Raw genomic sequence first — 69,499 nt, 5'->3', positions numbered from 1 at the left:
TTGTGCTCTCACCTCTGTAGCTAGTAGTGGTTTATTTCTGCTTTTGCAATATCTAGCCAGCGTGGATGCACCCATTTGGCTTTGTTCCATTTAAAAAAATGTTGTCCTTTTTATTTTCTCCGACTGTCGGGAGAGGGCACGTGGCTACCACGCTATAGAAGCGTTCGCGTCCTTTTTATTTTCTTTGAACCCTTACAGGCATGATTACATGGTGGATAAAACTCTCGTGTGGCCCCGTGTCGCACCCAGGCGACACCGGGGGCGACCTGACCGCCACCACTACCCTCCCCCACGCCTCACCCCCATCGACGTCGCTGCCGCCGGCCCTTGCCGCCGCCGCGGCGGGCCCTGCTGCCGAAGGTAGTAGGGGATCCTCCCTCTTCTCTGGTGGCCCTGACGAAAGGTCGAGGCGGTTGGGGCGTCGTCGGCCGGCTCGTCGGCGCAGGGACGCCGGGGCGACGACCCTGGATGGCGGTGGAGGTCCCCTGCCCTGCTGCTGCGACGGGGGTGGGCTGGCGGGCAGGGGCTGCTCGTGGCGGTGGATCGTGGGCTTCCCGCCCAGATCTGGCCTGCCGGCCGATGACATGGACGGGCGGCGGCTCGTGGCCCGTGGCCGGGGAGGACGGCTCCCCTCTGGATCTGGTCGCCTCGGCTTCTCGGGCGCGGTTTCGTCATGGCCAGGTGGGGGTTTGGTGCCGGCGAGGTGTGGTGCTCGTGCGGGCGAGGAGGCCAGGGCGGCGGCCCTGGAACGATGCTGCCACATCAAGGCGGCCGGGAGGTCTCACGGTGTGCATGGCCAGCGTGTGGTGGCTGTGCCACACCTCCGGTTGGGTGGTTGCGTGCAGCCGGAGGAGAGGAGGTCGGGACGGTGGGCTTTGCGAGGCGCACCACAGCGTGAGGTGCTGTGGTGGGAAGGGCGTCGACGCTGGAGCGGTGGCTCTGGGAAAGAGGCGGACGAGGGTGCTGCTATGAGGACGTCGGGGCGGCGGCCCCGAGACGGAGGGCGTGGCGAGGCTCACCATGGCAGGAGGTGCCCTGGTGGTCTAGGAGCTGCAATGTGGCGACGGCGAGCTGCACGGCAGGCTTGTCATCTGCGTTTGATGGACAGATTTCATCGACTTGGGCTTGGTGAACTCCGCGCGAAAGCACTGTATCGACCTCGGCCGATGCCGGTGATGTCGGCGTCTTCGGACGTCGCTCCCCTCGTTGGAGGCATCGTCGAGGAGCTCCTTCACCACCCACGTCGCTTCGAGTCTCGGACTCTCCGGGTGAAAATCTAAACTCCTGTTGTGGTCGGAGTGGGCATCGGCGGCGTCATCGTCGCTTACCCCTTGGGGGCGTCGCCTTGGAGGCCGATACTCCATCAGTCTACGTTGGCTTGCTTTGCTTGGCTGATTCTCTATCGGCCAGGTGTGTGCGCGGTCTCGGGACCGGTGTGGAAGCCGCAACGGTGGCTCCAGGAATTCGTCTACATTCATGGTGATGCCTCTGGTCAAAGGCGTCGACTCGACTGGTGGCAGTGATGTCGGCCTCGCTGGGGCGCGGTCTTGGGACCGGTGTGTTTGGGTTGCAGTAGTTCGGATGTCGGAGCGGTGGCTCCAAAAGCGGTTGTCTAGATCTAGGGTGTCGCCTTTCCCACTTAAGCGGAAGAGTCGTCGGCTCATGTGGTGCGCGGTCTCGGGACCGGCGTGTTGCGTTGTGTTGTTCGGTTTTCGGATGGTTTCCCGTTGCTTAAAAACTCCCGTGTGATGTCAGGTTTTGTTCTTTATCAATGGAACTGGGGATGATGATCCATGTTGATCTAAGAAAAATTAAGAGGATGCATTTGCTCTATCTCTTACTAAACAATCAAAACAAGTTAATCAAAACAAGTTACACCCTGAAATATGTGCGTTCATCGACAAGTCATAGGATCCATTGACTCTATCTTTTTTTAGACAATGAAAATAAGTTACACTGTGAAATATGTGTCTCCATCAAATTAAGATTCACCACTGCTTTCACGCTTGATTGTGAATTTAGGATAAAATCGGGGAGGTGCCAATATTAATTTGTTTCCTATTAGACTTTGCATTTAGCCATGATTACTACATATTTGTAGCTAAAATAGCAATTGTATTCACCACTGCTTTCACCCTTGATTGCGAATCTAGGATGAAATCGGTGGGGTGCCAAGATTTTTTTTCTTTCCTATTCGACTTTTCATTTAGCTACAATTAGTACACATTTAGCCACTTCTACTGGAAGAATGTTGTGGTGAATTAACACTTTAACATTTCTCCCAAATAAGAAACTAGAACCTGGCACTTACCTTGGCGTCACTAAGTAGAGAACATAAAGCAGAAAGCACGTCCTGCAAAGATGGATTGCATCAAAATTAGTAAATCTCAAGGGAAGCGAGTTAATTAACATGTCATATCCTACATTTTAACAGCTTAACATTACAAGTACAACACATCAACTGCTTAACAACATAGACTTCTGAGTCGAGATGATGCTTGAGAATGTCTGACTCATGTCCTAATACTGTTATACTGGAAACATAGCTGGGGCACGCCATTTCGCAACCGAAACATCATATACAAAATTTTCCTCGGGAGATGGATCACCCATACATCAAGGAAAGGCAGTTTCTCTGCGTTGCACAGCTACTTCAGAACCCCTCTTCTATGCTATGCAATATGCTACATTTTCTTTCAGCCAGCTGGCTATCCTGCTAACCAGCACAAGAAACACACGATAAGTATATTCGCCGTGACAAACACAAACAAGCAAGAACGCAACACATGGTACACTTACGGTCAGAGTGGGAATTCCAGAGGCGTTCCAAGGAATGTACAATCCGAGAAGGGCGCGTCCATGTCGGAGTAGTCGGGAGGCAGCGGCTTCTCATGGCAGACGTCCCAGATATCGTCGTTGGGCAGCGGGTGCTCGTCGAGGTCCGATAGCACACCGTAGTCGACAGACTGTGAGCTTCCAGCGAGGTCTTCGTCAGCCTGCAGCTGAACAGCACATGAGCCAGGCTCTTCCTCATCCTGTCACAGTTTTAGAAAATCCAGTAACATGAATGGCAGTTGATAGCATTGCAGTAACCATGAAAGCTAATGATGATGATAATTACCTGATCCTGCTCTGGTTCGAATGGGCTACCACTTAGGCGACGAGGCCGTGGAGGGTACATATTTGGGGTTGTAGGATCGATATTCATTGCAGATTGACCGGATTTGGCATCAACAGCATGCATCTGCGATTTCCCAGTGTTTGATTTCAACTGCCAAAATACTCTGGAAACGACAAGATCGCCGTGCTTTTCATCTTTCTCTTCCCCAAGGTGACACTGATGGATCGTCCAGTTAGCTTTATGTATCTTTCCCTTGCCACATTTGAGAACCAATATTTTCTTCCAGCCTTTTATGACACCGTTATGTTTGATGGCTGAAGGTGTTCCGGTCATGTGCCATCTGATCTTCTCATCACAATCAGTGTGATTACTCTTGCTGATTTTCCGACGCTTGCGCTGACCAACATCATACGCGTTTGATATTGTATGGAAAAAATAACTGCTTCTCCCATCCATCTTGATACCTACAGGGCATGTGAAAATTACCTAAACAAGAATTTTCTCTTCAAAGTAGTACTAGTAGTTAACTGGTTAGTTCAGAAGGTCCTGATGGCATGAGAAGAATAAGAATCTTGTACCAGGAAGATTTTTGGGATGTGTATAACAAATTCCATCCACTTCCTCTATGGTTGGAATGAAGTCATCTATTAGTACATGGGATGCTGCCCTGCCAACCTTTCCTTCCAGATGCATAAGCAGTTCCTGATCAGTTGGTTCAAATTTAACACCAGCAGGGAGTCCTGGCCACTGTGATGAAACCTGCAAATCAAGGCATGGAGTGAACCAGAAATCATGACGTTGTACACCCTCTATATACGAATGCATGATATGTTGTTCAGAACATAATCGCTCAACAAGCATATCAAGCGTGAAAATGAATACAATTAATTTTTTTGCTTCCCACGTGTCATTACCATGCATATAGAATCTAACAACTCGTTGATTTTTAAAATAATTTGCGCATAAACTAAATACTCAAGCAACTAATTCATGGAGTACTTTTCTTTGGAAGTAGTGTATTTTTAATCGCTGTTGAACTTTATGCACAAGATTGTAACAGGGAAAGTTCCTACACAAATGAGCATAAATTTTTAAATCCTGCTATCATAATATATAGTTAACAACACTTACATCGCCATTATAGATGCGATATTTGCAATTTGGGCACTTCTTCCATACTGCGCCGACCCATTCCTCGATTTCTCTAGCTGTGTGTGTAATCATCGCAGCAATTATCTTCCCATTAATAATCAATGACCTGCAAGAGGAACTGTGAGATCAGTCTATCTTAGGAAGCATCTGTTTGAGGCGAACTGATGATTCTATTTTCAACCAATGATTCAGAACAGAGATCCGACCTGACCGAACAAAATTCTCTCTCGGGTTAATCAACAGATCTTTTTAGATGCAAAACTGAGCAAACTAAGCTAGATGCACATGTACGAAAGAGTTTTTACAGGCAGATATCTAACTGAATTCTAGGTACAATGATAGGTTATCAAGAATAGTCAATGTCTCTCAGAACATATGCTAACTAATTTTTTCCAAAAAGAACATACGCTAACTACCAAGTACATTAACTCGAAGAAGAAAAGTATTACCTCCTTTCCGAAATGTAAGCCTTTTTAGAAAGATAAATTAGCTCTACGGAAAGGGTTATATTTCGGAAAGGTGGTAGTAATAATGAAGAAAATTAATTACGACCATGAACTGCGATAGACACTAGTGTACACTGTTTTGACAGATCAAGATCTTTTGATCACTACCCCACTAAAGTACTGCCATCAATTTCGGTTTTGCAGTTCTTTAGCCTTGCGTTGCTATTTCTGGAATCCCCAAATCAAACATAGGCAGAGTATCGCCAAGAAGCTCTGTTTCTTCCCCTGTTTCGGAAGAAAGACGAGACTAATCTGGACCATGCCCATTGATCTAAACAGCCAATGATATGAATAATGGGCACCCAGTGACAAACATGTGAAATTCTGACCAGTGCCGCTCCTCTTAAACCAGCAGCTGTCATTTGCGTGCCACTACAAGCAAGCAGGAACCTGGAGGCTAATCGGAAGAATCCTGAATAAACATTTCAACTAGCAGTCAGTCAGCAGATAGAGGAACCCAACACCGACCACGTTCGAGCTGGCGTAAGGAGACGTTTTCTGTGATCCATGAATGCTGAACTCGGGAGCAGCACCATCTCGTCTTAGCAGCAATTGAAGATCCGATCGAGCGGCACGAACAACACGTCTGTCTCTCCTTTGTGACCATCTGAAAAGGAATTTACAGGGGCGGACAGGCTGCGATCAGAGAGCACCAGGAGATGAGATCGATCCAGCTCCAGCAACACTCAACGAATGCTGAACCTGAACAGCACAAATCTGCGTTCTATACTCTGATTTCTGAGTCTGATCACTGCAATAGTCGAGAGAAGCAAAGAGGGACGGACAAGCTGCGAACGAGCACGAGTTCAGTCTCCAACAGTCGGAACGGAGTGGAACAGTGTTTCTCTTCCTTCGAGACGAAGGTTCCTCCACCACCACCTCGGCAGACCGCGAAACCACTGCACTGCCACTCCGACGAAGAACAGAACCGGGGCCGGATACACGGTGCCCGCGCGCGGAGGCCTTACCTTTTTTTGGCTGCTCCTGTTTTTTTTTTTTTTGAGACCTCCTGTAGTATCTTACAGAGGAAGGCACCTCTTATCCTCCTCCACCAAATCAGTCCCAAAGCGAAGGACGTTGTCGAACGCATTTGTTCAGTGAGACGATATGTACCATCTGCTTCGTGCCCACCTCGAAACAAATTACTTCACACGGACGTACGGGCGAGCTGCGATCAGAGAGAACGCCGTGCCTGCAGCATCACATACTAGCAGCAGCAGGCAGCAAATCTCCACTCTGCTTTGTGACCATCTCCGAACAACGAAGCAGAAGCGCACAGCTGCGACCGGCCGGAGAGCACCACGAGATCAATGATCAGTCTACACAAGGCAGAAGAACCCCCTATGCGCCCCTGCCGGAACCACGTCGGCGGCGCTGAACCGGGCATCTCCCTGCCGATCCCGCGCGCATTTGCTTCGGTCAGACCGACATCTGCTCCCAAGGCTCCGGCAATCCATTTCTCCCTCAAACCGCAGACGCAACAGAACCCACCGTCAATCGCAACGCCCATCTGGATCAACGCTAAACCCCCCCATCGGAATCCCCAATCCCCTGTCGATTTCGGAGCAGATAATAAACCCAGGACGAGCAAAAAGAAACAAGAAAAATCTGGAGCAGAAAGAAAAGCCAGAGACCTAAGAGACGGAACCCAGACCGGAACGCGGCTTACCCTGCCATGGACGCCCGGCTGCGCTTCGACGGGAGGAGGCCTTGGAGCGGAGAGTGGGGAGCCAGAGCAGGAGAGCATCCGAGAGAGAGAGTGTGCGTGTGGGCAACTTCTTGGCAAGTGAGGTGAGAGTGCCCCAGCCGGGGAGCGGTGCTTAAATAGGGTCGGGGTGAGAAGACCGGAACGTGACCACCGCGCCTGAATACAAAATGTCTTGCCCACGGCAACAAGCAACCCCCCTCCAGTCCTGCTGTCTCGGTCCGGTCGCTTGGCGGGGAGCTGGACCTCGGGTGCAGCCTCGACGTGGACTCCGCTTGTGCCAGCCATGGCTGGCACCTTGCTGCTGGATTCTTCCATATACGAGAGGAAATGTTTCAGAGATTCCATTCGCTCTTGTAATTACTGCCACTCCACTTTAAGGCTAAAATGGGATGTACTCATGACGAGTGAGAAGATCCATTGATCTCTATCAGCTGCTAAACAATTGAAATAAGTTACACCGTGATACGTGCGTCCATCGACTTAAGATTTGCGTGTACTGCTTTTCCTCAACAGTGATAAAACCAGACTTATGTTAGGACGTGGCAAGCTGAGTTTGACTAAGGGAGGTTCTTCATGTGTGACAGACACATTGTTGTGTGCTACTTTTAAGGCTAAAATGGGATGTATTCATGACAAGTGAGAAGATCCATTGATCTCTATCTGCTGCTAAACAATTGAAATAAGTTCCACCGTGATATGGGTGTCCATCGACTTAAGATTTACTACTACTTTTCTTCACCCATGATAAAACAAGACTTCTGTTAGGACGTGGCAAGCGGACTTTGGCTACGGGAGGTTCTTCATGCATGACAGACACACTATTGTGTGCTACATTGCCTCAACAGTAAAAAAAAAACAAGACTTTCGCTAGGACCTGACAAATGGCGAGCGGGGATTGAATAGGCAGGTGTCGTGCTAATCCAGGGCATCGATATCGTATTGGATGCACTCGAATTCTATTCCTGAACCCCATAATTGCTTTCGTCTCCTTCCAAACTCTAAATTCATGTCCGAAATCGCCTTCTCTATGGCAATTATATCAAGGATCCTTACATTTGGTATCGAGGGTCAGGCATTTCCACTACGGAGATCGAAGAGCATAGCAAGATTCACAGGAAGTTGTTTCTCCAAATCATTTGCCTGGTTCTAATTTCCTCCGAGAGGAAATGTTTCTGAATTCTCTTTTTCTCTTGTAATTATTACCACTCAACTTCAAGACTAAAATGGGATGTATCAATGAAAAGTGAGAGGATCTATTGACTCAATCACTTGGTAAACGATGGAAATAGGTTACACCGTGAAATAAGTACCTCCATCGACTCTCATGAAGTGGAGTGGCAGTAATCACAAGAGCAAATGGAATCCTTGACTCGAACAATAGATGATTGCCGCTTGATTGGAGGCGCCACAGAGTTCGTATGACCGCCATGGACCTCAAGGTCAGCAACATTCAAGAGCAGCTCGGCACGCGCCGATGCATCGGGTACACAACAATGGTGAACGCAAACGTGGATCCGTCCTGACTCCCGAGCGGCCTATATCAACGACGCACCGCAATCTGCATCGCCCTGTGTCGTCCTCATCTCAGGATGCTGCGGTGACACAGCCACATCTGCGTCCAGTTTGGGCTTGGAGGCCATGTCAATCTACATTGAGGGGATGCTTCGAAATCTCTTTGCGAGCCGTCAGCAAACCCAGGGAACGGTTTCTTTCCTAAAACAATTCTATGTTGAGTATGAGGGTTCTCATTCTAGTCCAAAGATGGATTTCCCCTAATTTTGATGAACAAATCCAAACTTATGGCCGGCCAATCCAACTAGCCCTCAATACGGGCTCCTGCCACGGCGATTTACACAAAAATAACCCTTTGTTGCAACTATAGCACAGACTGACCCTCCGGGCAAACTATTTCATCCATCTAACCCTTTTGTGTGGCGCCCCTCCCATGGGCGCCACACATGGCAGTGTGGCGCCCGTGCCTGCGGCGCCACTCTCCCAGCCGACGTGGCGCCATCGACGCTGAGCTGGTGCGCCGATCCGACGTGGCAGGATGTGTGGCGCCCGTGGGAGGGGCGCCACACTACCCTTTATATATAATGTCTGTCAAGAGATAATAGAAGACTGTGGTAGCTCATTTGGATGAAGCCTTTGCTTTCCAGTCCTAGGTCATGAGTTCGAACCTTCACACCACCTGAATTTATTTTTATTTTTAAAAATTATGCTAGACATTGTAGTACGTTTAAAACATGAAATCTAGCCTCGTACTGTTGTGTAGAGTTTTTTTTTTATCATCTCTTGCTTGCAAATCGACCCGTTAATAGTAGCTAACGCCTGGTACAGCTGCACGTGTTATAGCTAGCCAGTATTCACAAAGAAACTGTGGCTTTGTGTAAAAGGATGGGCTCCATCATCTAAACTTACAATGTATCAATACCTCACCCTATCCTTCCACCCTTGACATCAAACCGCCCAATATGGCTTATCCAAGCTATTTATGAAAACCTGAGAGGAAGGAAGAATTGTCTTAAGTACTTAAATAAAAGAAAATTAGGTGACTCTATCTAGTGACTTAAGAGTTACAGACAACAACCACGAGCATCAGACTATGCATAAAATAATTCTTAATTTATGTAGGCCGCAGCTGTAGTAGAATTCCTTTTATGCATTTAGGGAGTTGACCCCCATCACTAATGCAACTTCGAGGATATACATTTTACATCAGTGAGCCTGCAGTCTTCTTCTTTTTCTTTCCTTTCATGTTTTCTGAAATTCAGTCACCTTGCAGTTTTGTAACTACATTTTTCATTTACAGATGCAAGAGCTGTGAGGCATTCCAAATACATACAAGAAAAGAACAACTGATGCCTAATTGAATCCACCTTTTAGAGCTCACACACATAGCATCACAAATTAACTGAAATTATGTTGCAGAAGTTGATCTGTAGGCAGAACAGAGCTATAAAGTTGCTTTAATAGAACAAACATTCCTACTAGGTAGGAAAATATGCAGAAACAGGCAGTGGACTTCGTGAAGTATGGGTCCTTGTGTAAAAATTCAATGACTACTACTTGAGGACATAAAAAAATTTATCTAACATGATATTCTAAATAAAACCTCAAATTTACACTGTTTATGTAAAGCACCTTGGGTTTCAGATTCTAAATTAGCTTACACTGTAGCAGGAGTGCAGGAGATTAACTGAAAGACTATATGTTAAGAGGATTTAACGTCTCAAAGTCATTGAAATGATTGCTGTCAAAGTTGATAAGAAACTCCGAGCTCCCTACATGGACTGTGCTCATCATAGAAGTTATAATGCAGCAACCACAGTTAAGAGAAACATGTGAATGCAAAGTCAGTAGACAGGACATGTAAGGTGAAATGGAATTTACAAGAACATAGGGACACATAAGTGCATTTAGTTTAGCTGATCAGATAGTATCATAATACTATAGTTGGAGCCCATAAGAAGAGTAGACCAGCATATTTGTGTGCCACTCACTTGCTAACGAAAAGCTACATTACTTATTGCACTTTTCATCATAATGATCAGTTGTCGATCACTTGCACTATTTTTCATATAAATGGACCTCATGGACAGAAACTGCAGTATGGGGTTGATTTCATGCTCAAGAAGTTCAGTACAAGCTTTGCTACCTACAGGAGTACAGAACCATGCAGGAAGGGATAACTGATGTAAGTTGAGGTGAGAAAAGGCAATTTCACAAAATTTAAGAGCATTCTGTGCACTTGGCGCTGACTTTTTTGTTGGACCTAAGTGAATAGTAGCTGCCCGGTCATCTTCCACGACAACTTTATATTCACCGAGCAAGATGTAAGCTCCAACTCTCGATCAACTATTCCACTGCACAACAAGAAAACACACCGATTTGACGAACTGTACCAGGCGTTAGCTACTATTAACGGGTCGATTTGCAAGCAAGAGAAGATAAAAAATAACTCTACAAAACAGTACGAGGCTAGATTTCATGTTTTAAACATACTACAATGTCTAGCATAATTTTTAAAAATAAAAATAAATTCGGGTGGCGCGGAGGTTCAAACTCATGACCTTGGATTGGGAAGCAAAGGCTTCATCCAATTGAGCTACCACAATCTTCTGTTACTAGACAGACATTATATATAAAGAGTAGTGTGGCGCTCCTCCCATGGGCGCCACACATCCTGCCACGTCGGATCGGCGCACCAGCTCATCGTCGACGGCGCCACGTCGGCTGGGAGAGTGGCGCCGCAGGCACGGGCGCCACACTGCCATGTGTGGCGCCCATGGGAGGGGCGCCACACAAAAGGGTTAGATGAGTGAAATAGTTTGTCTGAAGGGTCAGTTTGTGCTATAGTTGCAACAAAGGGTTATTTTTGTGTAAATCGCCTCCTGCCACACCCATGTCTACGCCTGCAGCCTACGGGACACCCACAGAAGATGGGTCACCTCAAGGGACTAGCCTGGTAGACTCGGCATGCACTGGCGCTATCGGTGGACCATAGAGTGAGGGTCAGGCGGGACCCGCAGTTCCTAACCTTGTTTCTTGTGGAGCCACCGCATCAGCAGACCAGAGTCTTCCTCTCCAAGGTAACAAGGACACAAGGTACTGTAAGAACTCACCAGTCACCAGCTGGTTCATGACAAGGCAGGAACCGTGGCAAATCACCTGCTTGTTCGGCCTGCATAAAGCCGGCACTTCAGGGCATCTCCAACCGAGCGAACCCAAACGGACGCGCTGGACCGTTCGTTTCGTTTGGGTCGCCGCCCGGACACGCGGACAGCGCCCTGCGTCCGCGTGTCCGTTTGGGTCGCGCGCTGCGCCCAACGCGCGAACACATCGCATAGGGCCAATTTAAACGAAATTTCGTTGAACATATGCCCTATTTTGGGCAAATTTGTAATAGCCCTATTTTGGGCAAATAAAACTAACAAAAGAAGCCCCTATATGGGCTTTTAAATTTAAACAAATATAAAAACCCTCTATTAGGGTTTGGTCGGCGGCGCGGTGGCCGCCGGTGCGCCGCCTAGCCCTTGTGGGCGTCGTCGGCGACGCCCGGGCGGCGACGCGCTGTTGTGGCTGGACCGCGCCGGGGACTCCGGCCACGGAGACCACAGGGCCTCCTCCCACGGCGAGTGGGGTTCCGAAGCCACCCGACGCTGCGGCGGCGCACGGAGCGCCGCCTCCTCCCCGAGGCGCTGCCGCTCTCTCTGCCCGGGCGCGGCGCCCGGCCTCCCGGCGCCGCCGCTGCTCCGCGCGGCGCCCGTCCTCTCCGCCGCCGCTGCTCCTGGCGGCGCTCCTCGTCGGCGCGGTGCCTGACCTCCTCCCGCCGCGCCGCCTCCTCCTCCTCCCGTAGCGCCTGGCGGGCCTGGGCGTAGAGCTCCCAGCCCTCCGCCTCCTCGACCTCCCGCCGGGCCGCCTCCTCCATCTCGGAGGTGCGAATGGCCGCATGGAGGTGCGGCCATTGCGCCTCCTCCTCCGCCGCCGAGATCATCAGCGCGGCGCGGAGGTCCGGGTCCTCCTCCGAGGACTCGGGCTTCGGCTCGAGCGGAGAGGCGGCGGTTGCGGCAATGCCGCACCGCCGCGGGCGGCCTCTCCGATGTGGAGGCCGCCTAGGTTTCTTCCCGCGGCCCGCGGCCGCCGGCGGGCGGCGGCGGCTGCTGCTCGCCTCGTCGTCGTTGGCGAACCGTCGCTTGGCCATGGCGGCGGTTTCGCTGCCGGGAGTGGAGTGGGGACTGGAGTGTAGGGCCGGATCCCCTCCAGTCCCCATTTAATAGTCTCCCTGGTCACCGACAGGTGGGCCCAAGGGAGACGAGCCGACCAGAACGCGGACGCGAGCGGACGGCGCGTGCCATCCGCGGCCACGCAAACCTAGCCCAGATTTCGGCCGGGTTTGCGTCGTTCCGGACGCCGCGGCCGTCCGCTTTTGCGGTGCGTCCCCACGCTGGGCCGCGTTTTTATCCGGCTCGGCCCAAACCGACGCGCGGGCGCGGTTTGGATCGCGTGGTTGGAGATGCCCTCAGTACGCGAGGGCAGGCGAGTACTACGCGACGCCAGGAACAGGGGTGGGTCTACGGATGCACAGGTCCACGCAACCTGACTTGAGGCGACCGTGGTCAAGTCCCGCCAAGAACGGGCAGAGCTACTACGCCGCGCAAGATCTTGATTTAAATCGTGATCGAGAAGATTAAGACCATGATTATTGTGGTCAACATGCTCATCCCATTTTGGTCCTGGAGAGTACTCTCGTTGACATGGCAGCTTGCTGTCAGATTCTTCCCATTTCTAACACAGTTTATTTGACAGATGCTTTTCTATTACTGTAGTACTGTTTTGTTGACAGGTGGGACGGTCCGTTGGTGTTGATTTCTTGTTAAGCAACTGGAATCAATTATACCATCAAGAATATGCCCATCCATCGACTTGAGATTATACTACTCTCAACAACCGTGAATAGTAACAACAATACTTTGATGGAACTCACGAAGGACGCGTTTGGTTCAGAAAGTGGTAACGGTAGCGTCAGTGGTATCAGTGGTGTAATAGAAATTTCCCTATTTTGTTTGGTTCAAGTCTGTAAAGGAATCAAAGATCTGAAGAGGTGGTATTCAGCATGGAGAAGGACAAGTTGGTCGGTCTCAAAAAAAAAAGGACAAGTTGGTCGGCTTGGAAGAGAAGAAGATCAGCGGTGAGAGAAGGTAGGAGTGAGGAGATCTGAAGAAGAGCCCTACCGCAAACAGGGAACGGGGTCGCCGGCGGCGGCCGCTCTTTACGGGCGCCTCCCCCCCCCCGAGTGGTGATGCTGCAAGTGAGAAAGATCAGGGGAAGACGTCGTGTTCCTGTCGGAGCCGTTGGCGGAATTGGCGGAGCCGCCATGCGTCGCCCGTGGAGAAGCTAGAGCGGTCAGATCGAACGAGAGACCGAGAGACGCGAGCGAGAAGTCTCGAGTGCCGCTTTCCTCCGGTAACGTAACTTGCACGGTGGGGGTTGGGCGGAATCAGAATTGAGTTGGGATGTAATTCAACGCGGTAACCGTTACCGGCCGAGCTAGACAAACACGTTTAAGGGAATCGGGTACCGCTCTAAACAAATAACGGGGGACTTTGAGTGAACCAAACACGTCCGAAGAGTTAATCTTCTGAATGATTTGTCAGTTCATTTTTTTACACGGAATGCTCGAAATGAGCTCGGCTTTGAATTAACGAACTATCAACTGGCTAGGCGTTCATTCTTTTGTCAGTTCATTTACATGCACGGATACATACGCATTACAACTCTGATGAGATCACTCGCCCATTTCTGTTCCCCACAGTACAAGCAACAATATCTTCTCCGGCTCGAACAAACTGTACAAAATCGGAATCTCTTTTCATAAGTAGATCGATGAGGCTAGGTAGACTCGGCATGCACGGACTCGCCGCGGGCTATCCAGCGTGGGTCGGGCGGTTCCTGCTTCCTGGCCGTGTTTCTTGCGACAATCAGTACATAACCAGCGCGTCTCCCTGTCTGTCCATGTCCCCCTGATTTCTTGGCCTTTAAGGCAACAACGTAATGAACAAACCAGCTAGTCCCTCCTCCTGTGTCCAACGTGTCCCAGAATGTAACCACGTGTACTCACCAGTCGAGTAGCGCTCGGACGCTATCGTGCAATGTTGTGTTCGCTCTGGAATCTGGATCCCCACGCGACCACCGTCAAAGTCTCCCCAGGACCCAGGGTCCATGCCCTGCCCTGCTCGACGACCTGAATTCTCCGGCTGCCGCGTGATGTTCAGGCTCAGCCGTACGTAGCGGCCAGACTCTATCGTGCAGTACTGTGTTGACTGTTGACCCTGGCATGACTTACTTTTGACTTCTTTTCAATCGTTCAGTAGATAGGGTTTGTCTGGGATCTCTGGCATTTATTCCGAGAGATTCACGTGGCGCGTGATACTGCAAGTTCGGCGGTGGCGTGCAAGGATTTTGACTCTTCTTTTGCTGATTCAACAGCTAGGATCATAGATGAACAGCTAGGGTGCTAGACTAGCGGCGCATGTGACCGGATTCGTCCAGGCTGCGCCCCAGGTCCGACGAACGAACAGAGGCACAGAGCTACGACGCGCAAGATCGTGACCTGTCTTAATCGTAAGTTGATTAAGGGCGTCATCGTGTTCATGCTCTAATCGAAATGAAGGTCACCATATATACTCTTAAATCGTATATATAGGCCGATCAAGATCAACAGAATCTAATCTAAATTAGTCACTGCATGTGAACGTGGGGAGCAAGTGAAAAAACTAATTCACCACTTGACTTGTAGTAACAGTGTCTGCCATCCGAGTTATACATAAACGTACGGTACTAACTTGCAAAAAATCTATGCATATTGACGTAAACCGTGGTGATGATTGCACTACAATGAGGCAGCGGTTCCAAGTGGTACATAGTAAGATCACAAATTATCTGAATAACTTGCGTCAGTCATCATCATCAACAGGAAGAACGAGAGGTACAATTGCTGTTAACAGTGACCAGCGTAACTTATGGTTATTTTGGAGACTCCTTCACTCTTTTACACGGAGCAAAACTTGAAAAAAAAAACACGGGCAATTGCAACAACGTATGGAGTGGCACTTAAAAGCAACCTGGTCACCCTGGTTTTAAAGCAGCATCAGAAGCCAGTTTTTCGATTCGGAGAGTCAGTGGTGAAAATAGTATCAGAAGCTCAACGGTGCTATCAACTCAAGAAACACCCTAGGTGAAAATATGAAACACACGCACGTGTTAATTATTTGCAGAGTAAGGCCACATGTACAGCGTATGAATCTGAATTTTTCACTTAGGCCTTGTTTTGTACCGGTGTTTTTAGTGGATTAGTTGCGTTAATCCCCTGAAAAGATTCCCCTCACCCACTTCATGTTAAAACTTTTCTGCAATCCTGCGAGGCTGCGAGCTTATCGCTGCGAACGTAGAGAGTGTCTCCAAAACGCAAAGAGAGGGCAGCGTTTCAGTATTAGCTTGCAAAACTCTATACGTACCGACATAGAACGTGCCGATGATTGCACTACAATGACGCAGTGGTTTCAGGTGGTATCACTAATTTCTGGCTAATAACTTCGTCAATCATTATCAATCAATAGGACGAACGAGAGGTACAGCTACTGTTAGTAGTGACCAGCTTAAGATTTTCTTCTTGTACTTTTGGATACTCCTACGGTTCTTTTCTTACAAGGAGCAACGGCCAAAGAGATGCAGAAGAAAACACCTGGAAAGAAACTGGGGAAATGGCATGCAGGAGAAAAGCTAAAGCAAACAGGGTAACCTGCTAATGGATTTATTCGTCAGGACTGCAGCTGTGTAACATCTGGAGTGGCACTTAACCTGCCATCCTATTCTTAAAACAGCATGAGGGGACAAGAGTTTCGTTTCAGAAACACGTCAATGGTGCCAAGATATCAGAAGCTCAACGTTGTCATCAAAACAAGAAACAGAACACCAAACGTGAAAATATGAACACATGCACATGTAATTATCTGCAGGGCAAGGCCACTTGTACAGCATATGGAACTGAATTTTTCACTTAAGTGTCAATCTACAGCAGCTCTGCGTTTTATATATCAATCAGGGAGGGAATATGAATAAGCAGTGACACGGTTGAGCTATTTCAGAAAGGTAACCAAAGCCTCGATCAAGCATGCGCTATGCTGTCAGGTGCTCCCATGTTCCATTACACGTTACAAAATCATGAGCCCATCCATAACCACTCCCCAAACAACCATCAACTAAGCCAGCCAATCATACCAGATGCAACTGCCAGTGCCAGCCGCTCTCCGGCAGCCTGGCAGTAAGCACCCCTGCACAGCAGCTTGCCAAGTGAACCATAACACCTAGCCACTTTCTCTCCTGCAGTATCCAGGGAGAAGGTACCGGTACCGGTCGACATTTTGAAGGAGGAAGCTAGGAAGATGGACAGCAGAATATGTACTTGGAATGGGCCCCAACTTGGCAATGATCTCTTGGAATGTATACTCTTCAGGAAGCATGTCGAAAAGATCTGCCCCTCTGCATATCACATCTTGGATCCTTTCAGGGTTCAGGAAGTACTTGAATTTGATTCGGTCCACATGGCTATACGCTTGCATCTTGAAGACAAAGTCGCTGATGTAGCGGAAGCAAAAACTGCAGTGCCACCCTGAATCAGCAAGGAGCACATCGGTCTGCCGGTAATGCGCATACCTTGTTGTCCCAGACCTGTACCTGTGTATTGATGCCCTCCAACTCTTGTCATCCAGGAAAAACTCGAATGAGTACAGATAGTTCCTGAGCTGAAGATGAAGTATCTGAGGAGTGTCGTCGCACCATCTCAAGAGATCGATGGTGTGCCCACTTGGGATTTCATCAACATCTGACATGATCAATATGTCATCATCCTCAATCTTCGCAATCTTAATTAGCTGGTCCAGGGCAACCCTCTGATATGACTCCTCAACAAACGGATTTTCGCCCTTCACAAACCTTCCCCCGATCGTACCATACGTCAGGCGCGATTCAGCGAACCGAAACCGATGGCGATTTTCCTTGAAGTGGAGGGGCTTCGTCATGCCAGTGAAAGTTGAGTTGGACTCAAGCAGCACGAACTCCGACACATAGGGGCTGAGCTCGTTCCAACGGAGCTCAAGGATATCAAGCTCATTGCTGAAGAGCACAGCATCGAAAACCCGACGCGGGGTCTCCCGGACTTTCCACCCATGCAACTTGCAGAGGTTCTCCATGGTGACATTCTCGTTGTAGTAGTGAGGGATTATCTTGAAGGGCTCGGGGGGAGATTCCCAGATTGGGCGCAGGAAGTAGGTGACCTTCTGACCATGCGCATATATCATCAAGACTACCATTGGCACGCCAATCAAGAGGGCCAGCAGTACCCTGAAATCGAACCCCCGGAGCGCGCACTTGAGCCTCGACATGGCCAGAACAGCCTTCGATGCAGGCTGCAAGTAATGAACATGAGCTGTATGAGAAATCAATAAGGCAGGAATAGACAAAATTAAGCTTGTAAAAGCACCAGGTATCGACATGCCAACCACTCCACGCAAGTATTTAAAATCCAGGCATATGCTGTGTATACTCTGTAAAGTGGATTGCCAAGAAAGGAACAAACATGCCAACACGGCAATAACCAAAGCCTACTTGCCAAAAGGATATAACCTCCAAAAGCAGTGGCCAAACATTATCTTTCTCGCAACAGGTTACGCTATAGCCATGAAAGATTGAGTGAAAAGTTCACCAGAAACTTACTACGACCGTGCAGAACTAGCAACGAACCAATGAAGAAGTAACGCGACAGCTACAAGCATGAACGCCAATGGCTGAATACAACATGGCTCGGGGACACGGAATCGCGAGGTTGGCAAAATTATGCAAGCTAGCAACAGCAGAACCCAGAGCTGCTAGGAAGTTAAAATGCACATGGAACCAGTTGATGAAGATACTGGCATAAAGATAACTAGACAAAAGCTGCATGTTTTCTTAAGCAAACAGGGATAGAAACACTAGGCCGCGAATATGGGATTTCGAAGAGCAACGAAGCATTGACGGCACAGGTGGAGGTGGAGGTGGAGGTGGCCGTGATGGAAGCAAGATATCCACATACTCATCCTGAGAAATATTCCAGCGTTGGGAATGGCAGCCCATAGATACCACGCAGTTTCGACACGTCGCCAGATTCTAGCGAGCACCGAAAAGGCGTGAAGGATCCGAACTCCATAGCTCCTCCACCCACCTAAATCCCCTTATCTTCTGAAGCAAGGGCCGGCGGATCGAGGCCTACACGGAAGGCATGGAGGAGCGAATGCCCCCCTCCGCTCCCGAATTCCGACCAGCATCCCAACCGAAAATTTGGAGTCTGGGCAAGGGCAAGTGCGGAAAATTAACGGCGTTCACGCGTCCAAGACCGGGCTAGGACTAACGGTCTAGGCGTGGCCATAGGGGAAGCACGCGCCTCGGGGGGCTGGGAATCGAACCCGCGTTTTGTCGAACAGGGCAGATCTGGACGAGGGGAGGGGCATGGGGAGGGGGAGGGGGAGGGGGAGGGGAGGGGAATGGCTCTCACCTCGCCGCAGACGCTGTTGCAGATGCCGTCGTTCTTCTTGTGGCCGTAGTTGCCGGGCTCCGGCATCGCGGCGCCGAATCAACCCGCCGCCGCCAGAGCAGGGAATCCGACGGCAGCGAGGGGATGGGGGCGGCAGGAAATCCCACCCACCGGACCCACGCGCGCGAGGGGGGGGGGGGGTGAGGCCGTGAATGGCGCGGCGCGCGGTGGGGCGGGCGGAATCTCCCCGGCGATCGCCGCGGGGAGGGGGGAGCTGCCTGCCGCCGCCGCTGCACGGTGGTTGGGTGTTGGCTGGGTGGCGCCGTCTGGGTCGTGCGTGGCCCTGGAGGTGTCTAGGTCTTTTGCCGTTTCCCGTTACGGGGTCGTGCTGCTGCGGTGGGGCTGGGTGGGTAATTACGGGGCGTGCGCAACGCAAAGGGGGAAAAACAAACGTGGAGGAGCCTCCAATTATAGCCGTTTGGGTGGCCGGCATCCTCCTCAACCTCAATCCTCATATCCATCGCCCCGCCCGCTCCGGTGGCGCTGCTTGCCGCGGCTGGGTTGTGACGCGATTTTTGTTTGTCCCCACACGCGACGCGCCTGGAGCGGCGCGGCACCAGGTTTGTTTGTCTTGGGGATAGAGATGGAAGGTAGGCATCCAGTGCAATGGCATTTTGCCCTGGACTAGAATATTCTTCTAGCTCATCATAGAATTTGCCGATCTCACCAAGAGGTTTTGCCTTCCATTTTCTTTTCCTTTGCTTTTGCCGAACACCCTGGTCAATTAAGAACTTATTTGGTACTAGTGTTTCAGTAGGGATTAGTGGGGATAATACTTGCAGAGTATTGGATGAATCACTGTTGTCACCCAATCCTCACAAAACCCCATCCCAATCCACTAGGTAGGGGTAGAGTATTGGGGATTGAAAAAATTACACTAAAATTTGGGGGAGAAGTGGGGATAAGTGGGGATTAAACTCTCTCATACTCTAGCACCAAACAGGCATTGGGGATAAGTGGGGATTTAAAGTTTGGAGCGGATTATCCCCGCTAATCCCCACTAAAACTCTAGTACCAAACAAAGCCTAACTGGGTCGGCGTTCTTGGTGGAGGGAGGTCATTTTCTTTATTGGTTGCTATAAAAGGGTTGGGATATGATTGGCATCCAGCTCATCCTTAGGCATTGCTTACTTCTCGGTATTTGCCGAATTCGGTAGGGAAATTTCCAGCCCACCCGATGAACTCCGAAAGTTTCCCGCAAACCCGGTTACTTCCGGGGTTTCCGAAGAATGTATCGACCAATCTCGAAAAATCATCCCGCTAATCCCCACTAAAACTCTAGTACCAAACAAAGCCTAACTGGGTCGGCGTTCTTGGTGGAGGGAGGTCATTTTCTTTATTGGTTGCTATAAAAGGGTTGGGATATGATTGGCATCCAGCTCATCCTTAGGCATTGCTTACTTCTCAGGTATTTGCCGAATTCGGTAGGGAAATTTCCAGCCCACCCGATGAACCTGAAAGTTTCCCGCAAACCCGGTTACTTCCGGGGGTTTCCGAAGAATGTATCGACCAATCCTGAAAAATCATCCCGCTAATCCCCACTAAAACTCTAGTACCAAACAAAGCCTAACTGGGTCGGCGTTCTTGGTGGAGGGAGGTCATTTTCTTTATTGGTTGCTATAAAAGGGTTGGGATATGATTGGCATCCAGCTCATCCTTAGGCATTGCTTACTTCTCGGTATTTGCCGAATTCGGTAGGGAAATTTCCAGCCCCACCCGATGAACCCGAAAGTTTCCCGCAAACCCGGTTACTTCCGGGGTTTCAGAAGAATGTATCGACCAATCTCGAAAAATCATCCCGCTAATCCCCACTAAAACTCTAGTACCAAACAAAGCCTAACTGGGTCGGCGTTCTTGGTGGAGGGAGGTCATTTTCTTTATTGGTTGCTATAAAAGGGTTGGGATATGATTGGCATCCAGCTCATCCTTAGGCATTGCTTACTTCTCAGGTATTTGCCGAATTCGGTAGGGAAATTTCCAGCCCACCCGATGAACCTGAAAGTTTCCCGCAAACCCGGTTACTTCCGGGGGTTTCCGAAGAATGTATCGACCAATCCTGAAAAATCATCCCGCTAATCCCCACTAAAACTCTAGTACCAAACAAAGCCTAACTGGGTCGGCGTTCTTGGTGGAGGGAGGTCATTTTCTTTATTGGTTGCTATAAAAGGGTTGGGATATGATTGGCATCCAGACTCATCCTTAGGCATTGCTTACTTCTCAGGTATTTGCCGAATTCGGTAGGGAAATTTCCAGCCCACCCGATGAACCTGAAAGTTTCCCGCAAACCCGGTTACTTCCGGGGGTTTCCGAAGAATGTATCGACCAATCCTGAAAAATCATCCCGCTAATCCCCACTAAAACTCTAGTACCAAACAAAGCCTAAGCTGGGTCGGCGTTCTTGGTGGAGGGAGGTCATTTTCTTTATTGGTTGCTATAAAAGGGTTGGGATATGATTGGCATCCAGCTCATCCTTAGGCATTGCTTACTTCTCGTGTATTTGCCGAATTCGGTAGGGAAATTTCCAGCCCACCCGATGAACCCGAAAGTTTCCCGCAAACCCGGTTACTTCGGGGTTTCCGAAGAATGTATCGACCAATCTCGAAAAATCATCCCGCTAATCCCCACTAAAACTCTAGTACCAAACAAAGCCTAACCTGGGTCGGCGTTCTTGGTGGAGGGAGGTCATTTTCTTTATTGGTTGCTATAAAAGGGTTGGGATATGATTGGCATCCAGCTCATCCTTAGGCATTGCTTACTTCTCAGGTATTTGCCGAATTCGGTAGGGAAATTTCCAGCCCACCCGATGAACCTGAAAGTTTCCCGCAAACCCGGTTACTTCCGGGGGTTTCCGAAGAATGTATCGACCAATCCTGAAAAATCATCTCTCAACGCCAACACAGTGACACCACCCTCGTGTATTTTCAGGGAAGATTGCGAGAATGGAGGCGGCAGCATGGAAATTTCCCACGAGACGTCACCGACGAAAACCTCCTCTGGTGAATGCATGGCTTTATCCCCGTCGAGTTCTCACGCCTCATCCCCCCCCCTCCCTCCTTGCTAGGGTTTTTCTGTGCCGCTGCCATCCGTGCCGGAGCATTGAGATCGTAGTTAATTAAGTGTGCCATCATTCTTGGTGGAGGGAGGCCATTTTCTTTGTTGGTTGCTAAAAGAGTTACGTCCGATATGTGATTGGCATCCAGCTCATCCTCATCGTGATTGTAATTCCTAACCAAGGATAACGTAGAATTGGCATTCATCTCTTTCCCTCTCTTGGTTCCCCAAGCTTTATGCAGCAAAAGAACGACTACCAGCATTTCACGGAATCAAAAAGTTCTTATCCCTTCTCTACTGCGATGACATTTTTCCCTAGAATATTCCTGCTGGTCATAGAATTTGCCGATCTCACAAACAGATGGCTTCAGTTGTTTCCATTTTTTGCTTTGCTATTGTCGAATGCTATTGAAGTGGGTCGTCATTCTTGGTGGAGGGAGGTCATTTTATTTGTTAGTTGCTAAAAATAGTTGGGATATATGATTGGCATCCAGCTCATCCTCATGGATAACGTAGAATTGGCATTCATCTATTTCCCTCTCTTGGTTCCCCAAGCTTTATGCAGCAAAAAGAACAAGCAGCCTATCACGGAATCAAAAAGTTCTTATCCCTTTCCCAGCGTATGCTTCCTCCACGGCTCCACCAACCGGACCTGGTTAACGGATCATCGCACGCACGGCTCGCACGCACCGCATCGTGTTCGTGTTCCTAAAACAGCCCGGAATTGATTTCTTCCCGGATGGCATCTTCCGATGAATGGACGTGACGTATAACATGGAATTGATTTCTTCCCAGGAAGGTAATGTCAGTTTCCTCGTAGCATCATCGTCGGGATGGCTACGTGTATAGCAACGCGCGCTTATTATTGCTGACCAAGAGACTTTTTGCGTGCGTTGGTAGTACTGTGCAACGGATCACTTTCTTTTTTGCGTTGAACTCTTTGAGACCTTTCCGTGGAATTCACAGCCCAGAATTTGACGGATTCCTCGTCTTTCGTGCAAATACATATACTGTACTCTCAAGTACTATAGCAGTTTGTTACAACTTTTATAATCAGTACTACTCCGTATAAGTTACCGATGGATCTTGGAAGCATCCTGCCCTGATCGGAGTAAGCAACGGTCTCTCGTCGCCGGCCGGCTACGAGGTGCAAACCGTGAAGGCACACCCGCTTCCGACGACGATTCTTAATTTCGAGCCGGACTTGACGAGGTCGACAGGGACATAGACAGCCGGCCAAGCCAAAAGGAAGTATTACTACTAGTACTGTATGAAAAATTCGGACTGTAAAAGAAGACGTCGTCGTCTGGTCCATTTGGCGCGGCTCTCCGCCTTCTTTCGTTCGTGCAAGACAGTAGCTAGCTTCCAGGGTTAAACGAAGGGTCATATCGATCCTTGTTTAGTCTCTCATGGACATGTCGAAAGTTTCTTGTACATGCATGTAGTGCTGCTCCTGCTATACAAGATTGACGCGTTGACCCATTGGCTACCGGAGACTGACTTGCCAAGTCGCATCGGAATAAACTTATGCCCTCTCCGTTTTTATTTACTTCGTGTTTTAGGTTTAGTCAAAGTTAAACTTCGTAATTGAAAACATCAACAAACATAATACCAAATATATGTAACATGACAATATAGTCATAACAATTTTAGTACTCTAGATTTCAAATTATAGATGCTAATATTTTTTTATAAATATTTAGTTAAACTTGATATAGAAACAACTTTCTGGTGCGGAGGAGTTCCTGGAGCGTAGCTGTTGCGTGGTGACGGTGTGCTTTTTAGGTGGTGGCTCCGGCGTGTCGCGGAGGTGGTCTAGGGGCGGCATTGTTACGTGTGGCACGGTCGTCAGGCAGAGGACCAGTTGGAGCTAGGGTTGGGTCGTCGGCTGCTTGGCATGGGCCAGATCTTGTCCTTGTTGCGTGCCGAGGAGTGACGCCGCACGCGAGCACATCTGCACCTGAGGCAACGAGGGAATTTCAGAAGAGAGAACGTAGGTGGCCATTGAAGTGAGAGGGATAAGGTTCTCGAAAGAGAAGAAACACAAATATTGGGAGGGTATTTGCAAAAAGAAGTCACCGGGGCACCAAACTAATGGACGCCGTCACGGAGGGACCGAAACGCTCCCACGGGGCAACTTTGTGATCCAAAATTCATGATTTGCAAGTTCATGCCCAAAATGCATATCCAAGTTAACTTCATAGAACAAATTGGTGCCTTTTCTAATATTTAGATAATTTAACACGTTTAGCAAACTTGGAATATAAACTAATTGTGAAAAGATGGAGTGTTGCATATGTGGAATTGCATATTCTAGCCAGTTTAAACAAAAGAGTGATCTTATGGAAGAGGGCTAGGCAATTATATTCAACACCTCCCCTCACGTTTAAGCCGGTGGGCTTTTTTTTAATCTCGCACGGGCCTTACACGTGTATCCTTGGATATGTTCTTAGGAAGGCCGCAAATATTTATTTTAAATATTGTGTTGGCTAAGATTTAAACCCAGGACCTTGTGGTCTGATACCATTTGAAACGTCTAGGAGGAACGGTCGTACCCTTTTGGGTAGCCGGATACGTGTTTACATACACTGGAAAAACCCCCGTGGTGGCGTGTACATGAGGGTTACGTATTGGAGTAGAGTACTACTCTATACCCAATACGTATAGATACAATATGTCTAATAACATCTTCTGTGCCCTTACTCCTCTTATGCACCCTTCCTCTGGCCGCAAACATTAGAGCATCTCTAGCATATCCTATAAAAGTGATCAAACTCTTAAAATAACCGAATTTTACAATTTTAATCGAAAAATAACCTCAATCAGATCCCTTAAAATCGTCTGCTACTTAAATATTTTTGCAGGACACACACTGGCGACTGTTGTATCTTAAGCTTCAGAGGCAAAACTAAGCAAAATTGTTAGCGGTTAGGAAATTTCACTTTTCACCAACACCTTCCGTGGGTAGACTCACCGGAGTCTGGCCAAATTTCGGCTAACCTCAACTTCATACGCACGGAGATGGAAATCAATCTACCGTGAGATGCTGAAATCAAACGGTGGCCGTCGAAATCGGTTGCCGCAAGTTTAACTCGGGTTGGATTCAGTCGGAGCGGGCAGCCTAGACCTCAACCTGGTCATGGACAAGGGCGGCAATGCGATTACCCGCAGGTCGGCGGCGAGGAGCCGGGGCAAGGGTGGGATAGAGCTTACCGGTGCGGCCAACGGGCTTAAGTGAGTAGGGCGAATGCATGGATCATGTGAGCAGCCGGAGGTAGGGGATGGTCTCGGGAAGAAGGGAGGAGAAGGAATAGGAAACTTTTTTTTAAGAAAATGTCTTTTTGGAGAGACTTATAGTCCGATTTTACGGGGTCTGTTCTAGCATAGCCTATTTGATACCGAAAAACCCGTTTACAGTAGTTTTATAGAAGTTTTAAGGTCTAATTTTGACAGGATCCGCTAGAGATGCTTTTACATGCTGTTAGCTGTCATTTTCGCCAAAAGCAGACAAGCATTTCTAGCACAGAGAAAAATAGCCAATTGCTGGTGCATCATAAAATCTGCTAATCTGCCTTGTGCGGCTGCTCTGCTCACACTACAGCTGGGCATGGGCAGCCCGGCCCGATCCGGCCCGAAAATCCCGGGCCGGGCCGGGTTGGGCTTGCATGTCGGGCCAGGTTCGGGCCTCATTTCGGAGCCCGAACGTCGGGCCGGGCCGGGCTCGGGCTTGCAAAAAACAGGATTTACGCCTAGTTCGGGCCGGGCTTGTTGGGCCGAGCCAGGTTTTTCTCTGTTCGGGCCGAGGTCGGGCCTGATTTCTAAGCCCGAAGGTCGGCTCGTGCCGGGCTCGGGCCTGAGAATTTAGGTCCGGGCTTTTTCGGGTCTGGCCCAAAACCCGGCCCGGCCCGAAGAATGCCCAGGTGTAGCTCACACACACCACACGCAGATTGCTACCTGGTCATTCTCGCCAAAAGCAGACCCCCATTTATAGTGGTCCACGATGGTTGAACCATAGGAGAAATCGACAGGCACCTAGCTCCGTCAGTGGGTTCAGTAGTGGCACGATCATAGGCAAATTGTGTGCACGGGAACCATAGAGACGGCAGTGGCCAATTCTCGAGTCTCGACGAACCACTAGTTCAGATTTCGTGGCCGGCATAGAACGTGCATGAAGTCGAGAGATGTCCAAGCCTAGCCACGCACTCATACCAAGATTCGCGCATGAAGCACCACGCCGAAACGAACGAATTGATTGGTTGATTGATCTATTGGCCATCACAACAAGATATGTGGGCCAGTTTTTTACTTCCGAACAAATTGTGTGGATCGGCCAGCCTGCCACTCGCTTCGACTATAACCAGGACCATGAGGATGGTCTAGTAGGTATCGTCAATTCAGGCATTTAGCTAGGAACAGACGCCTAGACCAGAACAGAAGAGGAACGTATATATACGTACTGAGAGAGTGAGAATATACACCCACGGCTCCACCAAAAATGTCTATGGCGTCCGTCCATTGATCGGAGCGGTGACAACGAGGCATTTTCTTGTGTCGCAGAAGAAGCAAAGCCAAGAATGTCGTGCGATGAGCTGTCCGGTTGCGCGTCGACTTTTCCAAAAACCGGCGCAGTTGCAGCAACAACTCGCAAACCACGGCACCTTTGATCTGAAAATTCATTCTCTCTCTAGATTTTGTTTTGCAGATCATCCACCGGTGCACAACTAAGTTTCGTTCGTCTCTATAATGTGTGAAGCATCGACTTATGTTTACGGATATGTCTACACAATTGATATAGCGAGGGATTTTTTTCTAACATGGATGGCAGCGTAATCTACAGATTGATCTTTCCTTCGCTATGGATGTGCTTTTATCTTTTCCTTTATGTAATCACATCAAGACTTCTTCTATTTTTCTGGAACTTCTGGTTATGGGTGACTGTGTGCATCTCATGCAGAGACCACATGTAATGCTTAATTTTTTTAAATAATAAACTTCTATTATAAAAAATAGGACAAACATGAGAGGACGAAATTGTCGAGGAAGCCAGGCGCAGATCCTGCGAACATGTGCAGACCATGGCACGGGCCAATTGATTCAAACATGGTGGTGATCCAGTGCTTGATCAGGTCAAAATCAAGACATGGTTAGTAATAATACAGCATAATACTTATTTTCTCTAATTCATATTAATATTTTCTAATAAAAATATATCTAAAACTAAAATTTGTCTAGATAATTCATATGTTGGTGATAACTAATATGAATTGGAGGAAGTATATCATTTGGTAGATTCCTTGTGATACATAGAACAATCCATTCTCTCCAAGTGGTGGCCGCCACCACGAAGGCTTTAGAAAAATGACCATTTACTTATCGGATTGCCTTTGCTAATGTTTGATTATGTAGCTGCAACCATACCATGCCTGATTTGGCATCTTTGCATTACATCAACTCTAATAAGGAAAAATAATGTGCATCATTCTGATGCAGGGGTCAGAGGCTTAAACTTATTTTTTGAAGAAAAACAAGCAATTCTTGAGTATTAGATACCCGATGGTTACCATGTTTGATCTTTTGATCAATTAGTATTTCAGTGGAAAAATTAGGGGTTCTCATGATCCAATTCTTGAGTTTGTTCTTTTTCTTTCGAAATGGGGATGCCCGGTCTCAAAGTTCGACTTATGACTAATTTATTTCATTGCTAAAGTTTATTTATCACATAGGACAACTTAAGGATCGCATAATGTTAAAACATGTCTCAACGATCCAAAAAAAGAGATGGCAACATGAAGTGGAGTTTGTTAGCATGCTACCGTGTGGTTAAACTACTAGCCACGCTAGTTGTATAAATCTCCTGCAATCGTTCCATGCGATATGTGATGGATTTCTTGGGATTGTTTGTTTTTCTATGTGTTGTATGGTTCTTAGAATGGATTTTATGAAAAAAAATCTAAAGATTCTTGAGGCTTGCTCCGGTACAACCCGGCCCCTCTCCCTCAAACCCGCCAAGATTCTTTTGCACTGCTTGAAAGGGCTATTTTGTCTTTCGTCGGGTCCGGTGAAATACTTTGCACTTCTAATTCAATGTAAATTAAGCGAGATTGGCATTACAAAATTTATAATTATGGTATATTGTTATTCTTCCGACACTTATATGTTGAAAATCGACTAGCAAGAGTTCAATTTCGGGAGCACTGAAAACGACAGTCCTTATGTCGTTTGCAACGTAAATTTCCGTGCAAATTAATCAGTTCATGGTCTTCCATTTCAGTTTTAGCAGACTGGGTATACTTACCTACGTAGGCGTACATCAGTACGTGGGACAGGACTGATTTAACAACGTAGCAAATCTCGAGTCCTTCAGCCACCATTTGATCGTGAGCCGAAGACTATCTATGTTCAATCCGAATTATCCCCTCTAACATGTCATCAGGAATATTTTTATTACAATTGCCACCAATAATGGTGCAAATCAACTCTCAAAATATAGAATGTACTAGTTCTTCAAACAACTACTTGACGCGGACCAGATATATAAAAAAACGTTTGTGTCTTCACCGATTTTTGGTCAACCAAATTAATCTAGGACTCGCAAATTGAACTAGCGGCAGGAATGAGTTGGGCAGTATAATTCTCAATAACTCACGTTACACGGGTTGCTTCGCATATGGGACTTGGGCTGCTAGTCGTCTAGCACTTTCTTCCAGTGGTTGAAGCCAGAGACAGTGAGGAGAGGCGTCGTGGCCATCTCCGTCAATAGGCTCATGGTGGTTCTTCCAGATCTTTTTCTGGTGGAGCGTTGTTGTGGATGTGAGTTGAAGGTTCTTGTTCTTCATCTTCTTGTCAGCCCTTGTGAAGATGGTGAAAGGGAGACGAGGGACAGAGCTTTGTGTCCAGGTGTATATGGAAGTCGGACGGAGCTTATCTTCGCGCCATTGTTTCTTCAGGTTGAAGGGCGGCCATCCTCTTTCCTCCCGGCTAGTGAGCCAGATGGGAGGCAGCAACTCTCTCCTCGCGAGTTCTTTGGAGCAGCCATGGAGGCAACGTCGTACCGAGAGGCCTCGTCCCCGGTGCCGACGGTGCTATGCTCGTGCTGGAAGGGTCTTGTACCTGATTGCGTTTTCTGCCAGGATGTTGAGGTCCTCCTTGCATAAGTTAGGAACCAAGTTGTATGTTCCTGACTTCTTTGGATGTGGATGCAAAATGTACTATCTTTGTGTTAGCTGCGAAGGTGATACGAGGACCTTGTCGTCGGACACGGCTACAACCACCGCCATTGGGACCCGCTTATCGGTGTAATAGAAGCGGATTGCCCATCTTCGCCCGCCTCCACACCCTCTTTATTCAGCTTGGCCTGTGTGAATTTCGATACTGTTGAGCTGCATATACAACGAGAAGCGAGTATTGCACTTTAATAAACTATACTTCTAGTAACGTGGCATTACATAGCTCATCAGGGGTGCACAAGTGTAAAATTGTACCAATTTTTTTCTGAAAATGCCAGTTGGCTGATTTCGTAGCAAATTCGTTCAATTTTCACACCAAAGCGGAAGCAGGAGGAAATTGCATATTCCACCAGGTCCCGCTCATAGCATTGCACATATCACCAGGTTCATGGAAATTTTGCACATTCCACCAGGTCTTGCTCTAATGAGTTGCAAGGTTCTTCGATTCTTGTGAAATGTTTTAACTTAAATTTTGCAAGGTTCAAATAAATAGCCTCCATATAGCCTGAGCTAAAAATAATAATTCTCAAACAAACATAACAATTTGTTTGAAGGCTAAAGTTGGGAGTTTGCTGGACTTGATAATAGCTAGTTTGTCTGAATGTGTCCACTTTGAACTTTGCTAAATGTGTCCACCGATTTTTTTTTTTTTTTTGCCAATGAAGTTAAACTCAGGAATTAGCCTTTCAGCAACTCATTATAGCAAGACCTGGTAGAATATGCAAAAATTCGGTGGATGTGGTGGTTTGTGCAACACAGTGTACAGGAGGTGGTGGAATGTGCAATTTCCTGCGGAAGCAGTCAATGAAATTCTCGAACTGACAAAAAAAAGTTTGCTCACAACGATTCGCACATACAATGGGCCTCCACTGAGTCGAGCCCACCACTAACCTGCAGCAGATAAAAGCCCATCATCTCACGCTAAGCGCGGGAAACCCAAATCCTCCATTCCAATTCCCCAATTTCCTCCACAGCTCCGTCTTCTCCTCCCCAAACCCCAAACCCTAGAACACTTCTTCTTCGGCTCCCTCGCGGGGCTTGGCCGCCATGAGCGCTCCCATGGAGATCTCCTTCGACCCCTTCCCTCCTCCTCCTCCTCCTCCTCCTCCCACTCCCGCTCCCACTCCCGCCGTGCCGCCCTTCCCCGCCAGCCCGCCGCTGGACCCCGCAGTCGACGCCACCGCCGCCGCAGTCCCCTCCTCGCCGCAGCCGACGACGGTGGTCGTGGCCGCGCCCACCCCGCCCGACGACAAGGTCCTCGTATCAGGTGGGTGCCGCGACGCACGAGTTTCCGGCCTCTCCCTAACGCCGATTCGGTTTCGCTGGGGTTGATTTTTTTTTTTTTGTCTTCTGCGCTCGCAGTTGAGGTGCTGCTGCACGCCGCGAGCACGGCCCGCGCGGAGGAGGTTCGGGCAGCAGTTGAGAGGTCCGTGCTCGTTCCTGTTTCGCTTTTGTTCCGAGCTTGTTTTGCTGTTGTTTGACAGCGGGGCCTGTTATTAGATATAGCTGGGCACTAGAAACGTGGATTTATTTGGTGGAACTCGGTCATACACGGATTCGCCAGTTGGGTCAGCTGGATTTGCTTTAGGTGGAAATAACAGAAATGTTGGTTAAGTTTCATGAGCAGCAAATTGGAGCAATGTATAGCTTGTGGATTTAGTTTAGCAGCCAGCTAATTAGAAGTTTCTAAAAGGCATCGCAGTGTACGATTAGATTTCAAGAGAAAAATACCACTCCCTCTGCCCCGAAAAGGATGCGACATCCTTTTTGCGAATATGCGACATCCTTTTTTGGGACGGAGGGAGTAGTTAAAATAGAAAGTTCTAATCAGATGGGATTCTGGTATGTAACATGGATATAAGCTGGCCATTCAGAAAATTATTGTGTTCATCATTGGCTTATTGAAAGTCTGAAGAAGGCTGTAAAGGAGTTCCAAAAAAAACCTACCATTCGTCAATTGTTAGTGTTATGATCCGAAATTATTGCTAGATCTGAGGTCATGGAATTCACATAGCTTCCTGTAGAGATCTCTGAGTTTAGGCTCATAGCATATGTATTAATCTGCACAATTATATCCTCTCATGAGCTATTACTGTTTGTTATTGGTCGCACTTAATATTTTCTAGCTGCTTTCTTAACCAGGATGTTAGAAACTCGAAGTTTGAGCTATGTTGATGGTCCTGTCTCGATTCCTGCTGACAATCATTTTCTTCTAAAACATGTTAAAAGGATCCAAATATGTGATACTGGTATGATGATTCACCTGGGCTCAAAGTGTGCTATATTGACCTCTGTTATTTATGCATCTCTTCCTGAATGCCTGCCTTTGATGTAGATGAGTGGATTGAGAACCACAAAGTTCTGCTGTTTTGGCAAGTTAAGCCTGTTGTTCATGTGTTCCAGGTATGCATATATTTTGTACTGCCTACTTCAGTCTTTGCTGTCTAAGTCACTTCCGGTTATTTTGAAAACCAAGATTGTCTTTTAGTGTGTTTACATGTTATTGTTTGTTATCTTGATCCTTTGATGAATTGTGTGCTGGAGTTGTTTCATCCTCGTTTTCTTCACATCATAAGATTTTGTTCTAATGCTGCTGCTGTACTGGTGTCCACTTGAAATTTCACACTTGGTCTCTCTTGAAAAGAATATTGGCCTCTTCCCAACAGATATATTGCTTGATGTTGCGAAGATGCATTGTTTTTGTTCAAGTTTATTGTACACCTCAAGGGCCAAGCTAATTTGTCTATGTTTTAGTTAAGTGAAGATGGTCCAGGGGAAGAACCAAGTGAAGATGATACACTCTCGAGCTTCAATGAGTGGGCTCTACCTGCCAAAGAATTTGATGGATTGTGGGAAAGGTTCGGTTTGCGATCATCAGTACAGTCTGTATGTTTTGGTTATGTTTCTGACCCTGCAACTGCTTGCAGCTTACTATATGAAGTCGGTCTCAAGCAGAGGTTGCTGAGATATGCCGCTAGTGCTTTGCTATTTACTGAAAGAGGTGTAGACCCATGCCTTGTTTCATGGAACCGGTAAGCACCTTTCACATCGTTAAGCATTTGGTGTCTTGGCATATCATCAGGAGTATATTCTTTTGGTTGAAATTTTCCACAGTAAAGATCATACTGGCATAGAAGATAGAAGCCCCCGGGTCCTTTACTTTTGTGCAGTTGGGGTTGCACTTAGCTTCTGAAACCTATAAATGACATGCATGTAGTGCTTAATGAAACTGTAACTAGACAGTAGACTACTGCCTCCTTCCTCTTGTTTGAATCTATCAGTGGGTGTTGTTTGGGAGAAACTACTTATATTAATGCCCTGCCAATGTGCAGCTTCCATCTCTATAATTTATCATCTGAAATATATAAATTATTTCTTATGTCTGTGACATCAAATTGCAGGATTGTACTTTTGCATGGCCCACCTGGAACAGGAAAGACTTCATTGTGTAAAGCATTAGCTCAGAAACTTTCTATTCGCTTCAAGTCAAGGTTTGTGCTGTATGATATTCATTACTAATGCTTTGAAAACTAATATTGTGGTATTAATTACTGACACTTCTCACTAGGTATTCTATGTGTCAATTAGTTGAAGTCAACGCCCATTCGTTGTTCAGCAAGTGGTTTTCTGAAAGTGGAAAATTGGTATGCCTTTTTTGTGCTCATATTGATAATGTTACCGTGTAATATGTTCACATGCTGAAATCATACCAGCATTTTATGGTATTTGCCGTTTGATTTGCTTGTGCACCATTTTACATGATCTTGAAATTTAGCCATCCTATGATACCTCTGCTAGTTTTGTGACTTACATATTAACTGAGTAATTGTTGGTCAAATCCTTGTCTTAACCAATTAAAATACCTACTACATTTTGCAATGGAAAGCTTAGAGACTTTGGCCCACTAAAATCATCCACTGGATATGCATTTTCATTTGTCTTACAACATACATGCTATGCCTTGTCCCTTTTAGGTAGCGAAGCTTTTCCAGAAGATCCAGGAGATGGTGGAGGAAGAAAGCAACCTGGTATTCGTATTAATTGGTATGTTCATGACAAAACTGGTGAAATGGCTCGATGATACATCTCTATAATCTGCTAGCTCAGTCCACCCCTTGTTCATCTTATCTATGCATAATTAAAGAGTACTTGTCATTTCAATATGTTTTTTTTACTTTAGAAAAGGCCTCATCACTGATGAAATAATGAGCCCTGTTGAGCTACATGCCTACATGACATCGGTGTATAAATAATATAGCATGTTATTTTCCCTTTTTTGTGAACATAGAGAATAGAGATCAGAAACTGGTCTTTAATCAAGATCATCACAGTTTGGTTTCCTTGGCATTGCTCCCCGGCTGCAGGCCAGCAAAACACACCGTAGTGCTCACATAAATTGCTGACTGAACCTCGGGATTATATATTTTTGATTTGCAGCATGCTGTATATTTGAACCTTAATCTCACATTTGACATTTATGCATTTTAATACGTTATTGCAGATGAAGTTGAAAGCCTTGCTGCTGCCAGACAAGCTGCCATATCTGGCTCTGAACCTTCAGACTCCATTAGGGTAAAATTTTCATCAATTTTCTTTGCTATAATTAGCATTTATCAGGCGGTTTTACACTGTCTTCTTTCATTGTGTAACCTTCAGGTGGTAAATGCGTTGCTAACTCAAATGGACAAACTGAAGGCTTGGCCAAATGTTATCATTTTGACAACATCAAATATCACGACAGCTATAGGTACTGATTCTACCTTTCGAGCTTTTCCTTTTTCTTTTTTCCTGAAGCTAGTCAATGATTTAATAACCCGATGGCCTACGCTGTCATTTCTGTATGGTATATGCAAAGTTTCTACATTTTTTTCTTGCATGATTACCTGTGTTTTTAGAATAGTGGTGCTGTAAATGATCAATGTCTGGACAAACTTCGACGTTTTGGTGTGTTTAGTTGGTTAAGTGAATTACAGTAGTCAGGAGGGAGAGCAATTGAACAATGAACATGTTTAACAAGATAGTATTTACTACTTTTTTTTGTATCAACTAGTTCTACATGATGGCATATAACTGTTAAGACAATCTTGGCCAGCAACAAAGAGAAATCAACTATGCTTGAGTAGTCACTTGTGATATCTGTTTGGCCAACAGAAATGCATAATGGTGGACATTCATTCTCTTATGTCTGTTTTTGATATTCTTTGCAGACACGTATTGATTCTTAAAATCAATAAATGCTAACTATCGTCTAGTTTGCAGATATTGCATTTGTTGACAGGGCAGACATCAAGGCATATGTTGGACCCCCGACTCTTCAAGCACGCTATGAGATTTTGAGGTCATGCATACAGGAACTCTTCCGAGTAGGGATTCTTGCATCCCCTCAGGTATTTGATCTTTTCGCCAACTTGGTTCTTGTGATGCTTTATCTTTTGTTATGGTACATTGTTACAGAGGCTGCTTAGGACTGCTGTGTGCATGAGGCAGTGGGTCTGAGCAAACCTCTTCAGATTTCGGCCTTCTAGAAATCTTTGAATCTTAGAGGGATTTTTCATCTGCAATTGTAGGGTGGTGATTTGCCTTCTATTCTGAGTTATTCAACCCTTAAGGAGAAGTTGCACTGTCCCGAGGCTGCAGAACCTCATACACTTCATCTCTCCGAATTACTGCATCAAGGTGCAGAACAGTGCGAGGTAAATAATGGAGTTTAGAGTTGCCTGAGATTTCTTTTACAGTTTATAATTGAACCATTAAGCTATCTGCTGCAACTCATATCAACAGGTTTACAATGGTGATTATTTTTCCATTCTTCCACAGGGATTAAGTGGAAGATCATTGAGAAAGCTTCCTTTCCTGGCACATGCTTCTGTCCCCAACCCTTCGTGCTGTGATGCCACGTCGTTCATGCACACGCTAGTACAGACTGCACGGAGAGAGCTACTGGAATCACGCGGTTGATTCTACGCTGATTGTTTGGAGGAGCGAATGGCTAACAGTTCGATTCAAGTACTGTGTCCCTGATCTGATGCATAGTTTGAACTAATTCGAAGTCTGATGTTCTGAAATACAAGCCAGTCCATTCAATCTCTCGTTTTGGAACACTTGGTAGTCCAGTATAGGGGTGGTTGTTGTTCCATTACTTCCTGTCTCGTGTAAATTGTTGCCGTAGGATGTACTACACCTTGAGGGATGCGACTTTGTTATGTAATGAAGTCAATGGCTTAATGCCATACTTCGGGATGACTTGATCAGATTTGTTTCCGGTACTAGTCGGAACTTTAGATGAATATTTACGTAGCCTTGTCATCCTGATACCACGCTCCACGTGAAGCTTTTGCAAACATTTCCCTCCTTCGGACCGAAATGAGTAAACAACATAGAAAATGCACATCCTACCTGTGAAAGACTGAGCATCTCTCTTTGAAGGAATATTTTGCCTTTATGAGACATAAGTGTGACACCTCTCATGTTGGCACTAAAATGCGTGTATGATTTGAAAGAAAAAGAAACCATCTTATAATTTCGAATGGAGGATGTAACAATCGATGCAATTTTGCCATGTAGAATGTACCTCTTGTTCACTCCTCTCGCCCCACCTTTTTATATTTATAATAAAATTACAAACTGGTACTCAACCAATGCTAAATAGAATGCACCTATACGTGGTGTTAAGGGTGAGCTTATTGAAGAATGAAGATGCTAGGAAAGCAGGATGCTCTGAGCAAGAAACTAATACACATTTTTTGTACAGCTTCTCAACTTTCAACTCTTCACTATGGCAACGCTGTGAGCAGATTTCTACCAAATCGTCCAGGTTCCTTCGAGAAGTGAGAAGCCAACGTTTCTGATTTTCATCACAAGACAAAGAAAAGGTTGGCTTCTCTATCTGCGCTATCAATCTACCGACATTTCCAACCACTGGAACAGATTGACTCGTCATTAACCAACAATTGTACCCATCAATTCCAGCCTCAGACTATAAACTGCAATTCACCGTGCAACTTCTTAAGGACTAAACAGTTTCCATAAAGCTATGGTAGTGAATGTACATAAGGGAAAAAACAACCATGACATTGTCTGATAAAATGTGCATGGCACAGAGACCATCATTCATGTTACAACCCCGGCTTTCACCTCTGGGCTCCACTTGTAGGGTCATACGTTGCAGGATAGGGATTAGGGAGCTGGTGGTGCCTGTCCCGTGTTAGCAGCTCCACTGCTTGCCTGAACCGGCGGAGCAGGATACCCCGTGCTAGCAGCCGCACCGTACACGTTTGTGCCATCAGTAGCCGCGCCACTGGTTGTTGGATGCTGAGGTGTGGCGTACGTGCCGGGATAACCAGGCTGTGCATACCCTGCAACTGGATAGCCAGAATAGCCCGCATATGCATTAGCATGCATCTGGTAAGCATTGGCGTCATAAGCGGTTGGGTAAGCATATCCTCCGGCTTGCGGGGTTCCTTGCTGATATGCTCCAGCTTGTGGGGCTCCTTGCTGATATGCTCCAGCTTGTGGGGTTCCTTGCTGATATGCTTGTGGGGTTCCTTGCTGATATGCCCCATGCTGGTATGCCATAGCTTGGGGGTTTCCTTGCTGATATCCTGCAGCTTGGGGATTTCCTTGCTGATACGCCGCCGTTTGGTGGGTTCCTTGCTGATATGCGGCTGCTTGAGGAGTCCCTTGCTGATAGGCTGCTGCTTGAGGAGTCCCTTGCTGATAGGCTGCTGCTTGAGGAGTCCCTTGCTGATATGCAGCTGCTTGAGGAGTCCCTTGCTGATATGCGGAGGGGTGACTGGCATATGCATTTGCATACGGATTTGTGGCTGCTGACGCCGCTGCAGCTTGTGCAGTCCCAGGCTGTGGAGCTGTCACATGTGCTCCTGCTTTGTGGAAAATCAGATGTAATTAAAGTATTGAAGTGCCACTAAACTCGAGAGGAGCAAAGTATGCATACATATGCATCTCAATATGTGGATGCCGAGAAATGTACAAGCTAATGATAAACACCAGTAAAAGCATATCAAGTAGAATTATGTTGCAATCTCGCATGCCATGCGCTTAATGAATTCATGAGTGTAACTTCTCATGGCATTAGCCCTTTAGCGCTAGTGTTGTGAAATATGCAGGTAAGATAACTGCAAAGTATATTTGGCCTATCTTAGTAGTTCCTCGAACAAGTCTAACAAGGCACCTAACTTAATCACACGAGCTAGTAGAAGCAAGTTCACCAATTTGTTGCGCTACATCAAACAATTTCTATGGTGCGCAAGTTTCATAATAACTCATAAACTCATCTACTTTGACACAAGTAACACAGAAGAAAGAACCAGAAAACACATGTACCTAGGCATGATAATAGCAATCTGCATCCTCTGCAGGAAATCAGAAAACTAGTGATGGGAGGAAAAGCATAGGTACAAATAACTAAGACACAAAAAAAACTAATGGGATCTACTATGTACATAATGGCTCAACTACTTCGACATAAGTAATTAAAAAAACGTACAAAACACATGTACCTAGACATGCCAATACCAATCTGCCATTTCTGTTGGAAACAACAAAGTTGGTGATGGGCAAGGGGTAGCAATGATCCAAATGCAGAGGAACAAATAGGCACAAGAATGCAGCATAGTCCATGATGAGTTGAGACTCTCCATGAAAACATAGCAGCCCGGTTCAATCTATGCCATAGACATTAAGGGAATGAGGAGAAATCAAATACCATGTGCTCGGTTTGTAGCATTTGCCACATCAGCTCGTAACTTGTCAGCCTCTGTAGTCATGGTTATCAAGTTAATTTCCATTGTCCGCATCTGCTCGACTTGCTTGATGTTTGTATTTTTTTCATACTCAAACGCAGATCTTAACACGAGTAGAAAAAAAATCATATTATTAAAGCCATATTGAATACCAAAGCTCAGGTTGGCACAGAAAATGTTAAAAAAGAGACACTACCACAAACCTTAGATTGTGATGCTCTTTCCGTAGCCCATCTAGCTCCGCAACCAATTCAGGAAGGTTACTATTGTCAACAGGGAAGTTCTGTATCTCTTTAGTCAGTATCTCTATCTCAGAAGTAAACCTCTGCCTCTCAGAAACAAGCCGCTTTGCCTCCATATGCACTTGCTGAAGTTCTTTCTTCACTGCATCACCAGCCTGTATGTCTGCCTCCATTAATCTGATTCTCTCCACCAAATCTCTTATGTGCATATCAGTCTCTACCTGGACATCACCTAGGTGGCTGCGAATCATTTGCATTTCTTTCTCAGTGTCAACAATATCCTGTCTCAAAACCACATGGCTTGATGCCAATCGCTGATTCTCTCTGATAAGCTTTTCTGCCTCTCCGGTCAGCGCGGCAAGCTTGTTCTCCAGAATCTCCAAAATGGTGGCAGGAGAAGGCTCTAAAGGTTGGCGGGCAGAGAGGCTGGCTGTAGAGAATGCACCATGGCGCATTAGGCCTGGAGTTTGGGAGATCCGTCCATCTGAGTGTCCGCGATGAGCCATTATCCTAAAATAGGAAGTAGTGTCAAAACAAGGGGGCCGAGTTCTTGAACTTCTTCAGCATTCGGCACAGGCAGGATAACAATTAAACATACATATTGCAACATGCAAAGACAAGTACCCACAATTTTGTACTGGACAACATTTAAATGCATCATGAAAATTGACATAGCACCTCACCAATTATTGCAGACCCAATTAGCAGTTTCAAGGTAGGTTAACGCAAATTTAAAATGCCAGCTACTTCTTTTGCCTAGTCAATAATTTGTTCCAATAAAGATCACTTTTGAAGGGAAGGAATGAAGCTTGCATCTAAGCCAGCAGAACCAACAAGGGAGTTTGTGTTAGTGGACTAAGTGCAGTCGCACCGATACAAATACACGTAACAATATCGGGCCGATATCGTTTCTTTTAATTTAAAAAGTAGTGTTAGTAGCAACAGCAGATTGCCTTTTGATTATGTTGTTTTGCTTTTGTCCTAATCTTAGTGAAGTTACTGAAGTACCTTCAAACTATTTACTATTCAAAACCCATGTAGCAATTCTCTTGTTTTAGTCTTGTATGTATTGAACAATTCAGCAATCTGAATAAATAAACACAAAAGAAGGCATTCCAATTTTAAGCTCCAGCAACCACAACATAAAAGCAGGAGCCTGGGAGGGAGCACCGGAGCAGCCATTAGGGGGATCTGCAGGTCACAGGAGAGAGAGGGTCACAGGGAGGAAGAGGAGATGTATATTGCTGCCTTCCTGGAGCCACCGCCTTGCTCAGGATATAGGTCGAGGGAGGAGAGGTAACATATGACCTGGGCTCTTCCTGAGCTGGGTAAGTGTCCATCAGGTATCAGAGAGGCATCCAAATCGCGCATGAATTAAAATCATTTACTTTTACTGCTATGTTCTCAGATGCTCCGCCGTACATATAGTATCAGATATAGATACGCTAGTCCCTATAAGTACAGGTGCTGCATGTAGATACGAGGGTGGCTTCCAGCATTACCCAGGGTCGAGTGCACACACCAAAACATTCCTCCAACACCTACAAGCTTGAGCTCCTAGCATGCAGACATCAAAAGTTCAAAACTAAAACTACATATCAAGAACCCAGCTTAGGGGCAATGCCGAAGGACAAGTCAACTAACTCAATAACCAAATATGAAATATGTTTAGCTAAACCTTTTTGACTGAAATATTGAGCTAAACCTCGCCAGCTGCAAGACACTACATGCATTCCACCCCAGTGATCTCAACCAAGATATGGCACTCATGAAAATACAAGCATTATGGAGTGGATCATAAGAACAATGTCTTCAAGAAGGATGATCCCTCCCTGAAGAAAAGAAGCAAAACCCAAACAAAGGCACACAAAAATAATTCACAGAGCGCAGCAAAGACAAACAAACAGAGAAAGCACAGATACTCTCACCCAAACACGATGCAGCTTCCAAGCAGTTTAACCAGAGACATAGATAGGTGAATGGACGTGCGCAAATGTGTGGGCTGCTACTAGGAGTTTAGAACAACTGCCATATCAAATCCACAACTCTGCTGGAACGTAAACACTCCTAGAAGTCTACAACGATCCAAGCAAGCTGCATTAGGGTTTACGAACAAAGCGGGAATAGATTACTTGCATCAAAATTCAGTGGCCACGGATCATATACAACATGTACATGAATATTATTGACAGATAAACCACATCCTCAAACATGGATTCATCTCCAACCTCTAAAACAGACCATAATATTTGACAAATAAGTTCACATCTCACAGTCAATTTCACAGTCACGCATAAGGTATTATGCCATACCCTTTGGCGTCTCTAATATACCTCCATACCAAAACCTAGGGTTTATAACAGAAATCATGCAATGGAACGTACAAGGAGGAAAGCAAGAAAATTGGGAAGGGGGTGAACACATACCCGGCAGCGGAGGAGGCAGAGGCCAGCAGAGAGGGCAGCGACGGGGACGGGGCGGCGCCGAGTCGGAGTGGGTGGGGGTGCTGGGTGGCGTCGGACCTCCACACGGGAGGAGTTCCTCCGCCTTCGATGCAGCGCGGGTTCGGAGGAAGGAGGACAGCACCGGATGCCTCTTCTCCCCTGCTCCTGCACTTGCGAAGAGAGGAACCGGCGGGCGGCAGCACAGGACTCGAGCCGGGAAGGGGATACAGGATTTGTTTCACTTCCGAGCCAGCCGTGACCGTGAGGGCTTCTGCTTCTTCTGCCAATCTTTGGCTTTGTTTTTTGGGAAAATTAGTTCTGTACCATTAAAAGATCCACACTTTAGAAAAATACCACACTGAAAATTTTATCTTTAAAAAACTACCACTGAAATCTAGCTCTGTTCTTGCCTTCTGCCACTACCGTGAACTGGACGTTAACAGGAGCTAAAAGCAAATGGAGCAAAGGTTAAGCACACATTCCAACAGCCTTTAGGACTCATTTTCACGCCCTCTACAGCAGCACTTCATTTGCTTCTCAAACAACATGACAGTACTAGCATAAATTTAACAGCATAAAAGCAATTTCCAGAAGAATATAACAACAGGGAGGTAGAATATCATCCAGCCAAAACGTTGAGCATACAACCCCGCAAAAAAAAACGTTGAGCATATAAAGAGATTCGGAGGAATTAACCTTCTGGTAGTTGAGAATCGTCCATGCTCAGTTTCACGATTCCTTGTCTCAATAGTGCAAAATCCCAAAAAACTAGGGTTCCGACACTTCACAGAGCACGGCAAGGAGAGGGACGGAGAGGGAAAAAGGATGAAGAGGGTCAGTACCATGGAGGAGGGCACGGAGGAGGGGAAGCCGCCGCCGGGAGGCGCGCCGCCGGCAGATGGCCGCGGGAGGGTCGCGCCGCCGAGTCGCGCCGCCGGTATTCCCTTCTTCGTTCGGTCTAGGCTAGCTGTGTGCGTGCGTTGTGTTTAGTCCTTGTCTCAAGTGCACATAAGTGCTTCCAGTTTTCAAAATATTTAAAATTTGTATATCTGTGTTTCAAAAAAATTATCACAATTATTTCATGATTACATACACATGTCCGAAGTTTCGGTGGAAATTGCATTTTATTTTGAGCTATAAGAAAAAAAAAATTGACTACGTATAAAGGTAGATATTTGTTAGAAATTTATCTTTTTATATAGCTCAAAATACAACATATTTTTCTTTAAAATTCCTACAGTACCTTTGAAATATTTATATATATGTGAGTATTTAATTTTTTTTAAATTCAAAAAATATGTTTTTAAAAATCAAAGTACTGGTGCTCATCTGCTAAAGACACTTTTCGATGTCTCAAATGGCTAAGCTAAACCAATTTTCGTGGCAGAAGGCAATAACGGAACTAAATTTCACTGGTATTTTTCTAAAGTGTGGATCTTTTAATGGTACAGAACTAATTTTCCCCTTTTTTTGTAATCTTACCAAGCGTTTACTCAAAAGTTCCATACTGCTCTGCTCTCTGGTAGTACTAAATTTTTTTCGAGACTTTATCGTTGGTTGATTTATTTTCTTTAGACATGGCAAGTCACATCCACAGAGCTTAAATTTTCAGTGCTACTTTATTTACTTGTAGACAAAAAAAAATAATGACGCGAATACTACTAGCCCCAGGGTTGTCTGGCATCCATCGATTGAACCGGGCATGAAGAATTGGATTGGAATACCATTATCCGGTTGCCATCTTGACTTTAAAGTACATCAATTGGAAAAGAGGCCATAAAAGGTGTAAAATTCAGTCCTAAGCACTCCGAATTTCGATTTGATATACAGAGTACATAGATATAAGTAAACCTCTTGCATACGAGGGGAAAAAGGGCTGAGAATTAGGCAATTCTAAGCTGAGGTAGTAATTTATTTCTGTATACTAGAAACCGACACTTCCAGAATCCAGACCAAAATCCTTACAGGGCAAAATAAAGCACGACCTTGCATAACCATGCAAAATCTCAGATGATAATTCAGAATAACAGATCCAGGTTCATGCAGTGACGATAACCATGAACCAGAACTGACAATAAACTTTCCATGTATGTCAGATTCACCCTGCAATGCAAGGCGTTTACCCTGCTACAAAGTATCGTGACAAGAATAATCCTGGTGGGTTCCTCAATTATTTTGAAACAGAATAGATGATCTAATGCTGTACGGAAAAATAACGCTCGGGAGTTGGGTGGGACTTGTAAACCAGCCCCCCAAAAGAATAGATTCTTCAGGCCTGCATCAGGTATCTAAGCCAGATTAGCAATAACTGCATCAGTAACTTCCTGGGTCGTGCTGTCGCCGCCCAGATCCTTCGTTCTGTATCGGCCTTCCTCAACGACACGCTTCACTGCAGTTTCCAGACGGTCTGCAAACGATGGGAACTGCAAATGCCTCAGCATCATGGCAGACGATAGAAGCAGGGCGACAGGGTTTGCTCTCTGCTGCTCGACAAGATTGTCATTTCCCACATTTCCTGCAGAAGCACCTTGCTCGAAGATGGCATGGTCCTGGCCCACATTGCCTGCAACGTGATGCAGCATACATAGATCAAAGACCTCAAACTTGAGTTTGCTTAAAAAATACATACATGTGGTTCTAACATCTCAAGAAAAGGGACATCATCAAATGTCAGTCATTATTCCAAAAGAAAACGAGCATTAAACATATGAAAAGCCTAAAACATAATACTATAGCACCAAATACGCTAATCAGCGACCAGAAAATAATCGTGAATTCCAGGAAGAAAAAAGTATTGGCATGTTAATTGTATGTATGAAGAACTGGCCACATAAACAAATACAAACTAAATTCTTACCTCCAGGCATAACACCTGTTCCTCCAACAAGACCTGCAGCTGTGTTGGCAACCAAGTTACCATAAAGATTGGGCGTAACCTACCAAAACAATCAAAAGATGCAAGTTAGGAAACCTGCAGGTAACCCCAAGGAATGGCATACTTGAAAGAAACATTTGGGAATACCAGGATGATTAGATGCATACCATAACATCAAATTGCTCAGGCTTTGAAACAAGTTGCATACAGCAATTGTCAACAATGATTTCATTGTACTCAATACTAGGATATTTTGCGGCAATCTCACGGCAGGACTCCAAGAACAAGCCATCAGCAAGCTTCATGATGTTTGCTTTATGCACTGCTGTGACTTTCTTTCGGTTGTTAAGGTAAGCATACTCAAAAGCATATTTGGCAATCCTCTCAGAGCAAAACTTCGTGATCACCTAAAAACTCGAATCAGTGGCAGTAACAAGGAAAAAAAATCGAGAGGACAAACTGAAAAGGAATGCGCATGCTGAGCAATTATATTTTCACTTATAGTTTCTTGAATAAACTCACACAGAAAGTCAAGACAGACAAGACGTTGCTCATAGGCTTACAAGACAACAAAATGCAAGAAATAAGCACATGTACAATGAATAGTTTGAATATAGACAACACATTTTCAACATATCTAGATCTATTTGATAATTAACGGAAACCACACTAACCCCGTGATATTCATGTATTTTTCACATCATATGCTCAAGTAAATCTATAGGTGAATAGATAATAACCTAACCCCATCGACTTATTTGTAGCCAGCAGAGCATATTGGCTAGAGTGTTTGGTACTTATTATACCATCATGAATGAATTAAATTTAACAAGAAGCTTTGGATCTGTGTCAACCACAAATGCATGATATCAGAACAATATTCTAATTTCTGAATAAACTAGAAAGTTACTCAAACTCATAGTGGTAATATCAAAGCATTTACCAGGCGACGACGCATTTCTATTAACACGCTACTCTTAAGTTCTCAATAAATGAGGAAATTGCTGAAGCCCATAGTTAGTACTACCACAGTGTTTACCTGGCAAACACTGACCAATTAATTCAACTATTTATTAGAAACCTCCTAAGTTACATCCCAAGGTTTGATAATCGAAGCACATGCGAAACATTGAACCGTTCTTTTCGCTAGTGAAAGGGCATCATCTCATCCATAATGGGGGCAGCAAATTTTGATTCAACATTTCACAGGTCTACCTAGATGCACAGCCAATTGTACCCCCAATTCCCAGTTTCAACCTTGTGAGGCATGAATGCGATTAAATAAACTACCAAGCAATTTTGAAAAGCATCTTATCATGTTAACAAATTCAGATAGCTCATATTTTACATACATCGGGCTAACAACCTTCCGGCATCACTTTGTCAAGGATAAATCATGTGATCTACTCGAATAGTGACAACTCTCTCCTCTCAACCATGAACTAGAAGTGATCTGCAAAATCTAATGATCGTATACAATGTACTGGCAATAGCGATCAGGAATTTGGTCACGAGTCATAAGGTCACCGAGAATCACATCAGCCATCAATCACTGCACTGGTGAAGGACTGGGGTTGATCCTCTAAACAACAGACAGACAGAGGGAGAGAGGGAGAGGCGCGATTAGGCATACCTTGAGGCTCTCTACGACCCCGGGTACGACCTCGTGCTCGAGTCCCGAGTACTCGCCCTCGGTGTTCTCCCTGATGACGACGATGTCGACGTTCCTGTGCCTGGTGGGCAGGCCCGGGACGTTGGCGCAGTTGACGAGCGAGGCGTAGAGGTCGAGCTCCTTGCGGAGCTGCATGTTGAGGGAGGAGACCCCGCCGCCGACGGGGGTGGCGAGGCCGCCCTTGAGGCAGACCTTGTTGCGGCGGATGGAGTCGATGACGGCGGGCGGCACGGCGGGCATGTTGCCGTGCACGTCGTAGGACTCGAAGTAGAGCGGCGCGTGCATGGCCTCCATGACCTGCTGCACGGCGCCGGTGACGAGGGGACCGATGCCGTCGCCCGGGATGAGCGTGACGGGGCGCGGGGTGCCGTCGCCCGGGCGGGGCATGTAGGTCACCGTGCGGCGCGCGCCGCCGCCGTGGCCGGGGGGAGGGGGCGGGGAGGAGAGGAGGCGGCGGAGGAGCGGGGCGGATCGCCGCGCCATGGGGCCCGAGATGGCTGGGGTTGCGGTTGCGGCGGCTGCGGCGGCGGGCCGATGCGGAATTGCGATCCGGGAGGCGGAGGCGGGCGTCCGGGAAGAAAGGAAGGAAGGAAGGAGGGATCCCAACACCGACCGAAAGAGGGAAGGAGACCGGGAGGAAGAAAGGGACGGTGGAGATGGGTGGATACTTGTTGTTTTACGATTTAGTCCCTAGAAATGTCGCGTCTTCGCTAGCTACAAAAGCTTCTTTCGCAAGAATAAGATGCGCCTCTCAGCCTCTGGCAAACGGGCCATCAAGGAGGGAGGTTTCCATTTTCCAAGCTCCGGATTTTTTTTTCGGTTGAAATGGTCGATGCTCCTAATACAGAATTGTCGAGTTGGTTTTTGTTGAACAGAAAATTGTATAATACTAGACTTGATTTTGAACTTGACACTTGAAAATAAGGGATCCCATAAAGGTGACCATCACATAAGCTAAGCTTTTCGTTTCGAGAAATATCCTCATATTTATATTGAACAATCAAGAAGCGAAGTACAACCCAGCTTTTACATTTGATTTTAAAGAGAGGAACATTCTTCCTATAAATGTTCTAATACTACCCGGCCAACCAGCCTATCTGAGAGGGGCAAACAATCTGGCTCGTTGATTCTACCGTGCACAGTAAATATTTGGTCCCGCTTTCCACTGCAGCCGTTGGATGTAGTAGTTTTCTTTCACCTGTAGTTTCCCTGAATTGGTCCGTGACGGCTGGGACCAGACCCATGCGGGACCGCCAGACAGAGGCAGCGACAGCAGATCGCTTGGGTCACCTTTCTTGGCCATTCTTTTCCCACGCGCGTGAGGCGCGGTGAAACCCTAGATCGGTCAAACACTCCCCGGCCCAATCGGCTGCCTCGCTCTCCTCCCAATCCCGCCTCCTTGCTCCGCTGCCCAATCCCCGCCTCTCTCTCCTCCTCCAATCACCACCTCCTCCTCCATCGAGTTGGACAAAGCTGAGTGCAGCGGAGCAAGCAACGGGAGCCGCCGCTATTGAGGTGTTGGAGGAGGTGGCCGTGCGGGAGGGTCGGGGCCTAGCGGTGAGGAGGTGGCCGCCGGGCGAATCGGGGCAGGAGCAGCGGGATCTGGGGCAGGACGGGCGACGGCGTTGTGGTGACGTCTACCTCAAGAATCGGGGCAGGAGGGGCGGGATCTGGGGCAAGACAGGCGGGATCTCGATGGAGGGGGTCCTCGGCGATGCGTAAGCTGCTGGCGGCGAGGAGGAAGACGCTCTGCGACATCACCAACCTGAGGCGGCCGCTGGCGGCTGAGGAGGGGTCGAGTTGAGGCAGCAGCATGGGGCTAAGGTTCGTCTAGGTTCGCTTCTCCTTTCTCTCAGCTCTCACTCTCGTTTCTCTCCCGTATCTGCAGACAATAGGTGGCCCTAGGTCGGCTCTTGGGCGTTGAGGAGCAGGAGCGAGCAACTACGGGACGGCTGCGGTGGCGGCGCCGGGTGAAGGTGTTGCTCGGGAGCATTGCCGGCCAAGAGGACGAGCTGCAGCCTCCCCTTTCTCTCTCCCTACTTCTTGTATTTTAGTTCGTTTGCTGCCAATTTAGATCGACCTAGTCATCGTTTTTTTCTCATATGATTGGATTTCTGTGCTTGGTGGAGCAGGTAGAACACAAATAGGCACACACGGGAGAAGGTGCTCATGGGACTCGTTGCCGATGTCAAGGTCAGAATCTCCTGAATCTCCTTCTCCACTGCCCGAGATGTTTGTCGCTGCGAGAGATTCGTCCATTTTCTTTAGGGTCAACGATGCGTTGGCGTGGACGCCGTCATTCCCACGGGCACATTCAAGCAGCGATGGTGATCTTGCCAATTCAATCTGCTCGCGAGGCTAATCCTAGGTTCCGTTCTGCTCTTGCAGGCCTGGTTTACATGTGTCTCCAGGATGCCGATTCATGGCGAGGCTAATCCTAGGAGCGGTTGTTGCTCTCGCAGGCTTAATTCACATGTGTGTCTAGAATTTTAGGTACCTTTTGTCCCTCTCCCTTTTGATATCAAGCACCACATTGTTTTGATCCCTTAGTTTGTTTCATGGCCTCTTCTATTAATCAAGTGGGAAGAGTTTGCCGTTGTTTACATATAGCCATTGTATTTTTTAATCCATCTAAACAACGTTGCTTTGTTTCCTTGCTGTTTCCTTCAGATCATGATGAGGTTGCCAATCCCTATTGCTTCCGGTCATTAGTTGAGGCTGTTGTTTGGGAGATGGTGTAGTACATGGTACTAGGTCTACTCACTCCCAGAACCAGAGCAAGGTATATTGCTTTGAATCCTACCCATTTGCGTTACATAGCCACATTGTGTTATGACTAGAAAAGACCCCTTTTTGCGAGTGCTTAATAGCTGCAGGTCGACCTAATATTTTTGGGAACAAGCATAAATATATTGCTTTAAATCCTACCCATTTCCACTACATAGCAATATAGTGCTATGATAAGCTTACCAACAAGTTCTTGGTGCTAGATTCTTTAAACACAATAGCTAAACTGATGAAAAATTCTACTTTACCAGTATGAAGGAGAAACTTAGAAACTCACAGTGATGCTATCACCAATTAATTTTGAGCGTATATATAATTTTTTAATTCTTGGTGATCGGGGTGCAGATGATTAAGGTATTAAGTAATATCCCTAAATGAAAAGTTGCAGCGCTCTTCGGTTCAGTACTTCAGTTTTCAGTTAACAATAGACTAGCTCCTTTAATTTCTTTTGGGAGTATGTCCTTTGGTGCAACAATTAATATTCTTATGTAGAGTTGATATCATAGTGCAAAGATTGCTGGCTGAATTCTATAACTGGCCTATCATCACATACATAGTTCTTATATGCCCTCTTAATGACAATAGTTAGCATGCACACTATGTTCTGTGTAAGCTACGTTTCTTTTAAATATGATTATTCATCTTTCACTATAACTACCATGATATGTATTCCATAGGTGGTTAATCAAATATATTATGTACTGTTAGCAGCTAACATACACTACCCACCATTCAATTAACCATCATCCCCATGATGTCTGCAAGACATCTATTTACTTGGAAGATTTAAATCTACTGCTGCCCACATAGGTATGCTCTGTACGGATCCAATTACAAGCCCGGTGTAGATATAAACTATGGATAACATCATGCTCAAATTATTTTAGGCCTGATTTTGGCCCTGTGCCAGTATTTGCTTGATTTTATCTTTCTTTTGAAATTCTTCAGATAGGAAGCAACATTTTCATGCCCCAATCCAGAATATGCAGAGAAGATGATCGCTGCAATTTATGAAGTACGGGTTGATGGAAATTTGATTGGTGGGACGGTCACATGTGTATTGCCAGAAATGTTTCTCATGTAAGTATTACCATGTTCTGTTCATTCTGGTGTGTTCCGGGATAACAAACCAAATAAGCCCCCTCTATTTGTTTTATAATAATGAGCATGCTTTGGGCTACATCATATATAGTAGCAGAATGACTTTGGATTTCCGGTATAATTTATAGGCGTCACACTCCTTTTGCTATAATCTGTATATTTGGAACACCAGGTAAGCATATCAGGTAAATGAAAAGGGTTGGCCAATACTGAATGAGGGTAACGCTACTTGCAGAGTAATTACAGAATGAACTTAGTCAGCATTTGCCTTTGTTGATCTACTCGAATTACTGTATTTGTTTTGTACCTTTAAACTCTCCTTATAACGACTTGGTTTATTTTCCATTTGTGAAATAATGGTTTGTAGACTTAAGACAGTCCATTGGTATAATCACCACATTTACTTTGGTTGGAGTTATATTTTTGTATGAATTTGTGAGGAGCTCACCAAGTTAAACAAACATCATTTTGTGTTTGGCTATTTCTGTCTATTAAACTAGATGATACCCCGCGCATTGCGGCGGGAATCTTTGCTACAAAATAGAATTTATTAACCATCAATTAGAAATAAATGGGAACTGACAGAGAAGTTTTGTGAATTTGAGCTGATATATTATTCCCATGTCATGTATAAATTCTATGGTTACTATTCAGAGGTCATTTGAATGTTTCTCTGTCACGGTGAGTGTTCGAAAGATTGTCTTGGTTCGGTAGTCACTTAGAATTTCTCTGTATTGTATTCTACTAATCGCAATGTTCATAAATAGAATAATTTAACTATCTTGTGTTGGTGAATCTGTTCTCTTATTTGTTAATATCTTCAATTCAAATTTGGTTCGGATTTGTAAACAATGTTGCTAATTCCGTACAATTTACTAATTCCCTGCCTGTCTTTCTAATAGTGTTTGGTGCTTGAAAATAAAATTGATGTTGGCCTTTTTATTTTTACCACGAGTATTATCCTGAAGCTAGCCTGCCTCTTCTCGTGATCTCATTTATCCAATGTGCATGTAAGTTCCCCCACTTTTCTTTTCTTTTTGTCCTGTCTACATTTATCTTTATGTTGGTACAAAATTTTATAGGGTGTTTTATAGGGGTGGTACAGTCATGCTCCACAGGATGCAAAAATATTGGAAATATTACAAATACAATATTGTGGGGTTTTAACTTCTTTTTGTATATAAATGGGATTTTTAGCTTCTTTTTTATATATATTTCTAGCTTACGCCTTTTCCTCCTGAAACAATACCTGGCAAGACATGTGCCATTATTGATATTTTTAGGTATTTTCAGAGAGCTGCTCCTATAGTTACCGGGCAGCATATTTCAGTACTCTAGGCGAGAGATCCAAGCTATTGTTTAGATATCACAACAGCTTACTGCTCATATTGCCTATGAAGTGGCGCACATGTTCTGGTGGTGTGAGAATTTCCCCCTAGCCCCACAGTAGTTTATTACTCTCTTTGTTACCCATCAGCCAACATAGTAAGTTAAGTTGGTAAGTAATGTTAAAGCAACGTTGTGGATAGACTTGGTAGTTTATACTCTCATCATTTGTTCTTATTATGTACTCAATGTTCTTACTATGCATGTTTGTGACTTAAAATCACCCGAGTGAATCTCAATAAGAAAAGGTAAAATTTACAGCTTAAGTCCTGTCTTGATTCTGCCATTGTGCGAGTGGCGCAACGGGTCATCTGCCCTGCCAGGCACTGTCGTTGCCTAATCGACGGTACCTCGGAGGAGGGATCCTCACGAGGGGGAGAAGAAGTAGGGGCCATAGGGCGGAGTGCACACGGGACGGTGGTACGCGAGTTACCCAGCTTCGGAACACCTGCACGATGACAGGGCCTACCGCTGCTTGTCCGGAATTATCCGGGCGCTTTCGCGTTGTTACAATGAGTTGTGGTTGTGCCTCTAGGGCTCCCGGGATCCGGCTTATAAAGGCGCACGGATCTAGGGTTTACACGGAGAGTCCTAGCCGGATTACAGATAGACTAACTACGGTACAATGTCTTGCCGTGCACGTCACGGATCCGCCTTCCATACACGTCGTCCTGGATCCGGGTTCCTCATGGGCCTCCATGGATCCGGATTACTCCTATGTCGGTACGGATCCGGCCTCGCCGATCCCGGGCTGGACTTCTTCCTTCATGATCAACAAGCAACCGGGCCGCCCGATGGGCCGCATGCCTCATCACCGTCTATGGGCCACCCGGGCTTGCCGGATCTAGGCACTGTCGATGGTACACCCATGAAGTATACCCACAACAGTAGCCCCCAGAGTTCTCCGAGTTTCTCCTGCAGTTTCCGCCTTGCTGGTTCATAATAATCTCCGGCACACGTTGGTAACGCGGAGAAACTTGAAGAGCTCCAACTTTGCATTTTCCAACTTATAGCCGGAAAATACTCCCACCCCGCGGGACTTCATCCATCGACGTTCAAATGAACATCTCCGGGCTATTCCTCGCTCGAATGAGAGACAACGTATTTACCCGGAATCTTAAGAGACTCAAACGGCTTCGGAAATCCTTCACCTTCAGATCATGCTCACTAACGGAAATTCCTTATTTCCCGCGCACAACTTCCTTTTTCCCGCGCTAAAATTTCGCAGATGCAAATCTTCAGCCGGAATTTTCGGGAGTGCATGGTTAAATTACCTCCACGTCGTTTTACCGCATTTGACCTAAACACGTGTCATTCATCCAACGGCGCGACCGTTCAGTTTCCACCGTTGGATCCGGATCCCGAATCTCCGAGCGCGGCCTATAAATACCCCGCGGCTCGGTAAAAACTCATTCTTTCACCCCCTCTCACCACATCGTCTTCCTCCTCGCGCCTGCGCCGCCCGCCAGATCTCGACTCCGGCGAGCTTCATCACGGTGAACTTCGCGCGCCGCCGAACCAAGGTCCCCCTCGCCCCAAGATCCTCACGGTTGAACGAGAAATTCGTTCCGCCGCCGATTCGTGGTCACGCGGATTGATTTCCTCCAAGTTCGGCGACCGCATCTCCGCCGGAGCTCCGTCGAGCCACCGCGCCATTAGCGGTAAGTTCATCGGCTTTGTAGAAGACAACCTAGTGTAGAAGATAGGTTTAGTGATCCGGGTACTCAAACACTTTGTATGGGTGCAGCCGGAAGCATGCCACTCGAATCGTCACTTTGTACTGGTAGCTCTTCGAGTAGCCCGGATCCCAATCAGATAGAACCCATATGCCCGGATCCCATATCATTCCTGCCACCGTATGTTTCCGACATCAGACTAGCTCAACCTTTTTCCGCATCTTCCAGCACCGCTCCAAGCCGGATTCCTACCCTTCAAGAGCTCCAAGAAGAACTCGAGGGACAAGCTCGGATGGCTGCTAAGGTGCAGGAGGCGGAAAATAAGAAGGCGTCCAAGGCCCGGATCCGCGAAGGAGAACGGGGTCAATGGTGGCCTTGCGAAACCACTGATACGGAGCTTAGAGAGCTCCAGAACGAAGGAATGATCTCCACGCATTGGAGCTTCACACGTGACTCCGTCCTCCCCAAGCCAGAAACCGGAGAAATTGTTATGACTAAAGCTTGGGTGGAACGCGGACTTTCACTTCCTTGTTCGGAATTTTTCCTCTCCATCCTCAACACCTACGGGCTCCAGCCCCACAACATATGCCCAAACTCATACCTTCTTTTGTCCAACTTCGTGACTCTCTGCGAAGGACATCTTGGGATCCGGCCAGACGTCAAGTTGTGGCAGTTCTTTTTCCGGTAAAGAAAGAAACCAAGGAGAAAGCTATGGTGAACTCGCGGAAGCATGACATTTATGCTCCGCCCTAGTCGCATGTACCCCCTCATGACTCACACGAATCCGTCCGGCACCGGAACGCCGGATGGTTTTACGAGAGGAACGCCTCGGCTCCGAAGGTCCATGAAGGCCTCCCCGGCTTGTCAACGAACCTCCGAAGAGCTTGCAAGCCGGAGCTTCGTCCCTTCGCTCGCCCAGCACCCCACTCCGGAGAAGGCTGCGCGGAGAATCTCCTGGCTAGTCCACGACGGACTAACCGGAGCCCAGCTCACTCTTAGCTGGTTTTCTCGGAGAATCCAGCCTCTACGCTATAACGCGCGCCTGATGTGTGCCTACAGCGGGGCGGATGATCCTCTCCGAGTAACCCGCCACGACCTTCCAGCCGATTCTCTGAAAAGAAGGATCAAGACACTGGTGAAGATTCCGAGGGGCCAACAAGTCCCGGAACTGACCAAAGACATCTTTACAAACGACCAGTGTCCTCCGGTAAGCTTTGTTCCTTTCAATGCTTCAAACTTCACAAGATTTTAGATGTTTAACTTAACTTTTATCCATCTTCTTTCCAGCTCAACACTTTGGCGGAGGAAGACTTTCGCGCCATTCTCCGCGTCCCCGTCACTGAAGACACGGCGGAGGAGGTTCCGGAAGACGACGAGGAGGAAGAGGAACAGGCACCTCGAAAGGCGGCCCCTCGACCTGCAAAGCGTCCCCGCGCCAAGGCTTCCGGCTCCGAAGCCGGAGCTAGCGGCGAGGCCTCCGCCAAGAAAACGAAGACAGTAAAACCACCTCCGCTAGACTCAAGGAAGGCGGAGCGTGCTCGTATAAGGATGCTTTCCACGGCTGGTCAAGGCACACGCCCCATCATCCCCGGCGCCCCGTAAGTTTCCGAGTCATGATGCGATTTTAACTTAGCGAAATTATCTCTCGTCTAAATCCTTTCACTTGTTCGCAGGAATCCGAAAATCACTGCCACGCGGACCACCAGCCAAGAGCCCATCACAAAATACATGAAGAAATCTCCGGCTATTGGTCCCTCTACCCCAGTTCCACCAAGCGTCACCCACCCAACTCCTCAACCGTCGCCCCCTCAGGCGGATCCATCACCCCCACCTGCTGCAAACACTCCACCGGAAATAATTCCGGTTAGCAGCGAGAATGCGGGCGATGAAGACCCTAAAGCCAAAGGCCCAGCCCAAGAGGAGGCGGGAAAACAAGTACAAGGAGAGGCGGAAGTAACTTCTTCCGAGAAAGCTGGGGAAGGCGCTGGTGACATGGTCCTTTTCCCGAAGAACTTTGGAGATCCGGCTGACATCACTTCCACCCCAAAGGCCTATGCCACCAAATTTTTCAACAAGCTGACTGAAGCGGAAAAGTGGGAGCTTCAACAAGACCTGCTTAACGCCATGCTGAACAATGCCTGGGGGAAGCCTGATTCCAGGACGTCGGAAATCCAGGACTTCAAGAAAAATGTTGGCCAGTTCTACGACCAACTCATCTGCAAGCAAAAGGTACTTCCCAGTAGCCCCCAAGCATGTAAGCGGAAACTGAAAAAGTAGTTAGCGCTTAGATGCTTAGAGAAAGATTACTTCCGGGAGATTTTTTTAGAATGAACCAGTAGCCCCCCAAGCATCATGGCGGAAAAGTTCCGGCAATGATGCTTTTAAGAGAAACCACTACTACAGGCGGAATTTTTTACTCCTGCACTGTTTAAATTTTACAGGAACAACAGGCGCTGCACTACGAGCTGCACAAGAACATTGCCTTGCAGCGCCGCGTTACTCTGAGTCAGGCGGAGAATATCCGGACCCTGAAGGATGAGAAAGCAGATTTGGCTAAACAACTGGCGGACGCCCAAGGTTGGTTTCCGCCGTCTTTGTCATTAACCAATTTCCGACTTTGAACTTATTGTTAACTTATGTTGTTATAGGCGCATCCTCTTCCCTTGCTACAGCCTCGACCGAACTTGAGAACCTGCGCTCCTCGTACCAAGAATTGGAGACGAAGCTAAAGGAGGCGGAACTTAAGAGGGAGCAAGCCGAGAAGCAGCTGGCGGAGAAAAACTCCGAGCATATCAGGGAAAAGGGCGAGCTGGTACTTAAGAAGAATGCTGATAGCGAGACCATCAAAAGGCAGCAGAAAGAGATTGATGGACTCCGGAAATTTATGAGGACGGCGGAGCAGCACTGGGACTTGCTCAATGAAAACATCTTGGGTACCAATACTAGCACCTTGCCCAGATATTTGTTCCGACGTTTTACTTTATGCTCAAAACTGTAAGCTTATATCCTCACTGTTTTATGCAGAGCCGCTTGGGTACTCGGAAGAGCGCCGAAATTTGTACCCACGTGACGACCTCCTTCAGCTTGCAGGCGATGACTGCAAAGATCTTATCTCCGCCTCCCGCAAGATATGCTATAACTTATCCATCAAGAGGAGCCGCACTTGCGACGTCCGGAAACTCATTAGGAAGATGGATGTCCTGCCGGAGCTGGTGACAGATCTGCAAGCATCCTCAGCCCGAGGCGCAGCTGCAATGGCCTTAACCATGTGCATGGCACATGCTCCGGATCTTGATCTTGACGAAGCAACAACGGGCGTTCCTCCGGATGCGGATGTCAACGCGCTACTGGATGCAGTGAGCGGCTACGACACCCGTATCGCGCGCAGGATCCGGCACGAGGAATTCTACGACAAGGTCGTCCTCCCTGCTGACGAGCCCTTAGAAGCTGAACTTCAGAAGGAGCTTGCTGCCAAGGCGCGACCTGCGGAATCCGGAACCCAATTTACCTGGACCAGCTCCAAAGAAACTCCCCAAGAGGAACCCAAGACCAGTGAAGAAGATGTATCTTCTCCGGCCGAAGGCGCCAAGGCACAAGATCCAGAAGGCAAGACTTCTCCGGCTAAGGGGGAGTGAGAACTTTTATTCCTGCGGGAAAGACAATGCATCATTTTGGCCCCAGCGAGGGTTTGTAATAAGACTTTAAATTCTTAAGTAGCTAGGAACGAAACGATTATGCATGGGGCGGAAACACTTATCCTGCTATCCGTTTAATATTATGTGCATGTTTCGTTTTATGTCGGAAAGCAAGTGCTGATCTCGTTATTTTCCGGCTTGCCCGCTTGACCTTCCACGAGCCGGAAAACCTTAGCCGGAGATGCTCGCCAGCCGGCGACGAAGCCCAATGGCAATCCGTCCATAACCGCGGAAACAAGCCCCCGTGCATAGGTGCCGGAAATCGCTACTAGGAATCCACGAGTTCGCAACAGTATAACAACTTAATCGTAAAACTTAAGCTTACGTCCTAAAGGACGATTTTAGAAATCACAACTTTTATACACGCCTAGGCGGAAAACATCCAGCTCTGCGGTTTTAGTCGGAAAAAACATACACGATCTAAAATGAACAAGTAAAGGAGGTAAAAGACTCAAAGAGTGAACCATAAGCTTTATTTCATTGATCATGTATAACTATTACGTAGTTTGTAACTCGGAAAAATATGCTAAGTGTAGAAAGGACGTAGCTGTGCTATATTCCAAGGGCGATCTGTTTCATCGTAGATGTCATCCGGATCCTCACGCTTGCGTTTCCGGCGCCGCTAGCAGTGTCTATCCCTTAGCTCGCGGAAATCGACAAGGTAGTACGATCCGTTATGAAGCACTTTGCTAACGACAAAGGGTCCTTCCCATGGAGATCGCAGCTTATGGTCTTTCACCTGTCGAAGGCGGAGGACCAAGTCTCCGGCCATGAAGGAGCGTTTCCGGACTCGACGACTGTGATAGCGTCGGAGTTTCTGCTGGTAGATGGCGGAGCGCTGGTCGGCTAGGTTCCGAGCTTCTTCGATCGAGTCCACGGATAGCCGTCCGGCCTCGTCGACTGTTTCTTCATTATAGGCGGAAACTCGCGGTGAATCGTGGATGATGTCGGAGGGAATCACGGCTTCGGATCCGTATACCAGAAGAAAGGGGTAAACCCCGTTGACCCGTTAGGGGTAGTTCGTAAACTCCACAAGACAAGCGTCAAGTTCGTCGGCCCAAGCTCCAGCCTGCTCGTCGCAGCGGTTCTTCAAGGCGTGGCTTGATTCCCGATAATATTAGACCGTTAGCTCTTTCAACTTGACCGTTGGATTGTGGGTGAGCCACGTATGCAAGGTCCAATCGAATCCCCATTGTCTCACAATAATCCTTCAATTCTCCCCGAGCGAAGTTTGTGCCATTATCTCGTGATTATGCTGTGAGGGATGCCGAATCTCATTACGAGGCTGATGACAAATTTTAGTGCCGTAGCACCGTCGGCTTTTCTCACTGGCTTGGCCTCGATCCACTTGCCGAACTTGTCAACAGCGACCAGGAGGTATTCGCAACCACCAGGAGATGATCTTTTTAACTTACCAACCATATCGAGCCCCTGCACCGCAAATGGCCAGTGTGATAGGTATGGTCTTCAGCTCTTGGGCTGGAGCGTTTGGTTGAGTAGCGTAGTACTGACAACCTCGGCAGGTTTTGACTATTTTGTCAGCATCTTCTTTAGCTGTGAGCCAATAAAAGCCTAGCCGAAAAGCTTTTGCAACGAGTGACCTGGGAGCGGCATGATGCCCGCAGTCCCCTGCGTGGATCTCTCTGAGGATTTCAATGCCATCTTGATTGGAGACGCATTTGAGAAACACCCCTGTTGCGCTTCTTTTGTAGAGCTGTCCATCGACAATTGTGTAGGATCGTGCTCGTCTGATGATCTGGCGTGCGAGGACCTCGTCCTCCGGCAACTTCTGATCGATGAGGTAGTCCAGGAAAGGCTGTGTCCAAGCCGGAATGGTAGCCAATACCTCTTTAGCCGGAGACACCGCCACTTCTGGGTTTTCCGGGTTAGCGCCCTTCACCGAGGGTATCCGGAGATGCTCTAGGTAAATTCCGGGCGGAATTGGCTTTCTGCCGGATCCAAGCTTGGATAGCATGTCCGCCGCCGTATTGTCGTCTCTTCTCGACGTACTTGACTTCGTATCCGAGGAAGCTCTTGGCGATCTCGTCAACTTCGTCTCCGTAGGCCGCCATGACGGAATTTCTCGGCGTTCCGTGTTCCGGCTACTTGTCTGTGCCACCAGGTCGGAATCTCCGCAACAAATGATGTGCTTGATCCCTATTTCCTTAGCGATGCGCAGACCGTGCAAGAGAGCCTCGTATTCCGCCATGTTATTTGTAGCTTCGAAGTGGATCTGCAGAACATACCGCAGCTCTTCTCCCAGAGGGGACTTCGGTGTGACTCCGGCTCCCGAGCCTTGATGCTGCTTGGATTCGTCGAAGTGCATGACCCATGTTTCGGTTCCGGCTCCGGACTTGCGTCCGGAGCTTCGTCCAATCTCGCAACGAAATCCGCCAAGACTTGGGATTTGACCGCAGTCCTTGGCTTGTAAGCGATGTCGAAGGCGGATAATTCGATGCCCCATTTAGCTGTCCGTCCTGTTGCGTCAGCGTTGTTGAGAATTGTTGACAGCGGAGCTTTGCTCACAACTGTTACTGGGTGCTCTTGAAAATAGTGTCTCAACTTCCGGCTGCCTAGGAAAACTCCATAAGCTAGCTTTTGGAAGTGAGGGTATCTTTGCTTTGATTCCGTCAGCACCTCGCTTATGTAGTAGACAGGTCTTTGGACGTCATATTCATGACCTTCTTCCTTTCGCTCCACCACGATGACGAGGCTGACGACCTTGTTGGTAGCCGCCAGATAAAGGAGCATTGGCTCGACTCGCCGGGGCTGCCGAGATAGGTGGGGAGGTAAGTATTTCCTTCAACCCACGTAGAGCTGCGTCGGCTGCGTCGTCCCGCACAAATTTGTCTCGTTTTCTTCAGCAGCTTATACGCAGGTAGCGCCTTCTCGCCAAGACGGCTAACAAACCCGCTGATTGCTGCGACGCAACCAGCTAGTCGTTGCACATCTTTGAGACAAGTTGGCCGTTTGATACACAGGATTGCCTTGATTTTTTCCCGGTTAACTTCAATGCCTCTCGTGAGAGACTATGAAGCCAAGGAGTTTTCCGGCCGGCACGCCAAAGACGCACTTCAGCCGGATTCAACATCATCTTGTACCTGCGGAGGTTGTCGAAGGTTTCGTGAGGTCGCCGATCAAGTCGGATCCTTTCCGGGTCATGACCGCGATGTCGTCGACGTAAGCGTGCACGTTCCGGCCTATTTGGTCCTTCGAGCACCGCCGCATCGTACGTTGGTAAGTAGCACCTGCATTTTTCAAACCAAAAGGCATAGTAACGTAGCAAGTAAGTACCAAACGGGGTAATGAATGAAGTCGCCTTTTGGTCGGATTCCTTCATCCGGATCCGATGGTACCCGGAATACGCATCAAGAAAACACGAAGTTCCGCCCCGCCGTCGAATCAATGACTTGGTCAATGCGCGGCAAGGGGAACGGATCCTTCGGGCAATGTTTGTTCAAGCCGAGTAATCGATGCACATTCTTAGTATTTCAGTTGTTCTTTTTGGGTACAAGGACGGGATTCGCGACCCAATCGGTGTGGATAACTTCTATTACAAAACTCGCTTCTAGTAACTTTGCTAGTTCCATTCCTATGGCGCGGCGCTTCTTATCTCCAAAGCGTCGCATAGCTTGCTTCACTCGGTTTAGCCCCCGGATTTATGTTGAGGTAGTGCTCGGCGAGTTCCCTAGGTACTCCGGACATGTCGAAGGTTGCCATGCGAAGATATCCATGTTAGCGCGGAGGAACTCGACGAGCGCGCTTTCCTATTTGGGGTCCATGTTAGCCCCGATCGAAACCTCGCTTGGAAGAGTCACCCGGAATAAGGTCATGCTTCTTGGTTTCTATCGCGGGCTTGAAGGAGGTTTTCTCGCTCGGAGATTTGCTTCTTGGTGGTCTCGCATCTCGCCGGATCCACCGCGGCCCCGTAGCCTTTCAGCCTCTTCTCCGGATATGACAGACTTCGCGAAGGCGGCTTCGCCCAACTCGCACTCGTGAGCCTTTTTGTAGTCTCCGGTTATGGTGATCATACCATTGGGACCCGGCATCTTGAGCTTGTTGTAGATATAGCACGCCCTTGCGTGGAACTTGTGGTAGGTGGGCCTGCCGAAGATGACATGGTAGGAGCTCTTGAAGGGCACAACTTCGAACGTGATCTTCTCTTCGCGGAAATTATGAACATCGCCGAAAGCCACGGGAAGTGTGATGCTGCCGAGGGAGTTTGCCTTCTTACCCGGAACCACGCCGTGAAACTCAGTGGTGCTGTGTTTGAGCTGTTCCTTGGTGAGGTTCATCCGCTCCAAAGTCTCCAGGTACATGATGTTCAAGTCGGCTCCGCCATCCATGAGGCACTTGGAGAAGTCATACCCGTCTATGCGGGGACTCACAACCAAGGCGTAGTATTCTTTTGGTACAGAGGCGGGATGATCCCCCCTGTCAAATGTGCACGGGACTTCCGACCACCTGACATACTGCGGCACAGCCGGAACTGTGGCGTTCAGGAACCGGGTAGCTGATTTTGTAGCGCGGACTGTTGGGGTTCCGAGGAAGGTGTGGTAAGCCCCCACGCTCTTTTTCTCGAAGGGGTTGGATTTTCCTGCGGATCCGGCTTTGGGATCCGGCGAGTTATCATCCTCGTCCATCGCCTCGGAACCGTCCTCCTCCTTGTCCTTGTTCTTGCCCTTGCCTCCTTTGCCGCGTGGGCGGTGCTTCCGGGCTCGCTTGTATCCCGCCTCCGGGTCATTCTTGAGGTCGTTGACCCACTTGCAGTTGCGGTTGGTGTGAGTGGACTTCCCTGTAGCCGGATCCAAGTGGGCCAGGCAGGGCATGTCTCTGTACTCCTCGTAGGTTTGCGGGGCGCGGGATCCGCCAGCCGTGACTTCAGTGCCATGCTGCTGACCCCTGCCGGCTCCGCCTCCATGGCCGCGTCCTCTTCCGCCTCCTGGACCTCCGCGTTGGAATGCCATGGCGACCATGTCGGATCCGCCACTCTTCTGGTCTCAGGGTTTTTGCGTTTGTGGCCGCTGTTGTTACCGTTATCACGGTTCTTCTTTGCTCGGTGCAGGGGGATTGCTCGTAGCTGCGATATCACCGCTCGCGTCGTCATCGGCGGCAGCGGTGATCACTGGCAATGGAGATCATCTCATCCAAAGTCAGTTTGTTGGCGTTAGCCAAACATGTTAGCTTATGCCTCAGCAGTCCTCCTCTCTGCAGTCCACCAATAAAGGCGTACATGGCAGTGGTGTGATCAACGTTTTCGCACTCGTTCCTGCATGCCAACCATCATGTGAGGAAGTTTCTTGAGGTTTCTCCCTTCTTTCCGGATACAAGCTTGTAAGTCGCTTGTCGTGGCAGGTCTTTTGTAGGTGCCCTCGAAGTGTTTCTCAAAAGCGGTCTTCAGTGTCGAACCAACAAAAGATGGAGTTTTTCTCGAGGTCACCGAGCCGGATCCGGGCTGGTCCTACAAGGTACAACCGGAGCATGCGGCGGCGATATTAGGGGTTCCTCCGGCGAAGGTTACAAGCATTGTAGTAATCCTCAATCCAGGTATCCGGCCTTTCGGTGCCATCATAATGCTTCAGTGTTTCCGGGTAGCTTGAGGGAGCTCCTTGGCTTTGGTTCCTCTCGAATCATCCTGCCAAAGCACTTCGGTCCGATGTAGTCGGTTCTGTATTCGTTGAGGCGTTCCCGCGCGTCGCGCGAGCCGTGTCGGGGGGACTGTGAGCGAGAGCGAGACCTCCGGCCACCACCTCCGCCTCCACCTCCGCCTCCACCACTGGGTGGTGGTGAGGGAGACCTGCGAGGGGGCCGATCCGACCTTCTGCTTCCGCCTGCAGACTCTCCCCGGCCCTCCCGGTGCTGGCTCCGACTCCTGTGGCTGCCTTCGCCATGACGCTGGCTGCCCTGGTCGTTCCGGCTCCGGCGGGGCTCCGGCTCGCGCTCCTCATTCCGACTCCTCCTTGGCTCGGGCTCACGATCATTGTTCTGATTCCGGCGAGGCTCCGGCGTGCGCTCCCTGTTCCGGTTTCCGGAAGGCATCACGACGTCGCGGATAATAATTCCACCATGCCCTTGAGGCCTGGTGTTTCCGGCTGGACTGCGACGACGAGGGGGACGCGGGTAACCATTAGGCGGAGGAGAGGCGTTGCGGTACTTGTCTCGTCCGGAGTACATTGCATCCTTTCCCTTTCTCGGATCTGACGGAGGCGTCTTTGATGGTATGGGGATCGGATTTGGGTGTTCCCTGGTTTTCCTTCTTCGTTCCGAGGATCCGGTTCGGGATTCGTCATCTCGACGGCGATCGTCGCGGGCGTCCTTCTGCGCAGTGGAGACGCAGTGCTCCGGGTTAGATTCTAACTTGCGCGAAGTGTCCGCCTTGCTCGCTGTTTAACCGCCGAAGCGACGAGCGTGCGCAAGTAGTTGATGTCAACCTCCTCGTCACTTTTCTTCAGAATTTCTGCAGCTTTTGCCAAATTGTCCTTTGGGGTAGCGAGCGGCCGCTGTTCGGCAGGGGTTGCGAAGTTGATCCCGCGGGGAGGGATTGCTTCTCTGATGATTCTATCAGCCTCCGCCTGTGCGTAGGTCATTTTCACCTCCCACTCTGCTCTCATACTTTTGACTTGCTCGAGCGTTGCGGTGACTTCGCGATCCTGTCTCTCAAAGCGATCCATGATCAGTGCAGCTTCTTCCCTCTCATCCAATATAGCAGCTGCCGTGTTGGCAAACTTTTTGGCCGTGGCCAGCATCTCCTTTCTGGTGGCCTCTAAAGCCTCCGGATCTGCGGCATCGCCAGGAGTTATTGGCTTGTTGAGGACGTCTGACTTTGCGACCAAATCCATGCGTGCTTGTGCAACTATCTCTTCAGGCGACAGGAGGCTCTCCGAGGAAAGATCCCTACGGGGCCGTTCCCGCGACATCGGGGATCCATGGTGAGATGGCTGGGGGTCGGATTGAGTGTCTGCCGCTTCTGATCCGCCTTCTCCGAGCGCTGCTACTGTTGCAAGTACCTGCTTAGGCTGGGCGGAGTCGACTTCAGGCTGGTCGCTGAAACCATACTCCCCTAGCTTGCGGACGAAGTCATCAGATTCCATGGACGGGGAGTCTCCGGAAATTGGGCTCAGATTACCCAGAATCGATTCTTCGCCGGAGTCTCGCTTTCTCCGACAGCCTCCTCGCCGATCCGGAGCAGCGTTGTTTTCCGGGGCCTCGACCCGCACGGGACCAGCTCCGACTTCATGAGGGGCGGTTCCGGCGGTATGGGCCAAGAAGTGTACGAAGTGACACCTTTGCTTCTCTAACACCTGGGAGACCCAGGCGGATCTGCATTGGTCTTCCACCGTTACTTCCTGCACAGGGGCGGATTGGGTGGGTTTTGATTTTTCCAGATCTAAGGCGGAATCTTCGCTAGGAAGTTCCAGCGTCTCAGATCGGATCTTCGCGACGGCGTCCCGCTCAGCCGGCGGTCGCGTCGGCCGCTACTTACCGGTGGGTTTCCGTCGGAATCGACGGTTTCCCCGATGAAGATGTGTATGCCGCCAACCGGGACGATGGAGAGCTTGACGGGGTCGGTTTTAGCCGGAATCCAACACTCATCCGGAGGGACGATCGGCAGATTTCCGGCGTAAAGGACACGCCCCACGCCGATGGTGTCGTCGTAGCTTCCCATGGCGGAACCCTCCCGGTTCCGGCCTCCGGACGCCGCAGGCCCCACGGTGGGCGCCAACTGTTGTTGCCTAATCGACGGTACCTCGGAGGAGGGATCCTCACGAGGGGGAGAAGAAGTAGGGGCCATAGGGCGGAGTGCACACGGGACGGTGGTACGCGAGTTACCCAGCTTCGGAACACCTGCACGATGACAGGGCCCTACCGCTGCTTGTCCGGAATTATCCGGGCGCTTTCGCGTTGTTACAATGAGTTGTGGTTGTGCCTCTAGGGCTCCGGGATCCGGCTTATAAAGGCGCACGGATCTAGGGTTTACACGGAGAGTCCTAGCCGGATTACAGATAGACTAACTACGGTACAATGTCTTGCCGTGCACGTCACGGATCCGCCTTCCATACACGTCGTCCTGGATCCGGGTTCCTCATGGGCCTCCATGGATCCGGATTACTCCTATGTCGGTACGGATCCGGCCTGCTGATCCTGGGCTGGACTTCTTCCTTCATGATCAACAGCAACTGGGCCGCCCGATGGGCCGCATGCCTCATCACCGTCTATGGGCCACCCGGGCTTGCCGGATCTAGGCACTGTCGATGGTACACCCATGAAGTATACCCACAACAGGCACTGTGCTTGCCGGTGCCCTGGCTGCTCCGCCTAGCGCTCTGGTCATCTACACTATTTTCCCTGATGTGGACCAACTGATGTGCAATGTGCTCGTGATGGATGTCGTGTTTGTCGTTAACGGCTCCGAGTTCTGTGGCAACAGTCTAAAGATACACATGCCAGGTAGTTAATTCACCCTACGGACACTCCTTGGTTCTTGTTGTTTCACATGAAAATGCATCACCAATATTTTAAACGAGATAATTGTTTGCTCAAAAATTTGCATGCTTCGTGTCATTTTTTAAAGACATACTTTATATTGTGGTGTACTTAACTGCAATGTCTCGCTTCACACTTGACGACTTGCACCCAGAATTTAAACCATAAGTGTTTTAGCTTATTTTAGTAGATGCATCTGTTATGAACTTTTGATATTCCGCTTCGTATGAATCTCACCTATTTTGTGAGCTAATGTCGTCGTGGTGAACGAGCAGATGCCATAGGATGGCTTAAGTTGGGGCCGAATGGACGTATGAGGATTCGGGGGAGGGTTTGCGATTAGATGGGAAGAACTTCCGGATGCTCTCCTCAAGAACACAACCAGAGGCAGGTATGCAAGAAGAGAGACAAGAGGAAGAACTCTTTACTAGATCGCTAGCTTCATTGATCTCAACATGGTTACAAGCTTCTCAGTACACGGATCTCTCTATGGTCTCGCTACGTGCCCGTGAAGAAGGGCTGCCCCCTCTCCTTATATAGGGGAGAGGGTGGCTTACACTGGAAGAAACCCTAATGGCATCTTTGACTAGACAAACTACTTTACAAAGCTACTTTAATCATAGCCGACACCGGAGTCCTCTTTAATCAGGGGCGCTGACGTCCTCCGGCTTCTTTGACCGTCACTCTTCTCTTTATCGTCAGCCCTTCGTCAAAAGCTACTTTGCTTAGCTCATCTTTGTCTTCTAGCTCTAGAGAGAATCTTTGACCGATCCTGCCGACAAGCCCTTCCTTCCGGTGGCCCGGTACCTTTTCTACTCGGTTCCGGTATCCCCCTTATGAGGATACCGGCTTAGCCTGTTCAGCCAAACGCCTATCTTAGACTCCGGTACGATCATCTAACCGGTATCCTGATGGCTCAAACCATCCGGTTTGGCATGCCTTTGGCATACCGGGGGTCATCCCCCCAACATTAGTCCCCGAAGCTGGTATAGTCTGACGGATCCTATCCAACAGACCATGCCGGGTTCCTATGTCTTTGATACCGGTTTGATTCATCCGGCGTCACGTTCGGATCCGGCATCTTTGCCCGGATCCTCCTCATCTTTTCTTTGCAAGTCATACCTCGGTATCTTATCTTCCGGTATCTTAACCATTAAACGCTTCCTCGGCGAAGTCGAGAATATCTCGGGCCCCGCGCCTGACGAGACATGCGCACCGTGACCGACGCGCCGGTGTCGGTTGTCATTTCGCTTCGACTCCCGCGCGCTCATTTAATGCACCGCAGCGGATCCCACTAGCCGTTCCGGATCTCGCGTGCCCCCGTGTGGCCTTATGTTTTTTCGCGTGTATCCCTTCGACACGTGGCGGCCCATGGTGCAAACCGCCGTGGGCCGCGAGGCGAACCGCCGCGGCCCAGCGGTTTCCAGCCCACTTCCCTCCTTCTTTATAAGCGCAACCGCCGTTCCTCTTTCATCTTCTTCGCATTCTCCACTTCCCTGCGCGCAGAGTTCATCGCCTCCGTGCCTTTGCCATTCTCCATCGCCGCCGCTTGTTCGAGCCCGTCGCCCGGCGAACTTACTCCTTCGTTCCGCCGGACCTCGCCGCGCGGAGATCCTTTGCTGCAACTTCACCGCGCCCGCAGCATTTGTGTTTCCCCAAGCTGTTCTTCGCCTCGCCGTCGCCGGACTTCCTCGCCGGCCCCAGGCTCGCCGCTCCTCCAGCAAACTTCTCCCTCGCGACTTCGCCGCCTCAGGTTAGGCTCTACGCGCCTTTACCTCTTTCTCTTCTGCACTTTGGATCTCGGGGACGGTAGAGTATTTATTCGCTCTTTGTTTTGCTTTTCCTCTTACTCGTAGATCTTCGCGCGAGGGTTCGTTTGGGGAAAACCGTTTCTCAGTAGATTTCGGCATCTCCTAGATTCCCATGTCTAGCGAAGGATCTCTTCCTGCTGCCACCTCTAGCACCCAGGATAGCAACGCCTCCGACGGGTTAACCGACGACCTCGCCCGGATGGGCCAGGCATCCAGCCGGAAGCAAGAGGCCGGCACATCTAGCCGGGCCTCCGGAAAGGACAAGACACGCGGAGCCTGGAGAGGTTCCGACGTGACCCAATATGAGATTGATCGGCTTTACCGGTCCCGGAGGATCCCGGAAGGAGTTACCTGCCGGCTTCCTCGCGGCGAAATCCAACCGGTGCTCGAACCGGGTGAGGCCGTTGTTTTCCTTGCTCACTTTGAGCGTGGCTTCGGCCTTCCCGCCTCAGATTTCTTTCGCCAACTCCTCGACTTCTATCGCCTCCAACCTCATCATCTCCCCGGCAACGCCGTTTTTTATCTTTCTTGCTTCGTGGCCTTCATGGAGGGCTACATTGGCATCCGTCCCGCTCGCGAGACGTTTGCCCGCTTTTTCTCCCTTCGGATCAATTCGGTCCAGGGCAAGGACATTCCTAAGCCCAAACCTCCCGTTCAATGCGGGTCTTGTATTATCGGCTCCCGCCAAGGGAGCCCCTTTTTTAAGTTCAACGGCCTCGAGTCTTGCCGCTTGTGGCGGACGACGTTCTTCTATGTGAAGAACGCGGGCGACGAGGACCTCATCAACTTGCCGGCGTTCAACCCGGCGCCACCCACCAAGACCAAGCGGCGGTACAACCCCGGAAGGGATCACACCGAGACGAACCGGGTGGTGCGCTTCATGGCAGGGGTTGATGAGGGACACCAAGATCTGCTCCGACGATATCATCCGTGCCTTCATCAGCCGCCGGGTGCTTCCCCTCCAGCAGCGCGCTCACAAAATTAGTGAGATGTACGGCCCTGGCGATCCCACCAAGATCACCGGCTTGGCTTTGAGCAAGGAGGACGTGGTCCTAAAGGCGGGCCAAATCTGCCAAACGGACATGCCGGATGACTGGGAGTGGGGCCTTTGCCCTCTTAGTGCCAGGAACCCTCCGTCCAAAGATGTAAGAAGATATGCGGCTCGGGTCGTGTAACCGGTAACTTTTGTGCTAGTGTCTAACTTTCCTTTTTTCCTTTGCTTTCAGGCCAAGGCCCGCTTCCCCCGGATTGACTCAGACCGGCGAGGCCCTGTCCAGAAGCGGCCCTTGGACAAGTACGATCCTGATCCTGTCATTCACTGGCTGGATCTGAGGATGGGCCGGACTCCAGCTTCCCGCCTCGGCAAGTCTCCGCCGGAACCAGCTGGTTCGTCTGATGATTTGACCATGCTTGAGGTAGCCTTTCTGTTCGTTTTCTTATGCTCTTTTTGCTATTTCCGTTCTGTAGACATTCCCTCAGTCAGCAACAAACCACAGGTCCACGAGCACGTGCCTCCGCTGCAAGCTGAGGTGGGGGATGAGTTCCTGGACAACCTTATGGCCGAAAGCCAGAAGAGTGATCCTCCGGCTGCTGATGCCGGCCCCAGCCGTGCCTCTTCCGGCAAGCGCCCTCGGACCGAGGTCATCGGCGGGAAGCAGGTCAGCACCAAGCGCTACAAGCAGAGGCGGATGCCGATGTCTTCCGGGTAAGTTTTATCTCTTTTTATACTTTCTTTGTTTCCACCGAATTCTTTTCCGGTTGCTTTTTCCAACTCGTTCTCCTTTTCCTTTCTTTCAGCCCTGCACTTGAGCTTGGCTCGGCCGGCTCGGCTGGCTCCGCCGGCTCCGCGAGGACTTCAACTCCTCCTCCTCACTCAAGTCCGGCACCATCTGGTGCCGGCAACACCTCTGCCTCCCCTTCGGGGGACACTACAAGTTCGGGGCGCGCGGCCCCAACACCTCCTGATCACCGCGCGGAGGAGGACTCTACCTCCCCCCGGAGACCCAAGACACCGGCGCCGGCAACATCGGCGCCGGCCAAGCCGATGCCGGGCGGGCGGAACCTCCGGTTCCCTCCTCCCCGAAGAAGAAGAAGAAGAAGCCAAGCTCTTCCCCTACCGCGCCGGATGCTTCCGCGCCGGTCTTTATTCCTCCTCCTGAGGCCACGCCGACACCGCCGCCCAGCCAAGGATCTTCCGTGGCCAAGCAGCCGGTGCCGTCCAAGACCCCCAAGATCACCACTTATCTAAAGCCCGGGGCTTCCCGCGGCAAGGCTGTGGAGGGCGGCACCTCTGGTGGTTCAGGAGACGTGGTGCTGCACGTCGGCCCCGCCGCGCTCGCTGCACAGGACAAGCCCACCGGCCTCCTAGGTCGGATCGTTGAACTGAAGCGCGCGGGCAAGGACCTGGGGCATCTCCTCCCCTATGCCCAGAAGTGGAACGAGGCGGATATCTCTGCCTCAACCCGCGGCCTGGGGAAGGACCGCCTTCCTGCGCCGGATCCTGTTGGAGCTCGGTCTACTGAAGAACACTTCACGCGTGTTAAACGCGCCGTGAAGGAGTTCGACAGTGCTTGGTACGATGCTACCAACAATGTGGTGGTAAGTTCTGCTAAACCTCTTTCATAATTTCTGTTGATGCCGGTTTCCTTCTCTTTCCAGATCTTATCTATTCTCCCAGTCCCCGAGTTTTGTGGTGAGAGCGCAGCTCTTGGCGCAAAACTTTAACTTAAACCTTAGCGTGAAACCGGCACTGCCAGTCCCCGAGTTTCGGGTTAAGAACCTTGTTCTTAGCGCAAAACTTAGTTAAAAACTTAGCGCAAAACCGGCACTGCCAGTCCCCGAGTTTCGGGTTAAGAACCTTGTTCTCTAGCGTAAAACTTAGCTAAAAACTTAGCGCAAAACCGGCACTGCCAGTCCCCGAGTTTCGGGTTAAGAACCTTGTTCTTAGCGCAAAACTTAGCTAAAAACTTAGCGCAAAACCGGCACTGCCAGTCCCCGAGTTTCGGGTTAAGAACCTTGTTCTTAGCGCAAAACTTAGCTAAAAACTTAGCGCAAAACCGGCACTGCCAGTCCCCGAGTTTCGGGTTAAGAACCTTGTTTCTTTCTCACAACTACTTTCCTTGAACGAGCACTGCCGACACCCGGAAGCAACTCTTCGAGGAGCTTTTGTGGGAGCATCGGGAGCTTGCCGAGGCTCATAGCCACTGCCAAGGTTCGTTTCTTTTCCCTCCGGCATCTTTTCTCCGGAATGTTTCTTTCCTTGATACTTATGCACTTTCTGTTTAACAGTTGTTCCGGAAGCTAGCCTCGAGGCCCTGAAGGCCCAGGTTGCCAAGCTTCAAGGTACCCTTCTTTCTTTTTCTGCTGACCCTTTCCTTTTTTCATTCGATTTAGTGTTTCTTGCTAAGACTTTTCTTTCCGGTACCTAGGCGAGAAGGAGCAGCTTCTCAAGGAGCACAACGAGGCGCTGGAGGCCCAGAAGACCGCCTTGGGGGAGCTCAAGGAGCAGGCCATACAAGCCGCGCTCCGGCATGAGCAAGCTTTGAAGGATGCCCGGGTTGCAGCGGAGGCTAGGCTGGCGGAGGTTGTGGAGGACTCCACGAACGCCAACACCGTCTTGGCGGCGAACTGGAGGAGGAAAGGAAGGCGCGGAAAGCAGCGGAGCAGCTTATTG

The 69,499-nt window shown here is 48.4% G+C and overlaps 5 protein-coding genes across 7 annotated transcripts; 1 reads left to right on the top strand and 4 right to left on the bottom strand.

Annotated features, from left to right (window-relative positions):
- Positions 1-2,801: 2,801 nt before the first annotated feature.
- On the bottom strand, positions 2,802-4,353 carry LOC124671820 (SUPPRESSOR OF GAMMA RESPONSE 1-like). Its single transcript, XM_047208146.1, has 4 exons — positions 4,253-4,353; positions 3,700-3,880; positions 3,122-3,585; positions 2,802-3,035 (listed from the first exon to the last, which is right to left on the bottom strand). Exons 1-4 carry the CDS (start codon positions 4,343-4,345, stop codon positions 2,802-2,804), a joined length of 972 nt encoding a protein of 323 aa, XP_047064102.1. The 5' UTR covers positions 4,346-4,353.
- An 11,615-nt stretch (positions 4,354-15,968) lies between these two features.
- On the bottom strand, positions 15,969-18,695 carry LOC124674981 (beta-1,4-mannosyl-glycoprotein 4-beta-N-acetylglucosaminyltransferase-like). Its single transcript, XM_047211036.1, has 2 exons — positions 18,576-18,695; positions 15,969-17,454 (listed from the first exon to the last, which is right to left on the bottom strand). Exons 1-2 carry the CDS (start codon positions 18,639-18,641, stop codon positions 16,354-16,356), a joined length of 1,167 nt encoding a protein of 388 aa, XP_047066992.1. The 5' UTR covers positions 18,642-18,695; the 3' UTR covers positions 15,969-16,353.
- An 11,255-nt stretch (positions 18,696-29,950) lies between these two features.
- On the top strand, positions 29,951-34,849 carry LOC124671819 (pachytene checkpoint protein 2 homolog). The gene is made up of 14 exons (XM_047208145.1): positions 29,951-30,158; positions 30,254-30,317; positions 31,034-31,140; positions 31,227-31,294; positions 31,646-31,749; positions 31,819-31,923; positions 32,293-32,382; positions 32,460-32,535; positions 32,866-32,935; positions 33,393-33,463; positions 33,548-33,638; positions 34,151-34,278; positions 34,459-34,584; positions 34,709-34,849. The coding sequence occupies exons 1-14, from the start codon at positions 29,951-29,953 to the stop codon at positions 34,847-34,849; spliced, it is 1,449 nt and encodes a 482-aa protein (XP_047064101.1).
- Positions 34,850-35,896: 1,047 nt separating this feature from the next.
- On the bottom strand, positions 35,897-41,256 carry LOC124673723 (protein FLX-like 1). Of its 2 annotated transcripts, none has more exons than XM_047209763.1 (5): positions 41,182-41,256; positions 40,322-40,657; positions 37,857-38,405; positions 37,617-37,756; positions 35,897-36,771 (listed from the first exon to the last, which is right to left on the bottom strand). In XM_047209763.1, exons 3-5 carry the CDS (start codon positions 38,399-38,401, stop codon positions 36,068-36,070), a joined length of 1,389 nt encoding a protein of 462 aa, XP_047065719.1. In that variant the 5' UTR covers positions 38,402-38,405; positions 40,322-40,657; positions 41,182-41,256; the 3' UTR covers positions 35,897-36,067. The 2 variants fall into 2 exon arrangements, with proteins under 2 accessions (XP_047065719.1, XP_047065720.1); XM_047209764.1 differs by lacking the exon at positions 41,182-41,256 and adding an exon at positions 41,036-41,151.
- A 1,057-nt stretch (positions 41,257-42,313) lies between these two features.
- LOC124675069 (isocitrate dehydrogenase [NAD] regulatory subunit 3, mitochondrial-like) lies at positions 42,314-45,369 on the bottom strand. Of its 2 annotated transcripts, none has more exons than XM_047211129.1 (4): positions 44,848-45,369; positions 43,382-43,621; positions 43,197-43,275; positions 42,314-42,902 (listed from the first exon to the last, which is right to left on the bottom strand). In XM_047211129.1, the coding sequence occupies exons 1-4, from the start codon at positions 45,367-45,369 to the stop codon at positions 42,628-42,630; spliced, it is 1,116 nt and encodes a 371-aa protein (XP_047067085.1). In that variant the 3' UTR covers positions 42,314-42,627. The 2 variants fall into 2 exon arrangements, with proteins under 2 accessions (XP_047067085.1, XP_047067087.1); XM_047211131.1 differs by having other exon boundaries at positions 43,382-43,609.
- Between the last annotated feature and the right edge of the window lie 24,130 nt (positions 45,370-69,499).

This window comes from Lolium rigidum, chromosome 7, assembly GCF_022539505.1.
Source record: "Lolium rigidum isolate FL_2022 chromosome 7, APGP_CSIRO_Lrig_0.1, whole genome shotgun sequence".
NCBI classification, from domain to species: domain Eukaryota; kingdom Viridiplantae; phylum Streptophyta; class Magnoliopsida; order Poales; family Poaceae; genus Lolium; species Lolium rigidum.
The sequence above is the reverse complement of the archived record's forward strand: the minus strand, read 5'-3'. Positions and strand labels throughout refer to the sequence as shown.

Bases quoted from the DNA above. Each gene is read 5' to 3' on its own strand.
- LOC124671820 (XM_047208146.1), bottom strand. From the start codon at position 4,345: ATGATTACACACACAGCTAGAGAAATCGAGGAATGGGTCGGCGCAGTA. The intron at 3,586-3,699 runs GTACAAGATTCT...CATGCCCTGTAG, and splicing joins ACATCCCAAAAATCTTCCTG to GTATCAAGATGGATGGGAGA. The intron at 3,036-3,121 runs GTAATTATCATC...AAACTGTGACAG, and splicing joins TCGAACCAGAGCAGGATCAG to GATGAGGAAGAGCCTGGCTC.
- LOC124674981 (XM_047211036.1), bottom strand. From the start codon at position 18,641: ATGCCGGAGCCCGGCAACTACGGCCACAAGAAGAACGACGGCATCTGC. The intron at 17,455-18,575 runs GTGAGAGCCATT...CATTACTTGCAG, and splicing joins GCAACAGCGTCTGCGGCGAG to CCTGCATCGAAGGCTGTTCT.
- LOC124671819 (XM_047208145.1), top strand. From the start codon at position 29,951: ATGGAGATCTCCTTCGACCCCTTCCCTCCTCCTCCTCCTCCTCCTCCT. The intron at 32,936-33,392 runs GTATGTTCATGA...ACGTTATTGCAG, and splicing joins CCTGGTATTCGTATTAATTG to ATGAAGTTGAAAGCCTTGCT. The intron at 34,585-34,708 runs GTAAATAATGGA...ATTCTTCCACAG, and splicing joins AAGGTGCAGAACAGTGCGAG to GGATTAAGTGGAAGATCATT.
- LOC124673723 (XM_047209763.1), bottom strand. From the start codon at position 38,401: ATGGCTCATCGCGGACACTCAGATGGACGGATCTCCCAAACTCCAGGC. The intron at 37,757-37,856 runs GTTTGTGGTAGT...ACTCGTGTTAAG, and splicing joins AAAGAGCATCACAATCTAAG to ATCTGCGTTTGAGTATGAAA. The intron at 36,772-37,616 runs GTATTTGATTTC...TCCACAAAGCAG, and splicing joins TGCTACAAACCGAGCACATG to GAGCACATGTGACAGCTCCA.
- LOC124675069 (XM_047211129.1), bottom strand. From the start codon at position 45,369: ATGGCGCGGCGATCCGCCCCGCTCCTCCGCCGCCTCCTCTCCTCCCCG. The intron at 43,276-43,381 runs GTATGCATCTAA...TTGTTTTGGTAG, and splicing joins CTGAGCAATTTGATGTTATG to GTTACGCCCAATCTTTATGG. The intron at 42,903-43,196 runs GTAAGAATTTAG...ATCACGTTGCAG, and splicing joins AACAGGTGTTATGCCTGGAG to GCAATGTGGGCCAGGACCAT.